Source organism: Gracilinanus agilis, chromosome 1 (assembly GCF_016433145.1).
Source record: "Gracilinanus agilis isolate LMUSP501 chromosome 1, AgileGrace, whole genome shotgun sequence".
In the NCBI taxonomy this organism is placed as follows: domain Eukaryota; kingdom Metazoa; phylum Chordata; class Mammalia; order Didelphimorphia; family Didelphidae; genus Gracilinanus; species Gracilinanus agilis.
Window position 1 is genome coordinate 720,629,937 of NC_058130.1, and position 72,089 is coordinate 720,702,025.

Consider the following 72,089-nt stretch of genomic DNA (forward strand, 5'->3'; position numbering starts at 1 on the left):
CCTGCTATCTCTAAGAAATACGTATGCATTTGGGGACACGAGGAGAATATTGTCCACAAAGTTCACTAGTCTGCTTTCCTTGAATGTTATACTTTTAAAGTCTCTGTTTAAAATTTGCGAAAATTGACTTGTTGAGTCCAAGAACCCTTGAGGCAAATGAGTCCAGGGTCACTGTGTCTTTTCCCATGTAAAAGCAAAGATTTTTTGAGAATCTTCATGAATTGGAATTGAGAAAAAAGCTGAGCATAAATATACCACAGTAAAATATTTTGCCTGGTTTTAAATGGAAGAAATTATAGCAGCTGGACTTGGCACAACAGGATGAGTTTTGATCACATAATCATTGATACCTCTTAAATCCTGGATAAAATGATAAACAGGCCTGCCATTCTCATCTAGTTTTGGCTTTTTAATAGGAAGAATAGGAGTATTAAATTCTGCGAAGCAATAAATTATTATCTCTTGATGGATTAGAGATTCAATTATTGATCTAATTCCCTCAATTGCTTCTTTAGTCAGGGGATATTGAGGCACACAAGGAACTGGTCCTCCCTTAGTCCCCAACATGACTGGAGTAGCAGATTTCAACAAGTCCACATCTGTAGAAGACTTTGACCAAAGATCAGTTATTGTAAAAACTGAACCTGAGTCCCCTTCTGTACTCACTGAATCTAAGAAAAGCATTTGAAAGGCTTTCAAAGATTCTTCTGGAAGATGTAATGAAATTTCTCCACTTTGAGTACAGTGGATTGTAGCCCTCAGTTTACACAAAAAATCTCTTCCTAAGAGATTCATTGGGTAATCTGGCATATGAAGAAAAGGATGGTCTACAGATAATGGACCTAAAGTAATCATCTTTGGTTGCAATTTTCTACTCTCTGTGGTTTTCCAGTAGCTCCCACTACATCCAGTGTACCAATAGTTCTACAATTTTCAGGAGGAGTTTGTAACACTGATTTATTAGCACCCTTGTCAACCAAAAGACCATAAATCTGATCTCCAATAGTCACAGACACGTGATTCCATGCTATTTTGTGGTTAGAATGTTTCTAACACCAGAGCTAACACAGTAACATTAGTACAAAGCTCATTGGTCCCTACAACCTCTATATTAGTTCGATTGTTCACATTTACAATCACATTTTCTTTATCCATTTTACATTCTCCATTATTACATAATCCTTAGGAATAATATTTTATGTAACAGTGGCTCTAAAAAATTCACAGCCACTGTGAAAAACCAAGTTTTTATTTGGCTTGAGTGCTGGACAGCTCCTCACAGCAGCCCCTTAGAATTCCACTGCCTGTTCACTTGAGTGATAGCTACAGTAGGAATATAGCTTGTCAGTTCAAGGTTCTGTGTCCCAACTGCCTTTGAAATCACTGATACCAAGCCTTAGAGTTCCCCTCAGGCCTTACCCAAAACTAAAATCAGGTTCAGCCTTTCTGGCTTTGCCAACACTGTAGAAGGGTGGTATAGGGGATGAGACCAGATGGTTAAGATAGTTAAAATTGGGGCAGTATTAGGAAGTTAACTGTAGTTTGAGAAGACCAACAGAACCCAGTCCACATAAAGCCTCTTCTGAGACTAACACAACAAGCCACTTAGTAACAGGGAAGTTGTATTTATTCTAAGGAAAAAGGAAAAAGGGGAAATAGGATAACCCTAATACTAAGGTCAACTAACTAAATTTCCCAGATCTAATTTTTTCTCTCACGGGAAGTCTTCAAAGACTTTGAACTACACTAACCCTCACCTCTCTAATCTAAATAAATCCCAGTCCCTGCTCTACCTAAATCTGCACTAACCTCCCCACCCCTCTTAGGTGATACTAGAAGAATTGGGCTATGGCAGTTTGGCAGGGCCCAAGGAGAGGTCCTGGAATAAAAAGGAACCCAGACCTGGCCTTACAGTCAGATGGCAGATGTTCAGGATCACAAGGAAACACAGCAGACACTAGCAAGGCACCAGATAGGATGGGGAAATCACAGTAGAATAAGCCACTAAGGAAAAGCAGTCACCCTAGCCAGAAATCTCCAAAGAGACAGCCAAACCTCCAATAACTCTCTGACACCCACTTTCAGATTCTAGAATCTTTATCCCCTTGCAACTCTCCCCTGCAGACCAAACTCACAGGCTATAATCTCTCTTATTTATAACAGATTACAGTTCCGGGATCCCTTGGGAAGATTTTCTACCCTGGTGTTTCCTTACCTGGTGCTTTGTCTTGGACCCTTCTTTACAGGGGTGCTAAAATGCTGCCTTCCAACTCCTAACTGCCACCCCACATTCCTAGCTAGGCCTTTGCCCAGAGAGAACTCTCTACCCTTCTTTATAAGATGTTCTGGATAGAGAATGATTCACTGTAATTTTTTTGACAGCTTTCCAGATTGTAATTTGATCTGATGCATTTTTAGGTTATTGTGGAGGAGGTGTACTGGGAATAGTAGTCGAAAGTGCTTCCTTTCACTCTGCCATCTTGATTCTCTCTGACCTTAGTCACAAGATCATAACTTCATATATCTACAACTGGAGAAGAACTCAGGAGCCTTGTAGTCTAACCTTCTCAATTTACAGACTAGGAAATGGAGGCTCAGACTAATTGTAACTTGTCCAAAGCTATGCATGTTTGTGTCAGAAACTGGATTTGAACTCAGGTCCTCTGACTCAAAATCCAGTATAATCTCTACTAAACTAAACAGCCTCACAAGAAGCTTCACTTTGATAGGGAAAGATAAGGGCTAAGGAAAAATCAACCCTTCCCCTGCCTCTCTCCCATCTCCTTCTCTCAACTCTTTCCTTCCCTATTTCACACAAAGAACCAGAAAGACTAAATTCTAGTCATTTTCTTTTATTGGAAAGCTTCCAATCCCTAATCCATCCCCTTGCCTACTTATACCAAAGATGTAGCATTCTTCCCCCAGTTCCTGCTTCATTTTAGGGACTTTCCCCCATCTTCCCTAAGAGTCCATCCCCTCTTCTTTTCCTCCTTCAGAGAGCCTTCTCCATTCTCATTCTAGCATTCCATACACTGAGACTTCCGAATCAGGTGATTAGAGCAAACACCCCAGTCTTGGGGCTCCTAAACCCATACAGAATTCTTGCCTCTTCTCAGTCTCAATTATTATCCACAAGGATTCAGAGCTTAGGAGTCTCCAAGAGGGCAGGAAAATGCCTAAAAGAGAAAATAGGAGGAAGTCAGGTCACAGTGTCTTCCACTCCCCCATTTCTGGACCTCTTCTGCTCACTCTCTAGGACAGAGGTCCTTGTCTTTTCCACATCCTCATCTCCAACAAGAATCATGCCTCAGATATGCTTAGGATTGTTTGTGTACCTCCATTTCTTCCCAAGCTTGAGATGCTTCATTGTCAAACACTCTCCTCTAGGAGATCTCACCATTTCCAGGGGTAGCCCTTCCAAATCCTTGGGAATCACTCTCTTTTCCTCATCTCCCTTTGTTGCTCCAAATTCATCCCTCTCTCTGAGCTCCCATCTTCTCAGTGAGTCTTTATCTCCTTTGTTGTTCTCCATCCCTCTATTGAGCTCCTCACTCCATTTTACTGAGCTCCCAAACTCTCCAGGATCCTCCAACACTTCTCTCTGAGGTCCTATTCTGCCTCACTGACCATCCACTCATTGAGCCCTATTGCCTCAAGCCCCCATCTCCATCATTAATACATATTCCCCTGTACTGTCACTACTCCCTTTGGATTTCTTCCTTGATCTGGTATTACATACCAAATCCCATAGCAGGGATTCTCACCATGGTCAGGGACAGCCTTCCCACAGTCCAATTCCCTGTATTTTTTCTACTTCCCTCTGTTTCTTTCAAACCTACTCCAGCTCCCTTAATGAGCTCTAAACCTTTGACTGAGTCCCAACCCTTCATGCACCACATATCCTTTCTCACCTTTGATCTCTTCATGGATCCCTTAATCTTTCTCTCTAAGGCTTCACTGCATCCTTAAAGCCACACTGGGCCCTCATCTGAGGGCCTCATCTGGCCCATCAATAAACCCTGAAACCTCTCTTTAAGTTCCCATCCCTCTCACTAAGTCCTATTGTCTCAATAATTCCCAATCACCCACAATATTACCCATCTCCCTCACTGAGCTCCCATCTACTTTATTGTCTGTTTGTTTTTTTAAAACCAGGCAAAATATTTTACTGTGGTATATTTATGCTCAGCTTTTTTCTCAATTCCAATTCATGAAGATTCTCAAAAAATCTTTGCTTTTACATGGGAAAAGACACAGTGACCCTGGACTCATTTGCCTCAAGGGTTCCCATCCCTCTCACTAAGTCCTATTGTCTCAATAATTCCCAATCACTCACAATATTACCCATCTCCCTCACTGAGCTTCCATCTACTTTAATGAGTCACTGTACCCTCCTTGAGTCACTGGCACCTTATTGAGCCCCCTTTCTTCCCTGATTAGTGTCACCTACCTTGCTCAGGCTGCTCAGGGAAGCAAAGCAATGACCAGAGAGAGCCCCAGGAGTAAAGAGTAGGTCATTGGGCCAGTGCATGCAGAACTTTGCTCTTCTGTTTTATTTTTTTCTCTGGAAAATAAAGGTGGGAGTGGAGGAATAGAGAGAAATGGGATAGTAGCTAGTGCTTCTAGAGGCATAGCTACTGTTAAACTTTTCTCAGAAGACTGGGAGAGCTCTTTCAGATGATCACTGCCCTGAGCATAAGGGACCCCAATAGGGATTTCCTCTATGCTATTCCCAGGCCCTCTGTCTTGAGCTTTTGGTGGCAAAGAAACGGTCAATACGATTTCTTGCCCTTAGTAGTACTATGGTAGTGTGTTGTTAATGAATGCTATGGCAGTTAACAGTCCTTTATGTGGCACAATGTTTTTTTCCAAAGTTTGTGCCATGGGAGGAAAACCATGGTGTAGATAACCTTCAAGAATCCAAAAATTTCCTGTCTTCCAAAGAAAACAATCTCTAATTCTCCTCATTGTCAGTAGGGTCACATCATTACAAGTTTCATCAGAACAGCAATTGTCTTTCTTTAATTTCAGAAACTCTCTGTACCTCATATGAAACTCAAAGCAAGCAGTAAACGTTTTTGGAAAGTGAGAAAATTGATGTTAGAAATCCTGATGTGATCAAGGAAAGAATGTCACAGCTGGGCAAGAAGTGGGGACCAGAGTAGGTGGTAAGGTGGGAGCCCTAGAACACTGATTGTGTGCCCCAAAGAGGGCATTGGAGCCCACAGAGAATGTAAGAGTTAGACATTTATTTTTATTTTTACTCTAAGTATTTCATTTATTGAGTTGGGCTTTGGATTAAGGGGTAGGAGAGTCTTAGTCTGAGCTGAGAAGGACATGAGAACAGAGGATGTCAGAGCTGGCACTGAGTAGGGGATGGGCTTATGGGTGGAGGAATCTTAGAGTACAGATTGAGCTGAGAAGGGTGTTAGAACAGAGGACAGTAGAGATGTGTCGATGGGTGGTGGTGGTGAGCCTTATAATAAAGAGTGTCTGAAATGAAGATATTAGAACATGGTATAACAGACTTGGGAAGGACCTTAGTATGCAGAGTGTTAGAGATGGGAGGGCTCTTAAAGTGATAGCAAAGAGTGGCAGTGTTAGAAGGGAATTTACATCAATAATATTAGAACTGGAATGATATAGACTATAGAGGCAATGTTAGAAGGATCCATAGGATACATCAGAATGGAAAAGGAGCATAGAAAGGTATTATATATCTGAAAGAATACTAGATTTTTGACTCAGGAACTAGACTCAATACTGGCTTTGCCATTTACTAGATTCTAGGCAGGGATGCCAAAAACCCTCTACCCTTCTAGGGTGGAGAGTGTGGGAGAATTTGCAATTTACTACCTATGTGATAGCTGAGTCATTTCACCTCTTTGGAAGGAAACAAAAATTTCTTAAACCCTTCCTACTATGTTCCAGGGCACAGTGGATAGAGTTCTGAGTCTGGAGTCAGGAAGACCCATCTTTATGAGTTCAAATCTGGCTTCAGACACTTACTAGCTGTGTGACCCTGGGCAAGTTACTTAACTGCATTACCTCAGTTTCTTCATCTGTAAAACGAGCTGGGAAAGAAAATGGCAAAATACTCCAATATATTTGTTAACAAAACCCCAAATGTTAAAGGATACTATAAATAGAAGGATGGGTATAAGAGATTAGATTTTCCAAATCCTAGAGCTAGGAGAGAATACATTTCTCCTTCAGAGTTAAAGTAGTCTCCTTAGAATTAAAAGTAGATAGTGTCAGAGCTGGAAGGGACCCCCCAATAAAGATCTTAGAGGAGGAAGGGATTTTAGAGTATTGAATATGGCCTGGGAGAAATGGAAGAGAGAAACGCAGAACACCAAATGTCAGAGCTGGATGGAGACTTAGAGGCCGGAAGCTACCAAATAGCTTCATGTGACAAAGGAAGCAGTCAGGAGAAGTGACTTGTCCAAGGCCTCATGACAAGTTAGTAGCAGAACTAGATTCCAAGACCAGGGAGTTAGGATGAGAACCCAGGATTTCTTTAAAGAATCTATTTCATTTAAAGCCCCCAACATTCCTAGTGCCTGACCTAATGCCTAGGTCTGTCTTGGTAAACTTCAGGGCTGGATTTCCCTTCCTGACCCAGTTGGAAGGGGGGAGAGACTGTCCTGGGTTTATACTGATTCAGCCACAGATTAGAAACTGATACCTCATCCTTGCACAGTCTCTACCCTACATAGAAAGGGTAGAAGGTTCTTGGCATCTCCATCTTGTAATAAGGAAATAGCATTTTTAAGGGTAGATAAAGTTTGCCAAGCAGGGTGGCAGGAGCTGAAGATTCTAAAAGCTTGGAATGGAGCAGGGGAATGACACAGAACTTGGGACTGTCAGTTGGTTACCACTGAAGAAGGAGCCTGTGTGTTTAGATCTCCCTGAAAAAGTATCATCAAGATACCATCATCTTTGTGGAAGAATAGACTAGAGCTTGGATTTGCAGCTTGGAGGGTGGACCTTCCATTTGTACCAGTTCACTATTTTATTCCACTGGACCTATTGGCTGATTATCAACTGAGACCCTGAGACATCAGAGAAACCACGCTGGAGGAGTCAGAGACCCAGGAGTGAGATTTCCAAACCCCTATCCTGGTTGATTGTTGTTCTTAGTTAAAGTTTTAGTGTAGCACTCCACTCCCTTGTCCTGTTATTTGTCATTAGTCACCCAGTTAGGGAAACCTGTCACCCACCTTCCTAAATCCTTTATCCTCAATAAACAGTTGTCATTGCTTCCTGTCTAATCTCCTCATGCCCTAACAAGAACCCTAGTTTAGGCAAATAAGTTATTATATTAATTCCCAGCAGGATGGAAGCTGGTACTCAGTTCAACTGATTTAACTGCCATTCCTGTATGTAGGTGTTACCCACTTTCTCAAGTCCTTGCTCATCTTTAAGGGCTGGGTTAGTGTATGGTAATTACCTTTAGATATATTTACTGGGGTTATTTTAATCAAGTTAACTAAGAGGTAGCAGTTAGGAACATACTTTTCCCAGGTGCTTCTTTCAATCTAGAAAGAAATGTGTTCCTAGAAGATAGGGGGATGCTACCCCTGGAAGTCACCCAACTCAAGAAGAATTCATGAGTTTGGGGTCACTGATTCCCATGAAGTCTCAGCTGAAGGAATTCATTAGGGACAGCAGAGCCCAGCCCCTCAACTGGAAGGCTAATACTGACCTCTCCATCTGCAGGGCTGCTTCAGTCTCCTTAAGTTTATTAGTCAAATCCAGGTTCTCTTCTGGACCAGGAAAGAAGGGAAGAGAGGAAGTTAATGAGGAGAAACTCCTTCACTCCCACCCTCATCCCCACCAACTTGGCACTATGGGAAAGGTCCCTAAAGTCTCTTGGGCCTTCAAACTTTCTTCCCTCTGGTGTGAATTCACTCCATTTGAGATCCTACCCTACCCCCAGAAGGTCTCTTCTTAGGAAATGGCCACTGAGTTAGGGAGTCCTAAGGAAAGGTATTAAGACCCCCTTGTGACTGCCCATGGTCCCAGAGAAGGAAAGGAAATATGGAGTCTTACTTAAGACCTGTAGGGGACCTTATAGTTCATGAGGTACAATTCTGTCACTTGATAGATGAGAAAACTGAGGCTCAAAGGTCAAGTAACTGGCCCAGAGTCATGTAATCATAGTAGCAAAGCCCAGGCTGACCCCTTGGGCTCTTGGAAAGCCACAGGTAAGAGTGGAAAATGAACAGGATTTGGATCAGAGAACTGATCCATCATTATTCCTGGTTACCTGATACCCAGGTGACTTTGGGCAAGTGACTTAACTCCTCTGGCTTCTGTATGTACTCATTCTAGCCAACAGTTTGGTGAACTTATCAGAATGTTGTTTAAATGAATAAAATACAACACATAAGATTTCAAAGGAAACTGATTATTTGAAATACAATTATCCAAATGTTAAAAATCAACATATTCATGGACCACAGGTTCCTGATCTCTGGAGTAGATGGTTTCTAAGGTTCTTTTCCAGCTCTAAAATCTATGATTTGAAAAAATCAAATGTTGATTTTCTATTTGATTCCATTTTGTAATAAATTCTATTCCTAAACTGCCTAAAGCCATCTTTCTGTGTCTCTGAGTTAAAGTTTGGAACTTCATGAGTCCAAAAGTTCAGTTTCTTCTCTGAGTTACCCTAAAATTCATTTGTCCTGTAGATCACATTCACTGAAAGAAATTTTATCTCACCGATTTGCACGTACAGTTAAGGGAGATCTTTTAACCAGCAAGTTTATAGATAGATTCTCCAACAACCTTTCCTGACAGCAGGATAGAAACAGAGATTTTTGCTAGCCTCGAATGTCCAGCTAATCACGTTGTTTTCTGTCATCTACAATACTTCAGACGTTTTAACTGCGAGGTCTGGACTATGTGTTACTCCCAGAATATGCATCTCAAACCCTCCCTGGCTGAGCAATGTGGTTTTTCTAAGCATGCTGACACGTGTGTCATTCCGAGAAACCCCTAACCATGACCCCAGATGCTTTTGCTGGGCTGTGCCCCTGAGAATGTCCAAGTTGGTCAGAAGATGTTATGAGCTGTGCTCATGCTATTTGATAACTGGGTAAAGCTTCTATGCTAAGTTATAGTTGTTATAAGTTTGGTTATGCTATTTTCTGATTGGGTCAAATCTTTTCATTAGATTGTGTTATAAAGAAGTAGGGGATATATACTTCTACTCCTAGGTGAGCTATGGATATTGGTGAGGGAAGCTCTGTCTCTGTATTCCCCTAGGTTGTTGATGAAGGGGGAACACCAAGCCCACTCACCAGCTGGATGTTATAATTTCACTATTCTAAATAATAGTGCCCAGGCAGGACCCTTAATGGTCAGGTGGATGTGTAACCCTTTCAGGTCCCACCTAGGGTTGGATTAATTAATAATATTGGGCTCTGATTAGACTTGGATCACGTTGTTCATCTGACTGTGTTTGCCTCCTCCCCAAGGGTCGTGATATAATGACCACTCAGGAAGGTACTTAATGAAACTTTATCTATTGATCTTAAATATGGAAAGGATAATCAGTAACATATTGGGGATAGGAGACCCTGACACACTACTATCTAGGATCTATAATCCCTCAGTACTGTAGGCTATTGATTCAGTAAAGCTGGAGCTATTGATCTTCACACCCCGCTGTTTCAGCTTGGCCACTGCCAAACCAGAGAGAGCAATCTGCTTGGTTGGTACAGATATATTGATGATTTCTCTCAGCTTTCCTATTATCAGTTTGTGATATGTTAGCCTTGATAGCCTTCAGGAAATATCCACCCTTAACCTCCCTCTTCTTCTTCACCTCTCTTTCCTCCCATTCACCACCCAGGCCCCGAGACCTAAAGCTAAGATGATTCAAATGCCTAAAGATCTAGGGGGATTCAGAGAGAACCAATGACCCATGGACAGAGACCCACAGATCAATTCTCCAAGACCCAAAACCAAAGACCAATGGTCAAAGGCCAAAGACCCCTCCCAGATGGCTGTTAGGGATATTTATACTCTCAGGCCAACCGACTTTGCTCCTGTCCTCCTCACGGCCTCTGGGAACATTCTGATGTCTCCAACTGTCTTCCTTGTCAATCAAGGCGAGACCAACAATTCCCAGGGTTTGAACATAACAATTGTCAGTTTTGGCTCAGCAGCTTCTGGAGGGCAGACAGGGAAGGAAGGGGCTTATGGTTAAAACTGTAAAAGATTGGGTTCAGCCAAAAGAGGGTACATTTTGCCCAAGACCAGAGGGTCTCATGAGAGACCCTCTCATGAGAAAGAAATAAAAGCTCTGTCTCTTCTACCAGTACCTTCCAAGTCCGAATTTCCATTGTGAGGAGGTGCTCTCCATGAGGGTGGTCTCCACTCCTCTCCCATACATAATAATGTTGCTCTTCAACTGGGATGATTCCTGTTCTTTGTTCTCTTGTATAAGAAAGCTATTAAGTTTCACTTTTTTCTTGCAGAGGTGTCCAAGACCTATTTTCTTGTTAACTACTAGCCTTGCCAATAAAATGAATGTGATCAAAATTTTATTGCCTCAGTTTACCTTATTTTTAAAATTAACAGATTATATATTCTATTCTTTGGATGTGTGTTAGGGTACCAGGGGAGGTTTTTACCAGTCTTTCTGGAAGGCCTGGGATTGGGCAGGAGAGTGTGCTTATCTCTCTTTCAACCTCCCACATTTATTCCCTAAAGTTCCCCTTCCAAAATGGGAGGGTCCTGGGATTCCCCTTAGTGTGATGAGGGAAGAGGAGTCTTCCTAGCTCTTTCCCACATGCACAGGTTCCTTACCCTTCAGGTAGGTTCTCTGGGATGTCACTTCCTTCAGAGTCTCACTTAGGTTTTTCTAAGGGGAGGAAAAAAGTGGGTAAATGGGCCAGGCTGGGAGACATCCTCATCTTCCCCCAAATCCTGCAATCCTTCCTGGGCTTGGCTTCCAGTTTCAAAACAAGAACTAAGGTGTTGTACCCAAATTTTAATACCTAACCCAGGTTCATGGCCAAAGGAAGAATCACACTGACAATGCAATATGCAAGAAGAGGCTCATTCTTTACTAGCAGTAATAGCTAGGGTCTCTAGGCAGAGAGGCATGCCTGAACGACCCCTTGGAATTCTCAGCCAAGAGTTTATATAGAAATGTTTGGGGATGGGGGTTGGTACATACATAATTATCAAGGTAGGGTCCAGGACAGGTGGTCAGGAAGCATCTGGGGAGGGGGGGGGTTTCCGGGTCAGGGGTCTGGAAGCATTTGGCAAATATTGTAAAGCAGGCAAACATAGACAACCATTCAAGAAGGTTAATATGCATCAGATAAGATAGCTTCAGTTTTAGGTTTATGATAGGGGAAGATAAGGAAGACTGTGCTGGGAAACCTTGGGGGCTGGGGGTAGCTTGTCCAGGCCAGAAATAGTTCAGTAGACTGCCAGACTGATTTTTAAATCCAACAAAGGTTAGTTGGGAGAGATGGACAAAAAACGGCAAAAAGGATGTTTTCTAGGCTTATATGCTGGAATGTTCTAGAAAAGGTAAGGGCCCCCAGAGAGACAGAAAGTTTGGGAAGGAGAAATGAGGCATATATGGGCACAGAGAGGCAAAGGACCCAGACAAGAGCTAGTGGTAAAGGAAATGAGGGACTGGTGGCAAGGAAGACCAAAGTAATCTAAGGCAGAGATGGGGAGGGGGAAGATTTAAGGAGGAGGAAGATGGGGAGAAAGAAAGGAGGGAAGAAAAACCAAGTGAGAAACCACCAAGGAAGGGAAGGCAGAGAGATAAAGATGTGGGAGGTGGAGAAGAGAGAAAGATGGCAGAATGGAGGAAATGATGAAGACATAAAAGGAGGGGAGATATAGGATAAGGGAAACAGAGTCAGGGAAGAAATGGGGACTTGGGGTAGAGGCAGGGAGGACTTTAGGGGAGAAGCCATCAGGGTTACATGCAGAGAAGGCCAGAACCAAAATGCTGTGTTCTAAGAAATGACCTGAATAACCTCATCACTGACCCCAGACCTTTCCCTGTACCTTCTGGTTTCTAGCCTCCTCCCTTGTGTTCCTCTACCCCTTGGCCCCCTTCTCCCCATGCCTCCCGAGCCCAGTCTATCCCCAGTACCAAGTCACTGCTGCAACTCTTCCACCGGGCCTCTGTCTCCAGGGAGGTTTCCTGGCTTTGTCTCAGCTGCTCCTGTAGTAGTCGGATCTCGTTCTGATACTGGTAATGGACTGACACTATTATAATTACTACAAGAATTAGAATGGCTTTAATTATTTTCCCTTTACAATCTTTGAAGAGCTGCATTTCTCTTACTGATACACTTCTAGGTGTGACTCTGTGCAGCTGCTCACCAGCACAGGTTTCAGATTTACTCTGAATCAGGTTAATTAACATAGGGCTCTTCCTCCTGCCAAGAAGAGAGAAAAATTCCAGGTCCTGGCTCCATCCCAGGGGTGTTTTTTTTTTTTTTTTTTGGAGGTGGGGGAGAATTCTCAATCCATTTTTTGGCTGAGGCTGGTGTTTCGGGGTGTTTGGCTGAGGCACAGGGGTACCAGCATTCAAAGAACAAGAAGAATCAGCTGTCCCCAGCCTCGTATGGCCTGGGAGGAACTCTCTGGACACCTATGGGAGAGACGCTTTTTTTGGGGGGTGGGGGTAAGATGTGAAAGCTTCTAGTCCCGTCCCACTTCTTTGCTACTTCTTAGAGAGGCAATTAGAAATTTCCTCAATAGTCTATAACAGTGATGGGCAAGCTATGGCCCTGCAGGCCAGATGGGGCCCCCTGAAATGCTCTATCCTGCCTGGGACATTATTCCTAATATGACGAATACAATGAGTAGGATACAATACAATGAAACTTCGAAAGAGTTGCCTTAGAAACAGAGTGACAGATGAGCATTTCCTTTCCTTTGGCCCCTTCTTTAAAAAGTTTGCCCATCACTGTTGTATAGAATGAGACTCTCTATGGGGAGGGAATTGGGGTGACTGAGTCCCCCAAAGAGATTTGGGACCCAGGATTGGGTCGGCAGAGGGAGTATCCAAATGAAGAGGCAACAGAAAGTAGAGCCCTAAAAAAGAAACCTAGCATTCTGTCTGTTTCAGTTTCCTTCAAACAAGGTTAGTTTCATTTCTTTTTCTCCAGCTTTCCAAGCCTGGAGGCAGAGCTTAAATCTGGTCTGGAGCCAGGGTGAAGATAGTCATTGCAACAGAGAAGTTTATGGTCCAGAGTATTGCCAACAGTCAGCCTGGGCCCCCAGGGCAAGATCAAAGGTTAGGAGTCCATCTGGGGGACTTGTTTCCCCCAAAATCAGAAGCCAAAGCTGGGAGTCAGGAGGGGTCAGTGTTGAATCAGTCAATCAGTCAGAAAGCATGGAGCAAGTGCCTTTTATAAAATGAGTTCAAGCAGGACCTCCAGGATCTGGGCAGGGAACTGCTCAGAGATATGAACTGGGATATTTCATTATAAATATCTAGGAAAAACAGTGGGGACAGCTGGGTGGCTAAGTGGATGGAGAGCCAGTCCTAGACATGGGAGGTCCTGAGTTCAAATCTGGACTCAGACACTTCCTAGCTGTGTGACCCTGGGCAAGTCACTTAACTCCCATAGCCCAGCCCTTACCACCCTTCTGCCTTAGATCCAATACACAGTATTGATTCTAAGACAGAAGGGAAGGGTTTTAAAAAAAAGAGTGATTTTCAGGGCAAAGCAGAAGGAGACCCCTGACAGGGTGTCTAGAGACCCCAAACTTGTGGCCTAGTGAGATCTGATGAACCCCTAGGTTATTCTTTCAATCTCCTATTTTCAAAGGGTACATTGGGCTAGAGTTATATTTTTGTACCCAAATTTTAATACCCAGATTTGGTCGTGGCTGGAGAGATCATGGTGTCAATGCAATACACAAGAAGAGGCTTATTTATTTACTAGCATGAAGCTAGGGTCAGCAGGCAGAGAGGAGTTTTCCATACCGAGCCAGGGGCTTCTTCAGGCAGGGGTTCATATAGAAATGTTTGGGGAAGGGGGGTTGGTACATAGGAAATCATCAAAGTGGTGTCAGGGACAGATGGTCAGGAAGCATCTGGCAAGGGGGAGTTTCAGGGTCAGGGGTCGGGAAGCATTTGGCAAATATTCATCAAGGAGGTAAATATTCTTCAAGGAGGTAAACATTCATGCTGGGAAACATGTTTAGGTTTGTCATAGGGGCAGATAAGGAAGTCATTTATGAGCTGGAAACATTCTGTTGGGGGTTTCAGGGGGCCAGGAAGCAGCTTGCCCAGGAAGCAGCTTACTGAACAGGCTGAATTTTACGTCCAACAACCTCTCTCAGAGACCTAAGATACATTCAGGGAACTGGCCTCAGAGTAGAATGATCCTAAATTTTAAAGCTGGAAAAGGACCTTAAAAACCATCTACTTAAGAAGTTCTGAGTCTGGGATTCATGAGTTTTAAATATTTGGATAACTGTATTTCAGTATAATTTATTTCCCTTGTCTTATATTTGGCATTTTATTCATTTAAACTCTTCATACTGAGAAGGGATCCCTGGACTTGACCAGACTGGTGGCCATGGTCTGCTCTAATCTCCTCATTTTACTCAGAAGGAAATGCAAGCCAGAGGGGTTAAGTCACTTGCCCAAAGTCACCTGGGTATCAAGTAACCAGGAATAATGATGGAGAAGTTCTCTGACCCAAAATCCTGCCCATTTTCCACTCTCATTTGTGGTTTTCCAGGAGGTCAGGGGGTCAGCCTGTGCTTTGCTACTATGGCTACATGACTCTGGGCCACTTACTTGACCTTTGAGCCTCAGTTTTCTCATCTATCAAGTGACAGAATTGTATCTCGTGAACTAGAAGGCCTCCTGTAGTCTTAAGTAGGAGTCCATGTTTCCTTTCAAGAATCCTTTCCAGGGTCCATGTCTAAATTTGCCTCACTCCTTTTGGAGACAATTTCCACTTCCTTCTTATCCCCTATAACCCTATTCCTATGGTATGGTACCTGACCCATGATAATAATATTAATAATAATAATAGCTTACGTGTTTATTGCACTTATGTGTCAGACAGTATGCTAAGGGATTCATAATTACTATAGTATTTTATTCTCACAATAACTCTAGGAGTTAGGTGCTATTAATATCCATTTTGCAGATGAGGAAACTGAGGCAGAAATTAAGCATTAACAGGAATTAAATTACTTGCCCAGTGTCACTTTTAAGCTATTAAGTATCTGAATCTGGATTTGAACTCTAGTCTTCCTGAAATGGTCATCTTGTTGATTTGTCTAATTCTTTACTCTAAGGCCACTCTTTTTTATGTACCATGCTACTATGCTTCTCTCAAACATTTACCAGTTTTGAAGCAACAATACCTCTCTCATGCTTCCCCAATACTTTGGCAGAGGGCAGGATAGGTGGGATATTAGCTCTTAGAGAGTAGGGATTTAAAGTTTGTTTTTTTTTATATATTTGTATCCTCAGTTCAGTGTCTTACACATAGTAGGTACTCAATAAATACTTCTTAATGGGACTGAATGGGAAGTTTAAGAGTAATTTTCATTTTTGTTTTTTGTCAGGAAATATATCCCACTCATTGCTCTTTGGTTATTTTCATTATTTGCTATTCGAGTTTGGTTTTAATAGTCTGAAAACAGAGACTATTGCACTGGGGACAGGGGACAGAAGTTGTTGGTCCCTGATATTAGGAATATTATTGATTAGTAATTGATTCTGATAAGTTGAGTGAGAGGAGAGAGAAGTTTCTGTCAAAGGGGCTCAAGCCAGTTCAGAATGAAAAGCAAGAGTTCTGTTGGACTTTATAGGTGGGGGTTCTTAATTGCCACTGGAACCTCTGGAATTCTGAGCAGTTTTCTGACTGACTCTCTCTCTGGGATCTGAACTTGGTTCTGGAGGGAGTGAAGTTCTTGAACTCCTTGGTTTTTCCCTGTGACGTTTTGGGAATACTAGGACTTAGAGTTCATTGATTGTTTAGCAGTGGTTGGAGAGAAGTTACTGTCAGAGAAGAAACCAGAAGATCTTGTTTTTCTCTAGGCTCTGTGGGAAACCCAGAGTCATGGTAGAACTTCGCCTAGGCCTCAACCAACTTGCTCTAGCTGGTCTTTATGATAATTATTTTTTTTTTTACATTTTTAAACCCTTAACTTCTGTGTATTGGCTCCTAGGTGGAAGAGTGGTAAGGGTGGACAATGGGAGTCAAGTGACTTGCCCAGGGTTGCACAGCTGGGAAGTATCTGAGGCTGGATTTGAACCTAGGACCTCCCGTCTCTAGGGCTGACTCTCAATCCACGGAGCTACCCAGCTGCCCCTATGATAATTTTTGAGACAGAGATTTAAGATAAATATATTATTTATATATTATATTACTATATCATTATATTATATTATTTATATATTATTGGAAATAGGTTATTTAGATAGAAAATTTGTCTTTTATTTAGTAATAGGGAGAAATAGAGTAGCCTGGTTTCTAGGATGAAGAAAACTCCATGAGGGGGAATCAGTTGTGAGTAGGTAAAAGCTTAGTATCCTCTTAATTTTTTAGAGTTTCTTGTTTATCTATCACCTTCTTAATCTTTAACTTTTATTAAATTAAGATTAAATTTTTATATGACTCTGTTATCCATTGAACTAACCAACAAACAAGGCCCAATACTGTTACCTCGGCCCTTTTATCTAGAGCAGTGATTCCCAAAGTGGGCGCTACCGCCCCCTGGTGGATGCTGCAGCAATCCAAGGAAGCGGTGATGGCCACAGGTACATTTATCTTTCCTATTAATTGCTATTAAAATTAAACAAATTAATTTCCAGGGGGCTATGTAATATTTTTTCTGGAACAGGCGGGTAGGCCAAAAAAGTTTGGGAACCACTGATCTAGAGTATTTGACTAACAACATGAAGAAGATATGTAGTCTGGAAACTATCTTAACACTGATTAGTAAAATCGGTTTTCCCAAATAGCCTGCCCTGAAATGGGGAAAAGTAGCCACCTTTCACTGACTATTCCCTATGTGTAAAGGGAACCCCTTCTTCCCAGAGTGGTAAACTTTCCGCTCGTCGAGCCAGCCCATTAGCATAGCTGAAATGCTCCAAACAGAGATTTTGATTGGTTCCTGAGATGTGATAGAACAGTGCGCAGGGAAAGGATGTGATGTGGAGAAAGAGGACTATAAAAAATGAGACCATAGAGGAGATCGAGTTCTTCTCTGGAGGTCTTTGGCTGGGGTTCTTTCTGGAATTTGGTGGCTTGGGCTGGTAAGACTCTTGCTCTGAAAAGACTCCTGGATGTCCATGTGGAGATCAGAACCTTGTTGGGGAGTGAGCTGAAATTCTAAGGATCAGACTTTAGAGTGGTAGGCTAGGAAATATTTTTCTATTTTCTTCCTTCCTTATTTCTTTCTTAGACAATATTTATATTAAAATTAAATTGTTAAAAGCTGCTATCATCCTTGTGACTTAAGAGCTAATTATTTTTTAAATGGTGACTACAACAATTTTTATACTAATATAATATTTCCAAACCAATTTCTAAATATTACATTTGACATAATATTAATTTTCAATATTACACCTATGTAGACAATGGTCCTCTTTGTCTTTACTTCTTGGCTTCCCAGGATTTCAAGTCCCAGCTAAAAACCCACCTTCTATAGGAAGACTTTCCCAACTCTCTAGTGAATTAGACTGTGAACTCTTTGAGAGCAGAGACTGTCTTTTACATTTCTTTATATTACCAGTGCTTAGAACAGTGCCTAGCAAATAGTAGGCACTTAATTGAAAAAACTGAATTACTACTTTGCCCTCTGACTCTAAGGCTTCTGGGAAATTTTCATTAAAATTTTTTTGAAATCTGATGTATAGTTTCTTATTTTTTGTTTATTTGTTCATGGCTTTCATATAGTATAATAATTCATTTTTTTAAACCCTTGACTTCTGTGTATTTGGCTCCTAGGTGGAAGATTGGTAAGGGTGGGCAATGGGGGTCAAGTGACTTGCCCAGGGTCACACAGCTGGGAAGTGTCTGAGGTCAGATTTGAACCTAGGACCTCCCATCTCTAGGCCTGACTCTCAATCCACTGAGCTTCCCAGCTGTTCCCTAGTATAATAATTCTTTAATTATCTTTCTTTAATCTATTTTCCAAGTCAGTTTTTCCTATAAGATAGTTCACATTTTCTTTTCTTTCTTTTAAACTTGTGACTTTTTTATTTTTTCTCAATTCCTCCTTTAGCTTCTGCTTGGTCAAATCTAATTTTGAAGGAGTAATTTTCTTCAGTGAAGGTTTTTTTGCTCAATTTTGTTTTCAAATCTTTCTTGCATTTCCCCATTTTTCTCTAATGTTCTTATTTGTTTTTTTTTAATAAATTTTTTTGTTGCTTTAAAAATCTCTTTCTCTAACTCTCCTAGAAATTCATGTAGAGCTTATTCTAATCTGTGTTTTTCTTTAAGACTTTACTGGTAGAAGTGTTCAAGTCATTGTGTTTTTCTGTTTGGGTCTTAAACTTTACTGTCACCTCAGGAGATTTCTATGGTCTGTTTTTGTTTGCTCATTCATCCAGCCTATTTCTTGACATTGGATTTAACATTAGTGTGGTTATATCTTACTTCCTGGGGATATTTGGCTTGAGTCGCTACCCTTTTACACCTTTCTGCTGCTTTCTCAACTCAGTATAGCAACCTACAAGTTTTCAGTACACCCAAAACGGTATGATACAGGTAGAAATCTGTTCTTTGCCCTCTTGGTTTGCACTCTGTAGATTCCTGACCCGGGTTTGGGTTTGCTGACTTAATCATGGTTGAATTTTTTAAACTGTTCCTCAACCTAGTCAGTTTGCCCACTGGCAGAGTCAATTGGCCTTAGTTTCCTGCAGGATTCCATGCTAGCCAAGGCTAGAATTGATTCACTACTTTTCCCTGGGCTCAGAAACATTCAACTAATTTTCTGGAACTCATTTTGAACTCAATATTTAGCTAGTTCACTTGTGACTATTCTTCTCTATCCTGGATCTATGACCCAGAATTGGATAAAGGACAGCAGAGCTGACACATGGCAGTCATTTCTGTACTTAGTTGATAGTTCAAGGATCCCTTGGAATGTCTTTCTACCCTGGTGTTTCCTTACCAGTGCTTTGTCTTGGACCCTTCTCTATTGGGGTACTAAAATGCTGCCCTCCAACTCTGAATTGCCACTCCACATTCCTAGATAGCTCCTTCCCCAGGAAGAAATCTCTACCCTTCTTCATAAGCTGCTCTGGATAGAAAAATGACTCACTGTAATTTTTTGATAGCTTTTCAGATTGTAATTTGATCTGATGCATTTTCTAGGTTATTGTGGAGGAGGTATACTGGGAATAGTGGTCAAAAGTGCTTCCTTTCACTCTGCCATCTTGATTCTTTTTGACCTTAGTCACAAGATCATAATTTCATATGTTTACAACTGGAGAAGAACTTAGGAGCCTTGTAGCCTAGCCTTCTCAATTTAGAGACTGGGAAACGGAGGCCCAGAGTAGTTGTAACTTGACCAAAGCTATCCATCTTTGTGTCAGAGACTAGCTTTGAACTCTGACTCCAAATCCAGTATAATCTCTACTATACTACATAGCCTCACAAGAGGCTTCACTTTGATAGGGAAAGATAAGAGATAAGGAAAAATCAACCCTTCCCCTGCCTCTCTCCCATCTCTTTCTCTCAACTCTTTCCTTCTCTATTTCACACAAAGGACCAGAAAGACTCAACTCTAGTCATATTCTTTAATTGGAAAGATCCCAAACCCTGATCCATCCCCTTGCCTACTTATACCAAGATGTAGCATTCTGCCCCCAGTGCCCGCTTCATTTTAGGGACTTTCCCCCATCCTCCCTAAGAGTCCATCCTCTCTTCTTTTCCTCCTTCAGAGAGTCTTCTCCATTCTCATTCTAGCATTCCATACACTGAGACTTCAGAATCAGGTGATTAGAGCAAACACCCCAGTCTTGGGGCTCCTAAACCCATACAGAATTCTTGCCTCTTCTCAGTCTCAATTATTATCCACAAGGATTCAGAGCTTAGGAGTCTCCAAGAGGGCAGGAAAATGCCTAAAAGAGAAAATAGGAGGAAGTCAGGTCACAGTGTCTTCCACTCTCCCATTTCTGGACCTCTTCTGCTCACTCTCTAGGGCAGAGGTCCTTGTCTTTTCCACATCCTCATCTCCAACAAGAATCATGCCTCAGGTATCCTTAGGATTGTTTGTGTACCTCCATTTCTTCCCAAGCTTGAGATGCTTCATTGTCAAACACTCTCCTCTAGGAGATCTCACCATTTCCAGGGGTAGCCCTTCCAAATCCTTGGGAATCACTCTCTTTTCTTCACCTCCCTTTGTTGCTCCAAATTCATCCCTCTCTCTGAGCTCCCATCTTCTCAGTGAGTCTTTATCTCCTTTGTTGTTCTCCATCCCTCTATTGAGCTCCTCACTCCATTTTACTGAGCTCCCAAACTCTCCAGGATCCTCCAACACTTCTCTCTGAGGTCCTATTCTGCCTCACTGACCATCCACTCATTGAGCCCTATTGCCTCAAGCCCCCATCTCCATCATTAATACATATTCCCCTATACTGTCACTACTCCCTTTGGATTTCTTCCTTGATCTGGTATTACATACCAAATCCCATGGCAGGGATTCTCACCATGGTCAGGGATAGCCTTCCCACAGTCCCATTCCCTGTATTTTTTCTACTTCCCTCTGTTTCTTTCAAACCTACTCCAGCTCCCTTAATGAGCTCTGGACCTTTGACTGAGTCCCAACCCTTCATGCACCACATATCCTTTCTCACCTTTGATCTCTTCATGGACCCCTTAATCTTTGTCTCTAAGGCTTCACTGCATCCTTAAAGCCACACTGGGCCCTCATCTGAGGGCCTCATCTGGCCCATCAATAAACCCTGAAACCTCTCTTTAAGTTCCCATCCCTCTCACTAAGTCCTATTGTCTCAATAATTCCCAATCACTCACAATATTACCCATCTCCCTCACTGAGCTCCCATCTACTTTAATGAGTCACTGTACCCTCCTTGAGTCACTGGCACCTTATTGAGCCCCCTTTCTTCCCTGATTAGTGTCACCTACCTTGCTCAGGCTGCTCAGGGAAGCAAAGCAATGACCAGAGAGAGCCCCAGGAGTAAAGAGTAGGTCATTGGGCCAGTGCATGCAGAACTGTGCTCTTCTGTTTTATTTTTTTCTCTGGAAAATAAAGGTGGGAGTGGAGGAATAGAGAGAAATGGGATAGTAGCTAGTGAGTCTATACTACTGTTAAACTTTTCTCAGAAGACTGGGAGAGCTCTTCCAGATGATCTACTACCCTGAGCATAAGGGACCCCAATAGGGATTTCCTCTGTGCTATTCCCAGGTCCTCTGTCTTGAGCTTTTGGTGACAAAGAAACGGTCAATACGATTTCTTGCTCTTAGTAGTACTATGGTAGTGTGTTGTTAATGAATGCTATGGCGGTTAACAGTCCTTTATGTGGCACAATGTTTTTTTCCAAAGTTTGTGCCACGGGAGGAAAACCATGGTGTAGATAACCTTCAAGAATCCAAAAATTTCCTTTCTTCCAAAGAAAACAATCTCTAATTCTCCTCATTGTCAGTAGGGTCACATCATTACAAGTTTCATCAGAACAGCGATTGTCTTTCTTTAATTTCAGAAACTCTCAGTACCTCATATGAAACTCAAAGCAAGCAGTAAACGTTTTTGGAAAGTGAGAAAATTGATGTTAGAAATCCTGATGTGATCGAGGAAAGAATGTCACAGCTGGGCAAGAAGTGGGGACCAGAGTAGGTGGTAAGGTGGGAGCCCTAGAACACTGATTGTGTGCCCCAAAGAGGGCATTGGAGCCCATAGAGAATGTAAGAATTAGACATTTATTTTTATTTTTACTCTAAGTATTTCATTTATTGAGTTGGGCTTTGGATTAAGGGGTAGGAGAGTCTTAGTCTGAGCTGAGAAGGACATGAGAACAGAGGATGTCAGAGCTGGCACTGAGTAGGGGATGGGCTTATGGGTGGAGGAATCTTAGAGTACAGATTGAGCTGAGAAGGGTGTTAGAACAGAGGACAGTAGAGATGTGTCGATGGGTGGTGGTGGTGAGCCTATTAATAAAGAGTGTCTGAAATGAAGATATTAGAACATGGTATAACAGACTTGGGAAGGACCTTAGTATGCAGAGTGTTAGAGCTGGGAGGGCTCTTAAAGTGATAGCAAAGAGTGGCAGTGTTAGAAGGGAATTTACATCAATAATATTAGAACTGGAATGATATAGACTATAGAGGCAATGTTAGAAGGATCCATAGGATACATCAGAATGGGAAAGGACCATAGAAAGGTATTATATATCTGAAAGAATACTAGATTTAGACTCAGGAACTAGACTCAATACTGGCTTTGCCATTTACTAGATTCTAGGCAGGGATGCCAAAAACCCTCTACCCTTCTAGGGTGGAGAGTGTGGGAGAATTTGCAATTTACTACCTATGTGATAGCTGAGTCATTTCACCTCTTTGAAAGGAAACAAAAATTTCTTAAACCCTTCCTACTATGTTCCAGGGCACAGTGGATAGAGTTCTGAGTCTGGAGTCAGGAAGACCCATCTTTATGAGTTCAAATCTGGCTTCAGACACTTACTAGCTGTGTGACCCTGGGCAAGTTACTTAACTGTGTTTACCTCAGTTTCTTCATCTGTAAAATGAGCTGGGAAAGAAAATGGCAAAATACTTCAATATATTTGCTAAGAAAATCCCAAATGTTAAAGGATTCTATAAATAAAAGGAGAGGTATAAGAGATTAGATTTTCCAAATCCCAGAGCTAGGAGAGAACACATTTCTCCTTCAGAGTTAAAGTAGTCTCCCCAGAATTAAAAGTAGATAGTGTCAGAGCTGGAAGGAACCCTCCAATAAAGATCATAGAGGAGGAAGGGATTTTAGAGCATTGAATGTGGCCTGGGAGAAGTGGAAGAGAGAAACGCAGAACACCAAATGTCAGAGCTGGATGGAGACCTAGAGGACAGAAGCTATCAAATAGCTTCATGTGACAAAGGAAGTAGTCAGGAGGAGGAGAAGTGACTTGCCCAAGGCCTCATACAAGTTAGTAGCAGAACTGGATTCCAAGACTAACGAGTTAGGATGAGAACCCAGGATTTCTTTAAAGAATCTATTTCATTTCAAGCCCCCAAAGTTCCTAGTGCCTGACCTAATGTCTAGGTCTGTCTTGGCAACCTTCAGGGCTGGATTTCCCTTCCTGACCCAGTTGGAAGGGGGGAGAGACTGTCCTGGGTTTATTCTGATTCAGCCACAGATTAGAAACTGAAACCTCATCCTTGCACAGTCTCTACCCTACATAGAAAGGGTAGAAGGTTCTTGGCATCTCCATCTTGTAATAAGGAAATAGCATTTTTAAGGGTAGATAGAGAAAGTTTGCCAAGCAGGGTGGTAGGAGCTGAAGATTCTAAAAGCTTGGAATGGAGCAGGGGAATGACACAGTGTAGAGAGCCAATTGGAGAAATAGGGTCAGGATAGGGCCTGTTATCTGGATTTCCTACGTGACCAATCCAGGCTGAGGCAGTCTTTGTGTTTGGTCCGGGTCACCTGAGCCCTGAAAAGCTCTGGTACCAACAGGTTGGTTAATCCAAAAACAACTTGACCCCTGCAAGAGGCTATTGGGAGTCATTTGGAGAAACAGAGTCTGTAATAGATATTTTTATATGGATCCCATTACAAAATCATTGGCAAGTAAAACTGTGTGTATGATTTTTTCTGCAGTGCATGTCAGGACGCAGACAGAATGGGCCATCTAAGGTAAAAATCTGAGATTCCTCTTTCAACTCATTTTCAGATCCCCACCTTTTCTCCATATTCTTATTGGAAAGCTTTGAGTCCTTAATCAGACCAGCAGCTACTGAGTTAACAGTTTCTCTCCTTGATAATTAAGAAGCCTGAACTTTAAAAAATATATTACTTAGATAAGGCCTAGAGAGACAAAGATAGACAAGACTTTATCTGATCAGGTCCAATTCTGTAAATCAGGAAGACAGGACTCAATTTGTAAAAATCGCCATGAAATATATTTCTGCTCCCAGAATTAACCCCCTACTAATTGGTGGTTGGAATTTGGCCCTTGCCCCTGTACCTAACTCTCTACTTTTTAGACTCTAATGGGTTGTGTATGATTTGTAACCCCTTCACAGCTGTGACTCTTTCTTTGTTTGAAACCAGTATATAAATGAGCTCTAAACTCCATTATCAGTGGGGCAGCTATGGGCTAACGAGTAGTCTGGCTGTTCTCATTTTCTGTTTCCTGTCTTTAAAATCTGACGCCATTAAACGCCACTCAGGACTCCTACCATATAGAGCTGGCTCTCTATAACACAGAACTTGGGACTGTCAGTTGGTTACCACTGAAGAAGGAGCCTGTGTGTTTAGATCTCCCTGAGAAAGTATCATCAAGATACCATCATCTTTGTGGAAGAATAGACTAGAGCTTGGATTTGCAGCTTGGAGGGTGGACCTTCCATTTGTACCAGTTTACTATTTTATCCCACTGGACCTATTGGCTGATTATCAACTGAGACCCTGAGACACCAAAGAAACCACGCTGGAGGAGTCAGAGACCCAGGAGTGAGATTTCCAAACCCCTATCCTGGTTGATTGTTGTTCTTAGTTAAAGTTTTAGTGTAGCACTCCACTCCCTTGTCCTGTTATTTGACATTAATCACCCAGTTAGGGAAACCTGTCACCCACCTTCCTAAATCCTTTATCCTCAATAAACAGTTGTCATTGCTTCCTGTCTAATCTCCTCATGCCCTAACAAGAACACTAGTTTAGGCAAATAAGTTATTATATTAATTCCCAGCAGGATGGAGGCTGGTACTCAGTTCAACTGATTTAACTGCCATTCCTGTATGTAGGTGTTACCCACTTTCTCAAGTCCTTGCTCATCTTTAAGGGCTGGGTTAGTGTATGGTAATTACCTTTAGATATATTTACTGGGGTTATTTTAATCAAGTTAACTAAGAGGTAGCAGTTAGGAACATACTTTTCCCAGGTGCTTCTTTCAATCTAGAAAGAAATGTGTTCCTAGAAGATAGGGGGATGCTACCCCTGGAAGTCACCCAACTCAAGAAGAATTCATGAGTTTGGGGTCACTGATTCCCATGAAGTCTCAGCTGAAGGAATTCATTAGGGACAGCAGAGCCCAGCCCTTCAACTGGAAGGCTAATACTGACCTCTCCATCTGCAGGGCTGCTTCAGTCTCCTTAAGTTTATTAGTCAAATCCAGGTTCTCTTCTGGACCAGGAAAGAAGGGAAAAGAGGAAGTTAATGAGGAGAAACTCCTTCACTCCCACCCTCATCCCCACCAACTTGGCACCATGGGAAAGGTCCCCAAAGTCTCTTGGGCCTTCAAACTTTCTTCCCTCTGGTGTGAATTCACTCCATTTGAGATCCTACCCTACCCCCAGAAGGTCTCTTCTTAGGAAATGGCCACTGAGTTAGGGAGTCCTAAGGAAAGGTATTAAGACCCCCTTGTGACTGCGCATGGTCCCAGAGAAGGAAAGGAAACATGGGGTCTTACTTAAGATCTGCAGGGGACCTTATAGTTCATGAGGTACAATTCTGTCACTTGATAGATGAGAAAACTGAGGCTCAAAGGTCAAGTAACTGGCCCAGAGTCATGTAATCATAGTAGCAAAGCCCAGGCTGACCCCTTGGGCTCTTGGAGAGCCACAGGTGAGAGTGGAAGATGAGTAGGATTTGGATCAGAGAACTGATCCATCATTATTCCTGGTTACCTGATACCCAGGTGACTTTGGGCAAGTGACTTAACTCTTCTGGCTTCTGTATGTACTCCTTCTAGCCAACAGTTTGGTGAAGTCCAGGGGCTCCTTATCAGAATGTTGTTTAAATGAATAAAATACAACACATAAGATTTCAAAGGAAACTGATTATTTGAAATACAATTATCCAAATATTAAAAATAAACAAACTCATGGACCACAGGTTCCTGATCTCTGGAGTAGATGGTTTCTAAGGTTCTTTTCGAGCTCTAAAATCTATGATCTGAAAAAATCAAATGTTGATTTTCTTTTTGATTCCATTTTGTAATAAATTCTATTCTTTTTTTTAAAACCCTTACCTCCCATCTTCAAAATGTGTTGGTTCTAAGGCAGAAGAGTGGTAAGGGCTAGGCAATGGGGGTTAAGTGACTTACCCAGGATCACACAGCTAGGACGTGTCTGAGGTCAGATTTAAACCTAGGATCTCCTGTCTGTAGGCCTGGTTCTCTATCCACTGAACTACCCAGCTGCCCCCTATCAATTCTATTCTGTAATTGCCTAAAAACCATCTTTCTGTGTCTCTGAGTTAAAGTTTGGAAATTCATGAGTCCAAAAGTTCAATTTCTTCTCTGAGTTATCCTAAAATTCATTTGTCCTGTAGATCACATTCACTGAAAGAAATTTTATCTCACAGATTTGCATGTACAATTAAGGGAGATCTTTTAACCAGCAAGTCTATAGATAGATTCTCCAACAACCTTTCCTGACAGCAGGATGGAAACAGAGATTTTTGCTAGCCTCGAATGTCCAGCTAATCACGTTGTTTTCTGTCATCTACAATATTTCAGACTTTTTAACTGCGAGGTCTGGACTATGTGTAACTCCCAGAATATGCATTTCAAACCCTCCCTGGCTGAGCAATGTGCTGTTTCTAAGCATGCTGACACGTGTGTCATTCCCGGAAACCCCTAACAATGACCTCAGATGCTTTTTCTGGGCTGTGCCCCTGAGAATGTCCCAGTTAGGTGGAAGATGTTATGAGCTGTGCTCATACTATTTGCTAACTGGGTAAAGCTTCTATGCTCAACTATAGTTGTTATAAGTTTGGTTGTGCTATTTTCTGATTGGGTCAAACCTTTTCGTCAGATTGCCAGTTTTGGCTCAGCGGCTTCTGAAGGGCAGACAGGGAAGGAAGGGGCTTGTGGTTAAAACTGTAAAAGACTAGGTTCAGCCAAAAGAGGGTGCATTTTGCCCAAGACCAGAGGGTCTCTCATGAGAAAGAAATAAAAGCTCTGTCTCTTCTACCAGTACCTTCCAAGTCTGAATTTCCATTGTGAGGAGGTGCTCTCCATGAGGGTGGTCTCCACTCCTCTCCCGTATATAACTAATAATATTGCTCTCCAACTGGTATGATTCCTGTTCTTTGTTCTCTTGTATAAGAAAGCTAGTAAATCTCACTTTTTTCTTGCAGGGGTGTCCAAGACCTATTTTCTTGTTGACTACTAGCCTTGCCAATAAAATGAATGTGATCAAAATTTTATTGCCTCAGTTTACCTTATTTTTAAAATTAACAGATTATTTATTCTATTCTTTGGATGTGTGTTGGGGTACCAGGGGAGGTTTTTACCAGTCTTTCTGGAAGGCCTGGGATTGGGCAGGAGAGTGTGCTTATCTCCCTTTCAACCTCCCACATTTACTCCCTAAAGTTCCCCTTCCAAAATGGGAGGGTCCTGGGATTCCCCTTAGTGTGATGAGGGAAGAGGAGTCTTCCTAGCTCTTTCCCACATGCACAGGTTCCTTACCCTTCAGGTAGTTTCTCTGGGATGTCACTTCCTTCAGAGTCTCACTCAGGTTTTTCTAAGGGGAGGAAAAAAGTGGGTAAATGGGCCAGGCCCCGGAGACATCCTCATCTTCCCCCAAATCCTGCAATCCTTCCTGGGCTTGGCTTCCAGTTTCAAAACAAGAACTAAGGTTAGTTGGGAGAGATGGACAAAAAACGGCAAAAAGGATGTTTTCTAGGCTTATATGCTGGAATGTTCTAGAAAAGGTAAGGGCCCCCAGAGAGACAGAAAGTTTGGGAAGGAGAAATGAGGCATATATGGGCACAGAGAGGCAAAGGACCCAGACAAGAGCTAGTGGTAAAGGAAATGAGGGACTGGTGGCAAGGAAGACCAAAGTAATCTAAGGCAGAGATGGGGAGGGAGAAGATTTAAGGAGGAGGGAGATGGGGAGAAAGAAAGGAGGGAAGAAAAACCAAGTGAGAAACCACCAAGGAAGGGAAGGCAGATAAAGAGGTGGGAGGTGGAGAAGAGAGAAAGATGGCAGAATGGAGGAAATGATGAAGACATAAAAGGAGGGGAGATATAGGATAAGGGAAACAGAGTCAGGGAAGAAATGGGGACTTGGGGTAGAGGCAGGGAGGACTTTAGGGGAGAAGCCATCAAGGTTATATGCAGAAAAGGCCAGAACCAAAATGCTGTGTTCTAAGAAATGACCTGAATACCCTCATCACTGACCCCAGACCTTTCCCTGTACCTTCTGGTTTCTAGCCTCCTCCCTTGTGTTCCTCTACCCCTTGGCCCCCTTCTCCCCGATGCCTCCCGAGCCCAGTCTATCCCCAGTACCAAGTCACTGCTGCAACTCTTCCACCGGGCCTCTGTCTCCAGGGAGGTTTCCTGGCTTTGTCTCAGCTGCTCCTGTAGTAGTCGGGTCTCGTTCCGATACTGGTACTGGAGCTCCAAGCCCTTTACACAGCCTTCTGAGTTGGCCCGTAAGCAGTAGACCCCCAGCAAGACTGATAGTATTGATATTATTGTTAAAAAACCTACCACCAGCCATATATATGTTTTTCCTTTACAATTCTCAGGTTGCTCCATGCTGATTTCTCTTACCAATAAGCTTCTCTGTGTGACCCTGTGTGGCTGTTCACCAGCACTGGTTTCGGATTGACTCTGAACCCGGCTAATTAGCATAGGGCCCCTCTTCCTGCCTAGGAGGGGGAAAAATTCCCGGTCCTGGGCTCCTCCCCGTGTTTGTTTTTTTTTTGTGTATGTGTGTGAGAATTCCCCAATCCATTTATTGGCTGAGGCTGGTGTTTGGGGTCACTGGGGTGCCAGGATTCAAAGCACAAGAAGAACCAGCTGCCCCCACCTGGGCATGGCCTGGGAGGGACTCCCTGGACCCCTATGGGAGAGAGGTTTTTATTTTTTTGTGGGAGAGGGTGGTAGGGTGTGAAAGCACCTATTCTTGTCCCACTTCTTTGCTACTTCCTAGAGAGGCAGAGACTTCCCCCAATAGTCAATGAGATCCTTCTTGGAGAGGGATTGGGGGGGGGGGACAGACCAAAGAGATTTGGGACCCAGGATTGGGTCCGCAGGGGGAGGATTCAAATGAAGCAGCAACCCAAGAGAGCCCTAAAAAAGAAACCTAGCATTCTGTCTGTTTCTGTTTCCTTCAAACAAGGTTAGTTTCATTTCTTTTTCTCCAGCTTTCCAAGCCTGGAGGCAGAGCCTAAATCTGGTCTGGAGCCAGGGTGAAGACAGTCATTGCAACAGGGAAGTTTATGGTCCAGAGTATTGCCAACAGTCAGCCTGGGCCCCCAGGGCAAGATCAAAGGCCCGGAGTCTGCTGGGTCACCGAGGCCTGGCCCCCTGGGGGACTTATTTTCCCCAAATCAGAGGCCAAAGCTGGGCGTCAGGAAGGGTCAGTGGCTAGAATCTGTCAATCCATCAGACAGCATGGAGCAAATGCCTTTTATAAAATGAGTTCAAGCAGGACCTCCGCGATCTGGGCAGGGAATTGCTCAGAGATATGAACTGGGATATTTCATTATAAATCTCTAGGAAAGACAGTGGGGACAGTGGGTTGCTCAGTGGATGGAGAGCCAGTCACAGACATGGGAGGTCCTGGGTTCAAATCTGGTCTCAGACACTTCCTAGCTGTGTGACCCTGGGCAAGTCATTTAACTCCCATAGCCCAGCCCTTACCACTCTTCTGTCTTAGATCCAATACACAGAATTAATTCTAAGGGGGAAGGTAAGGGTTTAAAAAAAAAAAAGACTGATTTTTAGGGCAAAGCAGGAGGAGACCCCTGACTGGGTTTTTGCTCTTCCAATCTTCTATTTTGAAAGGGTACATTGAGCTAGAGTTATATCTATTATAGAGAAGATGTTTGCTGTCTGAATGGTAGCCTTTCATGTAACGACCCAGACACCCAGAGATTTAAATTTGAGGAACTTTATTTATTCATTCATTCATTCATTTATTTATTTATTACCCTCCTAAGTGAGAGTCTGGTTGAACAGTGGTTACATACAGAATATATATATATACATATATATAAATTTTAAATTTATTAATTTATAACATTTATCCATGGTTATAGGATTGATGTTTTTTCCTTCCCCTCCTCCCACCCCTTCCCATAGCTCCCACACAATTCCACTGGGTTTTACATGTGTCATTGATCAAGATCAATTTCCACATTATTGATATTTGCATTCGGGGATTCATTTTGAGTCAATATTCCTAATTATATACCCATCCACCCATGTGATCAGACATTTGTTTTTCTTCTGTGTTTCTTCTCCCACAGTTCTTCTTCTGAATGTGGATAGTGTTTTTTCTCATAATTCTTGTAGAGTTGTCCTGGATCATTGCATTGTTACATTCAATTTTACCACAGTGTATCAGTCTCTGTGTACAATGTTCTCCTGGTTCTGCACCTTTCACTCTGCATCAATTCCTGGAGGTCTTTCCAGTTCACATGGAATTCCTCCAGTTCATTATTCCTTTGAGCACAATAGTATTCCATCACCAACAGATACCACAATTTCTTCAGCAATTCCCCAATTGAAGGACATACCCTCCTTTTCTAATTTTTTGCCACCACAAAGACCGTGGCTATAAATATTTTTGTATAAGTCTTTTTCCTTATAATCTCTTTGAGGTATAAACCCAGTAGTGGACATACAGAATTTATAGACGTACAAATTTGTGTCAAAGGAAGGGATTGGTAGATTCAAACAAATCCATAGGTGTACATTTCCATATAGAGTTTGGCAGAAGCAAGCAAGCAATATTTTACAGAAGCAGATGTCATGCTGTTAGTGTTACTGCAGGACGGGCTACACTTCCTTATCGTTATGGAGTTATTTCCTTCTCATGCAATTGTTGACCACAGGTTATGCTGAGCTTGAGCCTTTAAGGCTTCCTGGAGGTCTACTGGCTTCCTGATTCCCTTGGATTATAGATCTTTGTCTGCTTTATATCTATGGTTACAATGCTCTGTTAAGAGTTCAGAATGAAATTATTTTTTTCTGGTTTCTCTTAAGGGGAGAGACTAAGAATTAGCTTACTGTGTTCCAGCTTGGCTCCCTCTCACCACTGTATCCAATGAAGCTATAAAATAGAAATTGAGGAAGGTATAAAGGTTAGGGTGGATGATAGAATATGTGAGAGTAAATGAGCTTTTTAGAGGCAGCTAGATGGCTCAATGGTATGGCATGGGCATTGTACCCCCAAAACTTTAGAAGTGTTTCAGGCAAACTGTAAGCAGGGAAACCATTTGCTCCCTTCCATCCTTGTGACTCCTAACCCAAAACATCTGATAACTTCTACAAAACAGTGAGAGGATTAACCTCCTTGGATCATCCTTTAGATTTGAGATGGACAGAAAGATGATACATTTACTTGATATCATCAACTTGTATCTCAGACATAACCTCTGTCCCCTAAATTATGAGGGTCACCCCCTATGTTTTCAGGCAGACCCTGTCAGATAATCAACTCCCCCCCCTTGCCTCAGTGCATACTAGAGTCACATCTTCACTGTTGTAAAGAGTATAAAGACCCCAGAATTGATGTCATCTGGGAACAACTTTCCTAGAAGGCAGGTTTCTACCTATGCTGTCCTCCTGGCCAGATTCAACATGACCTTCTAAATGAATACATTTCTCTTTTTATTTTTAAGCTAAGTTTCGGAGTCTTGCATCCTTGCAAAAGGTATCCTTCCTGAACCCTGGGGGTTGACCTCAAGCCCCCCACAACAGCTAGAGTGCTGGGTCTGGATCAGGAAGACCAAATTTGTTTGGTTCAAAGTTGGCCTCAGGCACTGGCTATGTGACCCTGGGCAAGCCACCTACTTAACCTTTTTTGCTTTAATCCACTGCAGAAGAAAATGGCAAAGCATGCCAATATCTCTGCCAGGAAGATCCCATGGACAGTCTGGTCTATGGCAGGGTTGTGGAACCTTTTCCCAGTTCTAGTGCCCAGAGTGCAAATTCAAGCTGTCTGTGAGCCCCCGGATTATGGGAGAGAGTTGAAGGAGGAAGTGCCTGCTTTGGGTGGCTGGACAGAGGGTCATGGCATGCAAAAATGTCCTCGGACACTGGAAAGAGGGGGAACAATGGAGCAGCTCCCCAAGTGCCAGCTCTGCACAGGTGCCATGGCTTCGCCAACAAGGTTCCATGGGGCCAGGAAGAGTCAGACATGACTGAACAATAACAAAATGGTCTCTGAATTTGGAATGAGATAAACTGTTAACTGAGGAGAGAATGATCTCCCCAGAGCAGTCTGTTTTTATCAGGCACTGGAAAGCAAGTTTTATTCTGTGGGGCCAGCTTCTCCCACATTCCTATGGCTCTGGAATTTCTGTTAGTCATTCAAAAGTTTGGGGCTTGCCTCATCTTTCTATCAGTTGTGGTTTTCCTAAACCACAGATAGAATCCTGGTCACTCCTCTTCTCCGCTAAACTCCAGTGGTTCCCTATTGCCCCCAGATAGAGGTCTTACTTTTCAAATTTGTATCCCCTGCACTTAGCAGAGTACTTTGCCTGTGGTGGCTAAGAAAAGAGAAAGGTTTCTTAAAGACAACTGACAGATAATTTATTCCTGGATAATGGGCTGTTGGTGATGGCTACCCTCTCTACCAGGGTCTTTTTTTATAGGGAGGGATAGATAAAAGCACACATAACAGGACTTGGATGTTCCCATTGGCTGTTTTGGGGACTGTGCTAATGAAGTTACTCCCATTATTATTTTCCCAGAGCTAGCTAGGAAAGCCCCCTGGTCAATAAGATATGGCAATATGCCTGCAGGAGGTGCATATACACATACTATCTGTTATACAACAGGTTGAATGAGTGGTCAAATTTTCTGGTGATCTAGTCAGGCAGCTAACGTCCCAGTAGCCCACCCCCTTCTATTTCCCTCCTATCTCAACCTTTTTCTAGCTAGTGTCCGATCTTGCTTTCCCTTTTTGAGGCCAATTTTCTTGAAAAAAGCTGTCTACACTTTGCTGACTCCAAAAAAGCCGTCTTCTCTCTTTTCTGGGTTTTTGTGACGCTCTATTCTCCTGGTTCATCTGCTGCCTGTCTGACCAGTCCTCAGACTCTTTTGCTGGCTTATTATCTACAACACACCCCATAACTGTGAATATTCCTCAAGGTTTGTCCTATTGTTCCCACAGAAACACAAAGGAAGCACATCAACCCAGAATACTGGAAGAGAACAGTTTATTACACACCGGCTTAACCTGCAATAATTTTCCAAAGAAAGCTAAGCAAAGGAATGGTTAAAAGCCAGAGTTTATATAGGTAAAGGGGCAGAGGAGGGGTAAAACAAACAAGTCTTGGGAGTCCTTGACTGAAGCCAGTTGATAACTGTAGGTGATATCTCAGTAGACAGTCAAGGTTGGGTGGGTAGGCATATCAAGGTCATACCAAAATTGGTCAGAAAGAAAGGGCTGGGGATTATGAATGGCAAGGTAGCAAGAGTCAGCTAACTGGAGGTGATCGATTAGGAAGGGCAGGAGGGGCAAGGATAAATGAGGTTTCTGGTCCTGAGATTGCTTCTATACTAGGTTCTCTTTTTTCTCCTTCTATACTTTTCTTTTTGGATATCTCATCAAGTCTTCCAGGGGTTTAACTATCGTCTCTATACAAATGACTCTGACACACATATTTTCATCCTAGTCTATCCACTAAGTTTTAATTCTGGATCATTGGTTACCTAATGGATGTTCTAGAGACATCTTCAATTCAACAAGTCTAAAACTGATCCCATTATCTTTCTTCCTAAATGCTCTTCTCTTCCAAACTTCCTTTTTTTTATTGAAGATGCCACCACCACATAACAAGATGCCATAACAGTTTCCTACCTTTATAACTGTGGCACTATCAGGACTCCCTATTCTTCTTCACCTCCATCTAGCCAATTGATTGTCAAATCTTGTCTTTGCCATCTTCACAGCATCTCTCATATCTGATCCTTTCTGTACTCCCACAGCTACCATCTGAGTTCAGACCCTCATCATCTCTTGCTTAGATTATTGTAATGTCCCGGTCTCTATGCCTCAAGTACCTCCCCATTCTACCACCAAAGTCATTTACCTCAAGAGCACATCTGGCTAAAAGACTTCTATAATCAACCAACTCCAGAGATTTTCTTCTTGCCTCTAGAATAAAATATAAACTCTTGTTTAGCTCTTCACAACCTGGCTCCAGACTTTTTTCAGCCTTATTGGACATTATTTCCCCTGCCACACTCTGTGATCCAATCAAATTGCTATTATAGAATTGACCTTGGAGCCAGAAAGATCTGGGCTCAATTCTTATCTTTGTCACACAGTGCTTTGGTTACTTGGTAAGTTACTTAGTCTCTCAGTGATCTGAACAACCACAAAGTGAGTACAGACACCCAGAAGTTCAATTATTGGAAACGATATTTATTTCTTAATCTATTGATCCATAAATGTATCCCCCTTCGGGACAGACTTCCCTATTGGAAGCTGCCCCAATTTGGAGGTAGAGGCAATTTTTATAGTGTTTCATGTGTGCAAAATGTAGTGTAGGCTTAATTAACAGAGCGACAAAGTGGAGGATATATTGCCTTATAAAATTTCATTAAGTGAGGGATGTAGCCTTGATGTTTCTGAGGCAAGCCTTATCTACCAGAAGCCAAATGTGTCATTAGCATTTGAGTATAGGACATTCCATAGCATATCTTATTCTATGCTGGATTCATCTTTTCTTTCTTAGGAAGGGAACATATTCCCATGTACATAGGCCGTATGTTGTTGACTGACTTTTCCCATGAGAAATTACATTCCTAATGTCCATAAGGAGAAGCAGGTTTTCTGCATATGTTAACCAGTGGATCAATGACTCAGTTTATGCTATTTCAAGACTATATGGGGCAGAGAAGTACTGACCTGAAAGGGAAGAGAAATTTTTCTTGTTGGGAGTTCCTAGTTCAATTGAGATCAAGAGTTCAATCCTTCTCCCTATCTAAAGTTTGCAAAGAGGGGGTGGAGTGTAGCCATGCATGGCCTCTGCTCAACTCTGACACCAGTCCCTTCCATTGGACCCAGCTGTGACAATCTGATTCAATCACTTGGTCTTTGATCCCAGGAGCCCTTGTGACTCCAAACATTAGTCTAGTCCTATAACTATAAGGTTGCAAAATCCCCTACAAAATTGGACTGAGCTCAAGACCAATGATTTTTCTCCTGCCCTTGTTTCGAAAGGGATCACATGTTCAGAAGCCTCATTCAGAGTCATTTTGAAACCAGTGCTGGTGAGCTAAGAGACAGGCACTTATGGCAGAGGTAAAGGGCTTCCTAGCAGGGGAAGAGACAAAACAGTATGGGGAGCAGAAGAGGTCTAAGGTGTGGCTCATACTTTTGGTTATCATTCTGGTGGTCCTCCCTGTGCTGGTCACATTCCAGTGGTTTTTGCACAGTGCTACTTCTGAAGTCTTTCAGCAAGCCTTCCCCTGCAATGAGAGCCAACTACTGGAGGAGAAGCTGAGGCAAAGCCAGGAAAGCTTCCTGGAGATGGAGACCCGATGGTGGAGTTGCAGCAATGACTCGGTACTGAGGGTAGAGTGGGTTAAGGTGTCATAAGGTAGGGAGGAGGCTGAGGGGTAGGGGACCATAAGGGAGGGGACCTCATAAGGGTCAGGAATCATAGGGGAGGGTCTGGGGATAGAGTTAATTTTTCAGAGCCTAGAATTTTAGGTTATCTATAAGCTTCACTGCATGAATCCTATGACTTCTCCCCAATGCTTTGCCTTTCTTTGTCCTAGTTTTCCATGTCTCTAGACGTATCTATTCCCCTTCCTGAATTCCTTCAATATTTCCCCCATCTCTCTAATTTCTCCTTTCCTTGTCACTCATTTTCTTATCTTTTTTGCCTCCCCCTCCTTGTTTCCATCCCTCATCTGTTTTTTCTTGCCAGTTTCTCTTTCTCCCTCTTTTTCCCCCTTGAATCTTTCCCTCCTCATCTCTCTGTCAGATGATTGTTTTTGCTTTCCTGCTTTCACCTTTATTTCTCTTATTTCACTATCTTTTCTCTATTTATCCTTTTAGGGATCCTTGGCTATTTTACCTCCTTATGTCCCCCCATGCTTTATATATTTCCCCTTCCCAGGCTCTTCAACTCCCTGTTGTCCTCCAGCCTCCCTTTCTTCTGTTCCAATAAGGAGAATTTTTGAAACTGGAAGCTGAGGGCAGCTTTGTGGATCAATGTATTGAGATCCAGGCCTGGAGATGGGAGAATCTGGGTTCAATTCTGGCCTCAGATACTTCCTAGCTGCATGACCCTGGGCAAGTCACTTAACCCCCATTGCCTAGCCCTTACCACTCTCCTGCCTTAGAACTAATTCTCAGTATTGATTCTAAGATGGAAGATAAGGATTGAAAAAAATGAAACTGAAAGCCAGTCCCAGAAAGGACTGAGTTATATGAAGGCAGATGAGGATATCTCTTGGTCCATTCATACATTTTTTTTCCTCTCCTTAGAGGGACCTGAATAAGACCCTGGAGGAGTTGGCATCCCAGAGAAACTTGCTGTACACTCAGTTGCAAGAGCTGCAGGGTGAGGGGCCTGTGTAAGTGGGGAGGAGCTGGAGAGGTTCCCTTTCTCCTCAACCACCCTGAGGGGAGTCTCAAGACTCTCCTAATTTGGGAAGAGAATTTCAGAGACTAGTTCTGGGAGGTGGAAGTGAGGAGAGAACAGACTGATTCTCACTTAATCCTAAAATGCCTCGAAAGATTGTAATACCTCTCTCAGAGTCCTAAGATACATTCAGGGAACTGGCCTCAGAGTAGAATGATCCTAAATTTTAGAGCTGGAAAAGGATCTTAAAAACCATCTCCTCAAGAAGTTCTGAGTCTGGGATTCATGAGTTTTAAATATTTGGATAACTATTTTAGTATAATTTGTTTCCTTTGAAGTCTTATGTTTGGTATTTTATTCATTTAAACTCTTCTTTCTGAGAAGGGATCCTTGGATTTGACCAGACTGGTGGCCATGGTCTGCTCTAATCTCCTCATTTTACTCACAAGGAACTGGAAGCCAGAAGAGTTAAGTCACTTGCCCAAAGTCACCTGGGTATCAGGTAACCAGGAATAATGATGGATCAGTTCTCTGATCCAAATCCTGCTCATTTTCCACTCTCACCTGTGGCTCTCCAAGAGCCCAAGGGGTCAGCCTGGGCTTTGCTACTATGGTTACATGACTCTGGGCCAGTTACTTGACCTTTGAGCCTCAGTTTTCTCATCTATCAAGTGACAGAATTGTACCTCATGAACTATAAGGTCCCCTGCAGGTCTTAAGTAAGACTCCATGTTTCCTTTCCTTCTCTGGAACCATGGGCAGTCACAAAGGGGCCTTAAAACCTTTCCTTAGGACTCCCTAACTCAGTGGCCATTTCCTAAGAAGAGACCTTCTGGGGGTAGGGTAGGATCTCAAATGAAGTGAATTTAGGCCCTAAGGAAGAAAGTTTGAAGGTCCAGGAGGCTTTGGGGGCCTTTCCCATGGTGCCAAGTTGGTGGGGATGAGGGTGGGAGTGAAAGTTTCTCCTTATTAACTTCCTCTCTTCCCTTCTTTCCTGGCCCAGAAGAGAACCTGGATTTGACTAATAAACTTAAGGAGACTGAAGCAGCCCTGCAGATGGAGAGGTCAGTATTAGCCTTCCAGTTGAGGGGCTGGGCTCTGCTGTCCCTAATAAGTTTCTTCAGCTGAGACTTCATGGAAATCAGTGACCCCAAACTCTCTTGAATTCTTCTTGAGTTGGGTGACGTCCAGGGGTAGCATCCCCCTATCTTCTAGGAACACATTTCTTTCTAGACAGCGATGCCAAGAATCCTCTACCCCTATTGTATAGGATGGAGAGTGTGGAGGGGTGAGGTTTCAGTTTCTAATCTGTGGCTGAGTCAGTGTAAACCCAAGGCAGCCTCTCTCCCCTTCCAACTTCTCCTGTTCCCCCAAACCAGAGCTCTATCTATCTGATCTATGGAACAGAGACCAACTGGGTCAGGAAGGAATATACCAAAGCAGACCTGGAACTCAGACACTAGGGACTTTGGGGTTTGGGGGCTTCACATGAAATAGATTCTTTGAAGAAAACCTGGGTTTTGGTCCTCGATCCCTGGTCCTAGGGGACTTGTCATGGACCTTTGGACAAGTCACTTCTCTTCCTCCTGACTGCTTCCTCTATAATGGGAAGCCTTTACATGAAATGTCCTCTGAGTTTCCTTCTAGCTTTTATTTGGGTTTTATGTCTTTTTTCTTCTATCTCTCCCACTCTATATTCTATGTTCTAGTTTGAAGAGGTGAGTTAAATTTTTTCTTTTAACCAGCATTGGCATTCTTTGTTCTAATATGCTCTGAAAAGAAGTGGGAAGGGAAGAAAATAAGCATTTGTACAATACCTTCAGCAAGTGGGGTGCCAGTCACTCTACTAAGTGCTCTTTACAAATATTGTTTCATTTGATGTTCATAACAACCCTGAGAGGTAGGTGCTATTATTATCCCCATTTTTACAAGCAAAATTACAGATATAATTGAGATAGTTGTTGTCCTCTGTACTAGAAGAGACCATCTCCTTGTGATGTCTTTTTTTTAAAACTCTCACCTTCTATGTATTGGTTCTAAGACAGAAGAACAGTAAGGACTAGGCAATAGGGGTTAAGTGACTTGCCCAGGGTGTCTCACAGCTAGAAAGTGTCTGAGGCTAGATTTGAACCCAGGACCTCACATCTCTAGGCCTGACTCTTAATCCACTGAGCCACCTAGATGGCCCTCTGGTGATGCCTTTTGGTTTACATGTAAATTGGATTTAAGTGAGGCAGAGCTACACAAAGTCATCAGCATCACTCTCTTCTTCAGAATTATTGAAGTTCATAGGTAAGACAAAAGTCAAGATGACTGTTGATGGCTCTGAATGTGGTGAAAACCCTTGACTTGAAAAGGTCTCAGTAAGCCCTCATACCAGAGTTAGTGGGCTTTCTTGAACATCCCATACACCCCCTAATTGGATAAAATGTCAGAGGAAAGGCAGTAAAGATTGAGGAAGTCAGGGAAAGGCTTTTTGAAGAAGGTAGGACTTTAGCTGAGACTAGAAAGTATCTAGGAAAGCCAGAAGGGGGAGATGAGGAGAGAGAGTATTCCAGGCTTTGTAGATAGGCAATAAAATCGCAATTTTGAGAGATAGCATGTCTTGTGTAAGCAATTAATGAGGAGACACTGGATCAAAATGTAAGTGGAAGGTAAAGTAAAGACTGGAAATGTAGGAAGGGACCAGATTTTGAAGGATTTTGAGAATTTAACAGAGAATATAACAGAATTTAATTGAGAACATATCAGAGAATTTTATATTTGATCCCAAAGGTAAAAGGGAGCCACTAGAGTTTATTGAATCAAGAAGGTACCAAAGGAGGAGAGGCATGGATCAGTGGTATCAAAGTCAGATAGAACCAGATCCCTCTGGATTGCATATTGATTTAGAAATTAACATGAATACAAATTAACGTTATCCATGTTATATTGTGTTTTAATTTTGTTAAATGATGAATTGATTTGATTGGATCAGCTTTTAGGAGAGGGTGGACAGAAATGGGGAGAAACTGACCAGTAGGCTATTTGCATAGTCCAGATGTGGGGTAATGAAAATCTGTAGCAATTGAGGGCAGTACCAGAGGAGAGAGGGGATTAAATGAGATATGTTATGAAGATGGAAATAAGAGGGCTTGATCATTGATTGGATATGGGAGCAGTAAAAAGACAGCTGAATACAACATCTAGTTTGTGGACCTGAGTAGAATACGATGTACCAGTAATGGGCAAGTTGAGAAGAGGGAAGAGTTTTGGGGAAGAGACAATGAGTTTAGTTTTGGACTTACTGAGTTTAAGATGTCTATCGGACATTCAGTTTGAAGTACTTAAAAGGTCCTTGGAGATATAAGACTGGAGGTTGGGAGAGAGGTTAGGGATGAACAAGTAGATCTGAAAGTTGTTCACATAGAAATGATGAGATGATGATATTACCAAGTGAAATAACGTAGTGGAAAAAGAAGGGGCCAGGATGAATCTTAGTGGGCATGATGTGAATGAAGATCCAGAAAGGGAAACTGAGGAGTGGTCATATAGGTAGGAGGGGAATCAAGGGAGAGTGGTATCACAAAAACCTAGAGAGAAGGAAATATCATGGACGAGAGGATGACCAAAGTTTCAAAGGCTGCAAAGAGGTCAAGAAGAATGAGAATTGAGAAAAGGTCACTAGATTTGAAACCCAGACCTTCATTAGTAACTTTGGAGAGAGCAATTTCAGGTGAATGATGTGGTTGGAAGGCAGACTGCAGAGTTAAGAAGGCAGTAAGAGGAAAGGAAGTGGAGACAATCATTGTAGCATTGTTGAGGGCAGAATGTTTGTCTTGACTCTTCTTTCCCCACCTGAAGCTTAAGATCGGGTGGCTTGGGAACTGATTGGTGGGAGCCTTTTCTGGGGGCCATGCTTATGACAATTGATGTGAAGGGGGGATCTTTACCAGTCCTGTGAGTAAAGATCCTTAATGGCTAGGTCCCAGAAACACTTTGGGCAGAGATCCATTGTTCTCTAACTTTGACTGTTCCTTGTCTTTTCATTGCCTGTCCTTTCCTCCTTTATCATTCAGAGAAAAGAAGTCAAGAGAGACAAATTCAGCACTCCTTGGCCCTCAGACCAGCTCATGCCTCCTGGGTTTCTCTCTAGCTATTGTCTTGCTTTCTGGAGCAGCCTAAGTGAGGTAGGTGACATTAAAAAATGAAAAAGTTCAAAGAAAGGGACAGAAATCCATAAATGAGATGAGGACTGAGGGAAGGAATGAGGTGGGATAACAAGGGGAGGTTAAAGTGAAATAGGGAATGGAGGTCTATGGAAAGACTTATCCTGGCAAATATTTGATTCTGTATGGAGCACAATTAGGTACAGGTCTACCTTCAAGTTTGGGAGGAAATCCAGAGGGAATAGAAGCTCAGTAAGAAATTTTGGGTAATAGAGATGAAGAGATGAAAACTTACTCTGACAATAGGGGTCAGTAACCAGGGGGTGGGAGTTCAGTGAGGGGAAAATGGTTTGGGAAAACAAAGGGAGGGGAATATAAAAGAAGGAATGGGGATATGTGGAGAGTCTAGTCTCATGGGTATTTTTCTCATTTCAAGTTTGGGACAAAATCCAGGCAGACAAACAATCATGGGTATATTTTGTCCCTGTTGGGGGTGAAGTGGGGACCTTACTCTGCTGAAGAGAGTGAACAGAAATTGCCTAGAATTGGGGGAAGGGATGATATTCTAACATGACTTCCACCTATTTTTCTGTCCTAGGTCCTTGGTATTATTTCCTGAGGTTCGAGAAGAAGTGGGACTGAATAAGGACAGAAAATCTCAGTGGGCTTGGGAGACCCAAGACTGAATTATTTGCTTAGCACCCGATTCCAGAATCCGAGGGTGTGGAATAACAGGATGAAAAGAGAGAAGGAAGAAGGAGAAGACTATCTGGAGAAGGAGAAGAAGTGGAGATGGGCTTTGAGGGAGGATGGGGAAGGAGCACTGAGATGGAGCAGGCACCAGGGTGTAAGAAATAAAGAAATCTCTTGGCCATAATTCTGAGCTGAAAAACTGAATTTATCTATGGGTAAATAGAGTCAGTGGTCCATCACCATTCCCAGTTTGTGATGAGAGATATCTTGTGGATGTTCACAGTTGTTTTTATAGGCTTTTGACAGTTGATACAAATCATTGATTAACAAAACCTAGTATTCAGATGTTAGCCAATAGTTGATAAATTCTAGTACAAGGTCCAAGCACTTTATTGATCCTGGCACTACTATCTTCAGACAATATTTTAGGAAAAGATGTATTGATATTATAACAGAAAATAACCCATTAAGAAGAAACTTAAAGATACACAAAATTGTCCCTTTGAGTCATAAAATCTGAGGACTCTACTACTGGCCTACATTCCTAGAAAAGCAAATACTAGTCCTACTTTTACAACTGACTCTATGATTACTTTCTTCAGAATCAGGAGATAGTAAAGATATGTACTTAGCATAAGAAGGTTTATCACAACTCGTAAGCTAACTCTCCTTGTCTATCACAGTCAATTAACTGAGACTAACCTTTCTAATAGTTATGTAAAATAAAAAATCTTTTATATTAAATAATGTAAAATTAAATTAAATTAAAGAAATGCTAGTTAAACTCTCCAGAGGGCATAATGCTGTGTTTTTGGTACAAGTAGGTGAGGGTTTGGAATCATAAAAGAAGATGGCTATAGTTTGGGTTTTCAGGTCCTTTTTGGGAGATAGGGAAGGAAAAGACTAAGTAGGAGATATGAGAGAGGGCAAGGGTAGAACTTAAATTTCTTGTGTCATCTCTTGTTTATCAGAGTATAATATCCACTTGGGAGACTGTGAGGTATAGTAGAAAGAGTACCGGATTTCAGAGGACCTGATTTCAGAACCTGTTTTATATTTACAAATATATGCAGGCATTCAGTCTCAGTTTCCTCATCTGTAAAATGAGGTCTACTCTTTGTGTGAACTTATGATCCTATGTAGAGCTATGGTATAGAGACCCAGGTAAGTCTGGGATGGACTTAAATTCTAAACTTCCAGCCCCAAGCTTTTGACCCTCTCCTGGGCTGATTAATTTGTTCATATGTCCCATCTATAAACCACTGGATCCTAGTGATTTTCAAGGTCTTCCTGTTTTATGGAAAATGCCCAGGTCAGTCATGTCTTCCTTCTTTCCCTCTAACCAGGGCTTTTTGTAGGCAGTGACAAAACTGGGTCCTAGAACAGGCCCAGGGTCACAGAATTAGGAAGTGTCTAAGATCAGATTTGAACCCAGGCCTCCTGATTCTAGGTTTGGCACTTTCTCTGCTTTTTTACCTAGATGCCCCAACAAACACATTTATTTAGTGCTCCTTATGTGTGGGGCATGGAGTTAAGGACTGACAATACAAATACAAGCAGAAAGAAAGACAGTTCTTGCCCTCAAGAAACTTACATTCTTATGGAGGAAGACCACACATTAAAGGGAGCAGAAATGAAAGGAGAAAGAAGTGGCCACCCAGGTAGAGGAATGGTAGAGAAATCTGGATTGGCACCTGTAGAGGAATGAAGATATGACTGGCCTGGACATTTTCCATAAAAGGCGATTTTGGGAAAAACCAACCAACTGGAGGAAAGAACTCCAGTGGTAGAATATTTTCAATGTGAGGAGTCTTGGGTGGAGTGAACTTCAATTTGGAGAGTCAAATGGAGCTGGGTAATGTAAGAGATAAAATTAATATAGAGTGATAAAATTAAAAATATCATGGTTTCAAAGGGTTTATTGAAATCAATTTAGAAAAATGAAGCCATGTGCCTGTTGAGTTATTTTATTTTATTTTTTGTTGAGCTATTGTAAAGGGACCCATTATTTACCTGCTCCTCCCATCCTCGCCTGGTTCCAAGATCACAAAAAAAAAGAGCAAACAATCCAGGCACTCACCATTTAACCTTCTCTCTACTCATTAGGCAATTGCCTATGTCACTTACGTAAGCCAGGAATCATGGGAAATGTAGTTTGAAAGAGATCCAAATGTCCACAGGAAATTTAGATCAGGGACCTCAAAATTAGTTCAAGGACTCCCCAATTTCCAATATCACAGGAAGGAAGCAAATTAGTGTTTACAATGTGCTAAGCAGTGTTCTAGGTGCTGCAGATACAAAGTACAAAACAATACTTCCTCTTTAGGAGCTTACATTAAAAAAACAAAGAAACCAAAAAATCTTTACCTTTTGCCTTAGAGTCCATACTGTCAACCGCCCCCTCAAATGGGACATGAGAATAACTTGAAGTATCCATCAGGAGCTTTAAAATTTTATTTTGTTAGAAGAGGAAGGATAAGTCATGGCATGACAAGGAAAGACTCTTACCCAAGACTAACCCAAAATGCCAAGGTACAAGACAAAGAAGGTATATCTGTAACAATGGTAAAGTTTGCTTAATTACAAAACAGAGGTTTCCCAAGATCAAAGAGTCTATTAGGATTTGTTCAACATCAAAGAAGAGAGCAATCAGTTTTGTTTAGTGATTGAAAGTCAATTCATGACAAAGCCATGATTTGGGATGTGGCTCCTGCAGGTGTTTTTCATTATTCAGACCTAACATAGTTGGTCTCAGTTGATCCATGGTTCTGGTTCTGCTTCTGATTCAAAAACTGTGGTTTTTTTGACAGTAATAGATTAATAGCAACAGAGCTCATCCTGAGGGTACACATGCAAAGGAATGTTGTTATGCCAAGCTAGTTCACAGTACATCTTGATTATGTGAGCTAAACTTAGCAGCTAGGTTTGGACCTGGAGCTGCTAGATCTCGACTTGGGGAACATGGCAACTCAGGAAAATGAGAAGCATTAGCAAGAGGTTAATTTGAGGGTCTTAACATTCCCTCCTTTTGGTAAAGGGGAAGGGATCCCAGGAGCCCCTCCCTCTTCCTTTGAGGGAAAGGAAAAGGCACTCATTATGGGGCTTCTACTTCTTAACAAGTCAGGTTACAGATCAAAGAACTTAGGGGGCTCACAATTGACTAATTTTGCAATGGGGGATTTACATGTCATAAAGGTAACCAAGAAAAATAATAAACATAAACTCTGTGAAACAAAAGGCCAAAGCAATAGAATAATTATCATCAATACTTCCAAATATCAAGCATTTTTGTATCTTGGTATTCATTCTTAACATTCGATTGGCACATTTTGAGTCTCAGATGTTCCACACTTGGTTCCTGGATGTCTTCTCTTGGGCATTCTGGAATTGGCTTCATTCTCAGAATAGTTTTGAAGGCCATTTTGCTTCTCTCATTCCAAATCACTTGTAGAGGTTTCTAGATTAAAATTTGCTGAAACCTACCAGTAAGAAGGCTTAATGAAATTTTTGTAATTTTTTCTACCTCTTGCTTGGTTTTAAAATCTTACCTTTCCCAGAGATCTGACAAGTATACTATTCTGTGTTCACTTAATTTACTTACAGTTTCCTTCTTTATATTCAAGTCATTCACCCATTCTGAATTTATCTTGGTGTAGGGTGTGAGATATTGATCTAAACCTAATCTCTCCCATATTGTTTTCCAATTTTCCCAACAGTTTTTGTCAAATAGTGGATTTTTGTCCCAGAAATCGGGCTCTTTGGGTTTATCATAAATAGTCTTGCTGACGTCACTTACCCCAAGTCTATTCCACTGATCCTCCTCTCTATCTCTTAGCCAGTACCATATCATTTTGATGACCACTGCTTTATAGTATAGTTTAATATCTGGTACTGCTAGGCCACCTTCATTCAAGTTTTTTTTTTCATTATTTCCCTTGATATTCTTTATCTTTCGTTCTTCCAAATGAACTTTGTTATAGTTTTTTTCTAATTTAGTAAAAAAGATTTTTTGGTAGTTTGATAGGTATGGCACTAAATAGGTAAATCAATTTGGGTAGAATGGTAATTTTTTTATGTTAGCTTGTCCTACCCATTGGCAATCGATGTTTTTCCAATTCTTTAGATCTAGTTTTAATTGTTTGGAAAGTATTTTGTAGTTGTGTTCGTATAATTCCTGTGTTTGTTTTGGTAGATAGATTCCTAAGTATTTTATATTGTCTAGGGTGATTTTAAATGGTGTTTCTCTCTCTACCTCTTGCTGCTGTGATGTGTTGGAAATATATAGAAATGCTGATGATTTGTGTGTATTTATTTTGTATCCTGCAACTTTGCTAAAGTTGTTGATTATTTCTATTAGCTTTTTAGTTGATTCTCTAGGATTTTTTAAGTAGGCCATCATATCATCTGCAAAGAGTGATAGCTTAGTCTCCTCATTGCCCATTGTAATACCTTCAATTTCTTTTTCTCCTCTAATCGCTACTGCTAGTGTTTCTAGCACAATATTAAATAATAGAGGTGATAATGGGCATCCTTGTTTCACTCTTGATCTTATTGGGAAGGCTTCTAATTTATCCCCATTGCATATGATGCTTGTTGATGGTTTTAGATATATACTGTTTATTATTTTTAGGAAAGGTCCTTCTATTCCTATACTTTCTAGTGTTTTCAATAGGAATGGATGTTGTATTTTGTCAAAGGCTTTTTCAGCATCTATTGAGATAATCATGTGGTTTTTGTTGGTTTGATTGTTGATATGGTCAATTATGTGAATGGTTTTCCTGCTGCTGAACCATCCTTGCATTCCTGGTATAAATCCCACCTGATCATAATGAATAACCCTCATAATGACTTGCTGGAGTCTTTTTGCTAGTATTCTGTTTAAGATTTTTGCATCTATGTTCATTAAGGAGATTGGTCTGTAGTTTTCTTTCTCTGTTTTTGATCTCCCTGGCTTTGGGATCAGTACCATATTAGTGTCATAAATAATGAATTTTTTGAGAGTAGAATGTAACTCAAGTTTTCCTGCAATTTTAAAGCATGTTTTAAAAACACTTTTATTTGGGAACCTAATATGAGATAAGAGGAGTTAACAGGATCAGAGGGAAAGAGTCTCTAAATTGGGACAATAGACGTGGATAACAATCCTTTCTCTTTTCATGGGCAAGGAAGGGTTAGGTATAGGTAAAATTTAAACTGCAAATTGCTTGTATTTTTCCCCCTTTACTCTGGATACCTATTTTTTTCTCTCATTCTTCCAAACTAGCTTTCATTTATTGCACTAAAACAATGGGTCCTCCAAACTAGCTTTCCTTCATTGCACTAAAATAATGGGACAATCTTCAGGGAAAAAATAATTAAATGTCATTTACCCCAAAAATTCTTTTTACAGATTTTAATTCTTATTTGTGATATAAATTCTTCAAAGTAGTACTCCAAAACTTCATTATGGCTTTATCTCTGTAATTCCAACATGGCCAGAGTTGCAATGAGAGAGAGCAACTTGTACGATTTTTTATAACTTAATTTCCCACTGAAAACCTTTCTTCTCAGTTATGAAACTCATCAATCTTTCTCAGAATATTAAATCTTTGACTACAACTTTTTAGCACTCTCTCTGACTGGCTACATTTTCCCTTTTGGAAATATTTCAAGGTTAAAAAATCTATAAATAACACTAAACAAGACACAAGACAAGATTTTACCACAATGTTAACAAAGACACAAAAACAGACAAAAATGATGAGACTATAGATAGGCAACAAGGAAGAGTCTCTTTTTTAGGGGGAGGTAGGCAGAAACCATGACTTTAAAACTGCCCATCAAAACCAAAAGTTCATGTGATCACAATAAGATTTTTCAATGAGTAGTTAAATCTTTTTTTCTTTTATTTACAATAATAGTAATAACTAATATAACAAAAAATGATCACATACTTACTAATCTTATCTTTTTCAATTTGCAATAATGAAAAGAACACCATTTAGCTAAAATAGATTATCAGTTGAATTTTTTGCAGATTTTTGTCAGATGTCACATAATTCAAAGCCATACTATTTAGTCATGTCTATAACTATCTGGAGTATCTCCTGGTCCCATATTATCAAAGGTCTATCAAAGAGGAATATGAAGACAACTTAATATTGCTAGAATCCATAATTTGTTGCAACTTCAAAAAAAAAGACAAAACTTAAACTTAACCTAAACCTAAAATGCACTGAAATCCACTGGCTGCCTCTCCAGGGGCAGATCCTCAAACTAAAACACCTCAGATCTGGGAGTGGTCTCTAAGGGCACTTGCCAAGCCTTATTGGAAAGAAAAAAGAAAAAAAAACCCTAACCTTACCTTAGCTCAGAAGAATTAGAGAATGAGAACAGGAGTCAGACCTCCAGAGGCAGTTCTCTGGGGGGAAAAAAGTTCCCCTCGTGAAAGATTGACTGGAGAACTCTAGGGGTTTTTCTGGAAGACTGTCAGTGGGGGCCAGTTCCAACTTGATGTGGTTGGCTCTGCCAAAACTAAAGAGAACCAAACTAGGATCAGAATCAAGTCTGACTGCAAGGAGTGGAGCTGGCCCTCTACCTTGTGGTTTCATTTTACGTAAGCATTCTGTTACCCAAAGTCAGGTTATTTCCAGCTTTTCTTTTAGCTGTTTCTAATGGCCATTTGTTAAAAGCAGTCCATTTGAGTGGTTTGATTTTCTTTCCTGATTGAGCTCATTTTTTAAAAAAGAAATTAATCTTCTTGCATGCACCCCATATTGACCATCAATTATAGAGATTTTAAAAAAGTTAGATTATGTCAGTAATTAAGGAAACTTGCAAATATCTGATCCATGGACTGAATACATAGTTTCCAAATTTCCCATACTGTAATTAAAAGGGAAATCACCAAAGGTACCTGTTTCCAAGAGTCAAAAAAACTTCAACCAAAAGTCAAAAAGACTTTCATATTGAAGGGATGGAATAAAGTTCTCCCTTCAGAAGAGATGGGACCAAAAGGTTCTTCCTTCAGTCAAGACATGCAAAATCCTTAAGCTTCCAGAAAAATAAGAAAGCTCAACTGAAGGACATTGGAACTTAAGAGTAGGAGAGGGGAAATGACACACCATATCACTAGGGCATGAATCAAATGAGACACAATGACTCTGTAGGTAGCTGTACCTGAAGCCGAACCCTGGGGGGTGAGCTTGCTTTCCAAGTCTTCCAATCCCCCTTCTGACACCATTTACTGTTGACCACCCACTCAAATGGGACACAAAAATAACTCAAAGAACTCATCCCGTGCTTTAAAGTTTTATTCTGTTGAAGGGTAAGGACAAGTCATGGCATGACAGAAAAAGCCTCTGATCCAAGTCTAACCCAAAATGCCAAGGTACAGGGTTGATGCAAATAGTCCTGACAAGACAAAGAAGGTACAGCTGTAACAATGGTAACATTCCCTTAATTGCAAAACAGAGTTTGTCCAACACAAAGAATCTATTCTTAGGATTTGTCCAACATCAAAGAGGACGATGATCAGTTTTGTTTGGTGATTGAACGTCAATTCATGACAGAGCCATATTGTTTGGGATGTGGCTCCTGCAGGTGTTTTTCATTACTCAGAGCCAACATGATTGTTCTGAGTTGACCCATGGTTCTGGTCTGTGGTTTTGACAACAAGAGATGATAGCAAGAGTTCACCCTGAGAGTAGACATGCAAAGAAAAAAAACCAACAACAACCCATTATGCCAAGTATATCACAGTATATCTTGATTGTGTGAGATATACTTAGCAGCTAGATTTGGACCTGGAGCTGCTTGTTCTGGGCCCGGGGAACATGACAATTCAGGAAAATGAAAGACAAGGGGTTAAATTTTGGAGTCCTGAAAATACTAACTATTGGTTCCAACGTAGAAAGGCAGTAAAGACCAGGCAATTGGGTTTAAGTGACTTGTCCAGGTTCACACAGCTAGGGAGTGTCAGAGGCTAGATACAAGGAACTTACATTTTAATAGAGGAGATCAAATTCATGAATTGGTGTATATAAGATAAATATAGAATATTTGGAAGATAACCTTAGAGGGGAAGCCATCAACATCCTCTGGAGGATGAGGAGTACTGGGAAAGCCTCTAATAGGCATTTGAGCTATCTTAAAAGGAAGTCCCAAGAGTTAGGTCCCAAGAGCTAGAAGTTAGTAGGAACTCTCCCTCCTAACATTCCAGGCACAGGAGACAGCCAGTGCAAAGACATAACAATGGAAGATGGAATGTTATATGTGAAGAAGAGTAAATACATCATTATGGTTTGATTGTAGAACATGTGGAGGCAATCAAGTATTAAAAGGCTACGAAGATAGGAAGGGAACATTTTGTGAAGAGCTTTTGTTTCCCACCTTTTACCTTCCACCTTAGAATCAATATTTTTTATTTATCACACAGTGAGGAAGTGTTGGAGTACAGAGTTGAACCAAGGATCTCCTGTTTCTAGGCCTGGTTCTTCATCCACTGAGCCACCTTGCTGCTTCCGTGAAGAGCTTCAAACACCAAAAAGAAGAGTTTATTTTACTCCTAGAGGAAATAAGGACTTAGATTTTATTGAATGGACAGGAAGTATGGTCTGTTGTTAGACTTATGCCTCAGGAAAATAACTTTAGCAGCTTGAGGAGGTGGTATAAATTAGAGTAAGGAGAGACTTGAAGTGGGTAATCCAATGAGAGCAGTGCTAGAAGCCAGAGGTGATAAGGGTCTGAACTCCAGTGGCAGTGATATAAGGAGAGAAAGGGATGTATATGGGAGATGTTGTTGGGAAATAGAATACTTAGCAACTGATTGGATATGTGGGATGAGAGGAAACAAGGGGAAGATGACACAGAGGTTGCAAATTTGGGTGACTGAATAGTTGGAGATATAGGGAAGTTCAGAAGAGGTATGGTTTCTTAGGGAAAGATATTGAGTTTTGTTTTGAATATGGTAAGTTTTAGGTGTCTACTAGGGCATCAGTAATGAATGACTAGAGCTCAGGAAAGAAGTTGGGGTCAGATAAATAGAACTGGGAATTCATGGAGATGATAATTGAAGCCATGAGAACAGATGAAGTCATCAAGAGAATGACTTTCCAATAAAAGAGAAGAGCCTGGGGGTAGCCAGTTTAGTGGACATAAGATGAATAAAGATCTAGCAAAGGAGACCAAGAGGGAGTAATCAGTCAAGTAGGAGGGAGAACAAAGGAGAGGAGAGCCATAAAAACCCAGAGAGGTGAGAGCATCCGGGAGGAGAAGGTGATTGAACATTGTTAAATACTGCTGAGAAGTCAAGATAGATGAGGACTGAAAAATTCACACATACTCTCCAAAGTCCATTAAATTCCTAGAGACAGAAGAACTGGATTAAAAAAAAAAATTAACCCATAGTAAGTCGGCTGAACTCTGTTATTATTAAAATTATCTCTAGATGATATCTCAATTTATAATTATTTATTAAATAATAAAAAGTAGTCTAGAGAAAGAAAAAGCAATAGCCTCGTGTGGCCCATCACACTTAACCACTTTTCTCCCAACGCTGGCTTCGCCAGTCCTGAGCCAGACTGAATGCCTCCTCACTTCAGGATTCCAATGAAGAAGAACAATTCCCTACCTCTCTGCCAGTTTACCTCTTTGTGACATCTTTTGCAAGCCTCTTTGATAGGAGGACTATGACCTCAGACCAGACAAGAGGTGGGTTTTCCAGAAGCCAGGAGTCACCATGACACAAAGTTAAGAATGGTGGCACAGTACATGTGCATTCTTCTTTGAATGCCTCTGCCTATCTTATTTAAGTGCTTTGCCACTCAAGAGGTTTGGTTATAGACAAAGAACTTGTCTCCACCTTGCTTCAACGAGCCAAGAGAAGCAAATTTATAGCTTCAGTTTCACAATCAAGCTTTTTCTCCTTTAAAATCCCCATCTTTGGGTGTCAAAAAGGGGTGTAAATTAATACTAATTTTCCACAACTCTGAACTAAGATCAGGGCTAAAGAACCATGACTTAAGTCGTTATAGGACCAAAACAATTATTTGTAAATAGAATCAATAAAAGAATGATACAGGATTGATTTTACTTTTCTCAGTTGTTATTGTGGTTCAGGGCTATGTAAAATCCTCATCTCTAATTCTAGCCCATCAGAACTCCATAATGTCCACAGTACTATGGATCGTATCACTTTGCCCCTTTGAGGTTCCTCTTCTACAACTATAAAAGAACTGCCTTGACTGCCAGGGGGTGTCCTTGGTTACTGAGGAGTCTTGGATCCCAATTATTGGCAATTGTTAGCTCTGCTAATTGAATATGCTCAGAGCTTTGTTGCCTCAGTTTTACTTTATCACACATTTCAATCACCACAGTGTGCAATAGAAAGAATTTATTCATTTTGAAATTTTATTTCTATTTGTTTCTTTTGAATTTTATTCTACTTAAAAATATTTTATTAAATTATTTTCAGTTTCAAATTCTCTCTGTTTTACCCCTCAGCCACCTATTGAGAAGGCAAGAAATATAGAATTTTGTTCTTTTATTAACATGGGATTAACACGCAGTTACGTGTCTGAATCAACGAATACAACAGAAATTGACTTGAAGGAGAAGAAATCGCATAGGATTTCTAAGCCTAATGAAAATAGCAGATTTCATATTTTAATATTTGATGGATATTTCCTTCAATTTCTGATAATACTTTAGAACCTGGCCAGCAAAGAGTTAAGCAGAGTTGCTTCTGAGGTAAGTGGGAGGAAGAAGAGGAACCATGTCGGGTTCAGGAATAATTCTCTCAGCTTGCTTAGTCTTCATGTTCTGAAAAAAAAATTATTAGCCCAAACCCATGCCTGTCCCGAACAATCCTTATAAGTAGTGCCACCTGGTGTTTACCTCAGACACTGCAGACTGAACTAATTTAAATTCCGTTGTCTGCATGCTTAAAATTCTGTGATAGCCATGTACCAGAAGCTGAGTGAAGTTAAGGGATGATGTAAATTAACTCTCTGACCAAGAGTGTGTCCCTTGCCCTCTAAAGTATCTCAGGCAATTCTCTAAGACTACAAGCTACAGATGAGTTGTGTGAGAATTTGTTCTAATTCTATATATATTTTTATATATACATTTATTTATTTATATATTTAATTCCTATATATTAGGGAGAATTACTATGTATCCCTGTGTCTGGGACCTGGTCAGAAATGGCATCCAGGCTGCTACTTTTTGCATTTTCTTTGGCCTTGGGAATTCCAAAGAGTGTCTTTCTTTCTTTAAAAAAAGAACAACAACAACAACAAAAAAAAAAAAAAAAAAAAAACGTACACACACACACACACACACACACACACACACACACACCAGAATTTGGTTAATAAGCAAAGGAGACAATAAAGATATATATGACCTGTCCATCTTTGGGGATGGAGAGAGGAGGACAGGTTGATGGACCACCTCTTAATTAGCCATCACCAATTAAAGATGTCTTGGGATGGTTAAGGGAGGGGCTGAATAATGAGACCTTAAAAATCTAGTTTATTATTTATTTACCTCACCACCCACCACTTATTTATTTATCTGCATTATTTGTTATCATCTTATTACATTATTTATCATATATTTATTTATAATATATGCTATATTATTATCTATTTATTATTATGTTATTATTTTTATAAAATATTAATTTATTAGCCTGCCTGATCCAGCTCAGGTTGTCCCTGGTTCCAAGAGAACCATGGAGACCTATGTTACTTTAGCACTTATGATTGCTGGTCTAACCAATAAACCTGATATAATCAATAAAATTATATTCTTACCCAAAATCAATCTCTCTGGATAATTTTTATCATAATAGTTTCCAATTTCTATTTCTGGAAGTAGTTTCTACATCAGGGAGCTCCTTACACTGGTCAAACCACTGTTCCCTATGGTAGTGAAATTACAGGTTTTTGTTTTTGTTTTTGTTTTTTAATTAGGAAAAAACTTGGAAGAAGGCCATCATTGCTTCAGAACTCTCAATTCAGAGTTAAAGTTTAGCATCTGGTGCCATCTGCCTCAAGGTGCCGAAGGAAACCTCTTTGCTTTGTTCCAGGACCATAACGATTCCACCATGACCTCTAGGTTTGGGGATGCTATGATAGTATTATTCTCAGTCCTTCTTCTATCTTCATATTCCATCCTTTACTGGCAGATTATCTCTGTCTCTTCTCCTTCCTGCAGCCCTCTTTTCAATGACCTCTTAGACTAGGGATTTTATTTAATCCTGTTTGTACAGTATAATGAACCTGAAAAGAAAATTGTTTTATTTTCTTTATATGATTATGATTGTAATTGTAATTGCCTTCTGACTCCCCAAACTCTACCTCTACTTAGAAAAATCCAGTCCATATGAATACGGGTTTGACCCTTTAGGTTCAGCCAAATTACCATTTTCTATAAAATTCTTTCTAGGAGCAATTATATTCCTTCTATTTGACCTAGAAATTGTACTTTTACTCCCTTTAACCTGGACCATTCAACTACCTACCCCAAAAATCAAATGTATACTATCCTATTGCTCAGTTTATACTTCTAACAGCAGGCTTAGCTTATGAATGAATTCAAAAAGGTTTAGAATGAGCCAAATGGGTTTTTAATCTAATTAAGATAATTGATTTCGACTCCATCAATTATATTTTAAGCCCACGAATACCTTATTGCACCAATTAACCTTAATATGAATATAGGCATCATTCTTGCTCTCATAGGAGTCCCAATCTATTGCTCCCATTTAATGTCTACTTCACTATGCCTAGAGGGTATAATACTATCATTTTTTATCATGATAGCCCTACTAGTTTCCCACTTCCATATATTTTCTACTTCTATAACACCTCTAATTTTATTAGTATTCTCTGCCTGTGAAGCAGGAGTAGGATTAACCTTACTTGTCACCATTTCCAATACCTACGGAAATGATCGTGTCCAAAATCTTAATCTCTTACAATGCTAAAAATTTGAACCCCAACTTTTATACTAATTTTCCACTACTTTGTTACTCCAAAAACCTTTCAGTGTGAATCAACCCAACAGCTCATAGTTACAATTAGCATTATTTATACATCACAACATGGACATAGGCTCTACTTTTTATGGTTCCTTTTCTAGAGATGCACAATCAGGCCCCCTATTAATCTTATCATGCTGACTCCTTTTCATAATGAGAGCAAGTCAAAACCATTTAAACAAAGAATCCCTCGTCCAAAAAAAAAATACCTTACCATAGGAATCATCTTGCAATTCTCATTAATCATAGCCTTTAACTCATCAGAACTAATTATATTTTATATTCTATTTGAAACTACACTAATTCCGGCTCTCCTCGTTATCACCCAGTGGGGTAACCAACTTTTAAACACAGGACTTTACTTTCTTTTTTATACCCTCTTCGGATCATTCCCACTTTTAGGAGCCCTCCTAAACCTAAGCAACAACCTAGGCTCTCTTTACATTTTAACAAGCTATGAAACTTATTAATTAATTTAATTAAACTTAAATTATTAACAAACTATTAAAAATTTTAACAAACTAATAAACCTCATAAACTATTCAATATCGAATACTACACTATGATATGCATGCATGGCTGTTTTTATAGTTAAAATATCACTCTATGGTCGGTACTTATGAGTTCCTAAAGCACACGTAGAGGCTCCCTATCACAGGTTCCATAGTCCTGGTGGACATTCTATGTGTGGAATTCTACAAATCGCCATATTTACCAAACCTTTTACTATCTACTTATCATAACCATTTATTATCCTAGCCATGCATGTACCAAGCAGATTTAAAATCCCTAATTGCTTATTCATCAGTCTCAGCTCATACACTTAACATTTCAATAAGTTTTAAATTAGATTTTTTCTCTATTATTTTTATCCTTATTGCCTTATTTGTATCTTGATCTATTCTAGAGTTTTCTTTTGATATATATATATATGTATATATATATATTATGTCTAATATATATATATATATATTAGGGTCTGAGTATACATATACTCAGACCCTAATATTTTTTGATTCTTCAAATGCCTCATTACCTTCCTCCTCACAATAATCTACCCTAACAGAACTACATCCACCACAACAGTACAATAATGAAATGCCACTAAAATCCTGACCTGTACAAAAACTGCCAACAAAATCAAACAACTCTATAGCTGTACTTACACCCAACCTCTCCAGATGTGATATACCACACTAATTCTATTAATTCCATTAATAGGGCAAATAACAATATACTATAAGCTACAATAGTTCCAATTCAAGTTTCAGGACATTCTTCCATAGCCATGGCAGCAATATAACCAAAAACCATCAACATTGCTCCCAAATAAACTAAAAAACCACCTTCCTAAAAATACATCTTCCAAACTTACAATTATAGCACAACCCAATCCATCACTAGCAACCAAACTTAATCCCACATATGTAGGAGAAGGTTTAGAAGCAAAAGCCACAACCCCAAAAATTAACAGTAAAGAAAAAAAGAAAATAATTACCATTTTTATTATTTTAGTATGGACTCTAACCATAATTTATAGTGCTAAAAACCACTGTTGTATTTCAACTACAAAAATTTAATGACCAACCTACGAAAAACATACCCACTTGTAAAAATTATTAATCATTCCTTCGTTGATCTGCCTACACACCATCTAATATTTCAACCTGATGAAATTTTAGATCCCTCCTAGGAATCTGCCTAATCATTTAAATTCTAACAGGACTTTTCCTAGTCATACATTATACATCAGGTGCATTAACTGCCTTTTCATCAGTAGCTCATATCTGTTTTATTTTTTTATATGATCATGAACCAAGTGATGACATATAATCCTTAAGATAATTAAGTGCAATTATAATTTTTAGATTTAGATCCAGTTATTAAACTGTGTGTACCAATGATAATAGTAGAATATTAGCCATTGTATTGGAAGAGATGTAATTTGGTTTATTAGAATATTATAGCAATGAACAATATTGAAGAGGTCAGTGTAGTTATTGAGGTAGAAGCTGGATTCATTGGGAATGAGTGTACAGCTGGCATGATGAGACCATATGAAAATGACTTTGGCATGTCCAGATGTTTGATCCTTTGAATATTTATGCCAACTATAATAGACTCCCCAGAGCATGACGGCCAAGAAAGGTTACTGTGACCTGAGTAGTATGGTAAGTTCTGGAAGACTAGTTAAATTTTATCCTCTTAACCTTGTACTGAACTTACAACTTCAAATGTTCCAAACCCTTGTTACCAAACATTTATATGTTTTATATATTAAAAATACCAAAGTATTTTTAACGTACTATGTACCTTCTGCCTTGTTAATGACTTGTGCTAATTAACTGTCAAAAACCTATAAAACACACTGTTGAACTTCTGCAGTGATGTTGCATAATTCCCATTATTTCCTCATATAATCTATAAGTATTATTATTATTATTATTATTATTATTATTATTATTATTATTATTATTATTTCAAGACCAGGTAGAAGAAATAAATCTGGAAAAAAGCTAGGAAGACTCTGGTCCCTGGCAGGTATGTAAAGGGTATGAACACACATTTCCCCAAAGTACTGTAAACTATTAACCACATGTGAAAACTTCCTCTAATCACTAGTAATGAGAGAAATGCAAATCAAACAATTCTGATATTTTGCCTCACACCCAGAGAGTTGATGAAAATGACAAAAGGTAGTATTTAAAAGACAGGCTTTTATTGATGCCCTGTTGGTGGTGAAGGTGGGAACTGGTCCAACCATTCTGGACAACAAATTGGAATTTCACTAAAAAGTCTATATCCTTTGAGTGATTTCACAGCTAGGCATGGATATATTTAGAAATGAATGTGATAAAAATTATAAGGATTACATGTTTAAAAAAGAAAGAATGGAGAGGAAGCAAAGTCTCTGTGTTAAGGATTGGACAAATTTGAAGGAAAAACAAAATAGCTGGAAAAACAATTTTTTCCCTAGGGTCAGAAAGGGAGGATTATTTTTGGTGAAGAATGTGACAAAAGAGCATGAATGCAAAATTTCCTACAATTTTCAAGAGATGATGAAATAATGTGTATTTTTCAAAGATTATTTTCTTGGGTATGAAGATGGAAAGAAATTCTGGGGAAAACTGAAATGAGTATGACATTTTTAGCACACTCCTGATCTTATGCTGTTTTGTTAATTTAGAATTATATGAAAATACATAATTTACATGAGTATGACATTACCAATTTGCTAACCAATTTAACCAAATTTAATTTACAATTAAAGAGCTGATGATGGTTCCCATCCTCTGTGTTCCTAATGTGAATGGAAGGAGTAGTCCCAAGTGGAGTACTACACTAGTAAATATCACTTTCTTCTATTTAAAAAAAAGATTTTTTTTAAACCCTTAACTTCTGTGTATTGGCTCATAGGTGGAAGAGTGGGCAATGGGGGTCAAGTGACTTGCCCAGGGTCACACAGCTGGGAAGTGTCTGAGGCTGGATTTGAACCTAGGACCTCCTATCTCTAGGCCCAGCTCTCAATCCACTGAGCTACCCAGTTGCCCCTTCTTCTATTTTTATATAGCTTAAAGATTTACAAAAAGCCTTCCTCCTGAGATCCATGTTAGGTTAAAACTGCAAGTATTATCTCCACTTTAGAATTTGTGTCAGGAGTATATCCACAACAAAAATTTTCTTTATTTGTTGCCTCTGCTTGCAGATCTCCAGCAATGGGGAGCTCATTATCCACAAATGAAATTGGTGTCTAGTCCTTTGAGGTTTCTCCTGAAGGCTAGGAGTACATTCTATAGATTAGAGGTTCTTATTCTTTTTTTTTTTTTTGGCAGTTTGGTGAAACAATAATATTGTGACTTGTCGCCTACATTCGTAAATGCAGGAAATACTAATTATCAATGAAGAGTTTAGTGAAAATTAAAAAAAAAATGTCATTCTCCCTCCCCCATCCAAGTTCATGGACTTCCTGAAATCTAGCCATCAAGCCATTCACCTTGGGTGAATCCTAGGTCAAGGTCCCTTACCCCAGGCCAACTTTTTCATTTGACAAAGCATTGATACCTGTAATGGTAGAAAGAGCAAACACTCAATGCTTTTTATCAAAATGGTACTTTCTTTGCACCCTAATCCCCTCATGTTTTCCTGCCTCCGAGTCTTTACCCATTTTATTTCCCATTCTTAGAGTGCCTTCCTTTCTCCTTCTTTGCTTGTTGAATTCTTCCTTCTCTTCAAAATATAACTCAGATGTTGACTCCTCCGGCAAGACCTCCCTTATATACCTAGTTGGTTATACAACCTTTACCCAAGGCACTTCCCATGGTGCTTTATTCTGTCATATACTAAATGCTAATATATAATGAAAATGTTTGGTATTATTTATTTTATTTAGTATTATTTAGTATTAATATTTTATTTATTATTTTAGTATTTAGTATTTATTTATTTAGTATTAATATATTCAGTAGTAATAGTTATTTATTATTTATTTCATTATTTATTTATTAGTAATATATTCTATATTTAGTATCAATATTTAGTACTTATATATTTACTTAGTATTTATTTAGTTTTAATATTTAGTATTTATTTAGTATTAATTTTACTATTAATATATTTGGTATATTTTTGTAGAAATATTTAGTATTAATATATTCAGTATATTTATTTATTTGATATTATATTTATATTTAGTATTAATATCTAGTATTATTTAGTATTACTATATTCAGTATATCTTTGTATAAATATATTTTAGAAGTATATTTTTGTAAAAATATTTAGTATTAATATATTCAGTATATTTATTTATTTAATATTATATTTATATTTAGTATTAATATCTAGTATTATTTAGTATTACTATATTCAGTATATTTTTGTATAAATATCATATTTTAGAATTATGCTAATTGTAATGTCTCTCCATCACAGAATGCTTTGTGTGTGACTTTACTCATTCTACCTTCGCTAATTCCCTGAGACTGCGTAGGTCCCTAAATTCCCATCTCTTTGGCACATTCCAGAAGTGGATATAGTAGGGGAATCATGCATTATCTACCCAGATGCAGAAAGCCAAAGGAAGTACTACCTGCAAAATGGGCAAAAAACACCAGGCTCCCAATAGCCCCAAGAAGCAAGCATTTTTATAAGCACTATAATAATGTGAATGTCAGAACTCATGTTAGAAACAGAGCAGCTTCACAAAACCATTAGCTACCTTCATATCAATGCTGAAACAACAGACCTGTTTGTTTATTGGCCATGTTTAAGGGAACACTGTGAAAGGGAGGCCACGTAGCTTATGGAGATGCCCAAAGGAGCTGGAGGCAGAGACCACAGGGGAAGCCAAGCAAGGCAGGCTAAGCGCCCCAGTTGTTTAATGTTAGGAGGGACCTGACACCTCCAAACCAGGGTAGCTGAGCAACTCCTAATCCTGGAGTTGGGACAAATTCCTTGTTCAACAATTGAGACTGAAAGTTTCTAGATTATAAGCTTCCAGATAGAGAATGTGGAGATTTGGAAGGTTCAAGAGAAGGGGCAGCAATGGTGTAAATGATTATCTGGTGGGAGGTTCCAGAATAGTCTATTGGACAAAGAAAGACTAAGTGAGAGAAAACAAAGGGTTTTCCAGGCTTCAGAAATTATTATTAAGATTAGTTATTACTATTACTACCATTGCTGTTATTGCGATTGTCATTACCATTACCTTTCTCTTGTGAAAATGGCCATGCTCTCTTCAGACAGAAATGTACCTTCCTCTCATAATTTGGGTATTTAAAGCATCACCTGTGCCCAGTTTGAGATATTACAGACAGCTTAATACTGAATGTAACTTTACAGGAAATCTTTCCTTTGCAGAATTTGCTGAACACTTTCTGGAGAGTAGGGGATAGATAACAAAACTTTCTTTGTTTTTTGTTCAATTTTAATTTTTTGTTTAAAGATATTCCATTGTTGGATTTTATCTTCAATCAGTTATTTCCTAATATAATTGGTTTTCTTCCCCTTCCCTCCCTGCTAAGAGGAGAGCATTCCTTTGTAATAAAAATAAACAAAGCAAAGCATGAGACACAATGATAAGATCAGACAGTTTAAACAACATTCCAAATCTCTTCCCCGTCTCCTTAAAATATATTTCTGTCTCCTTTAAGTCTTCTCTTTCCCCAATTAAACATTCCAGTATTCTTCAAACAGTGCTTATATGGAATGACTTTGTGGCCCTGCATTGTCCCATTTGCCTTTTACTATTATGTTCTCTCACTTCTCTGTGTCCTAAAATAGAGACCTCTGTGGAACTAAAAATTGATACCCCATTTTATTTTGTATTATTTTAATAAGACTTAATCAATTTATTATTGATCAAATTGCTATGTATTATCTATTCTCCTTTAGCATGTGAGCTTCAACTGCCTCTGAACTCTTTAGCCCTGCAGCTGTTAACCCCCTATTTTGCAACACAAGTCACCCTCCAAGTTTCCCCTTGTTTGGTACTTTCTAGCAACATGATTCTAATAGGCATTATAATTTGCCAGAAGTTGTTGGCTTGTAAATCACAAGCTTCCTGCCCTTCTTAGAAATTGCTAACTATGGGACTTTCCAGGGGATGTGAGCCAATCTCCTGCCAGAGTGTTTAAAAAGTCTTAGGACGGGGATGCACTTGGTAAGGGGCTGATTGCCTCTCAAGGCTGCTAGAGATTGAATTTGTTTTCTTTATTGTATCACACTGTTGATCCTTGCTGACCTTGTTGTACTTTAAAAGGAGAAAGTGAAGGGAAGCATGGCTAATAGTGGGCTGGGTTAGGAGTCAGGAAGACTCATCTTCATGAATTCAAATCTGGCTTCAGACACTGGCTAGCTGTGTGACTCTGGGCACGTCATTTAATCCTGTTTGCTAATGAGAAAGAAATGGCAAACTACATTAGTATCTTTGCCAAGAAAACCTCTAAATGGGATCATAAAGAGTCAGACATGACTGAAAAATGACTGAATAATAATAACAAGCAGGGGAGACAGCTATCAGTCAGAACTGTAGAGTTCAGGGCAGAAATGATAGAGATGAGAGGTTTAGAGGAAGAATAAATCCTATTCACCCCCTTCTGGAACAATTTCAGGGAAGTTCTTCAGGCTTCCAAAACTGTAGTAGGGTAAGAATAGGGAACTGATCTGTGATTTCATTGGAATGGGGAACTTCCAGATTGAGAAACTCCATCCATCAGTGCAAGTGAGTAACTTTTGTGAAACATTGTATTATCATATGTGTGGGGGAAAGTGAAGGGAGGAAGAGGAAGGTAGGAGAAGGAGGAATGGGAGAAAGGAGAGAGGAAGGTAGAGGAAGGGAAAGGAAGGTTCCCAGCCCAGGGCATGGGAAATTGGTCAGAGCCCTTCAGGGGCTCAAATAATTGATCAGAGAGCAACTTTAGGGTTTGAATAGCTAGGTTTTATTTAGATTAGGAAAGGCAAGGTCTAGGGAAAACTAGAAGGTAGGAAGAAAGGGAAAAAGGCTGGGGAGAGCAGAGCATTCCAGGATCAAGAGAGCGAAAAGGCACCAAACTTTCTCTTTTATACTTTCCCTGACACCTTCCACAAAGGAAGTGGGAGTTGTCAGGGGACGTTGTAGCAGAGAGAGTCCTGGGAGTTGTAGTCTTCCAGGTCTTATAACAATTTCAAATGACACATTTAGTTGTTAGCAGTGGTGTCAAACTCAAACAGAAACCGGCCATTTATTTTTATTTTAATAACAAATTTCCATATGAGTTTTCTGAAATTATATGATCCAAAGTGTCTTCCTCCCTTCTCTCCCCCCACCACCTTGGAGCTGGCAAGCAATTCAATCTGGGTAATACATGTATTATTATACAAAACATATTTCCATATTACTCATTTTTGTAAGTGAATAACCTTGTAAAACCAAAACCCTAAAACATATACCCAAATAAACAAGTGATAAATCATATCCTTTTATATGCATTCTTACTCCAATAGTTCTTTCTCTGGAGGTGGATAGCATTCTTTTTGACAAGTTCTTCAGAATTGTCCTGGATCATTGTATTGCTGCATTGTACTGCTGCAAGTAAAAAAGTTTGTCACATTTGATCATTCCACAATGTTTCAGTTACTATGTACAATGTGTTCCTGGTTCTGCTTATTTCACTCTGTATCAGTTCACATAAGTCTTCTCAGCTCTTTCTGAAATCATCCTGTTCATCATTCCTTATAGCACAATAGTATTCCATTACCTTTATATACTATAATTTGTTCAGCCATTCCCCAACTAAGGGACATCCCTTTAGAGAAACTTGCTGTTTAACTGTACATAAGGAGGCCTTTGGGACCACTTATTGACTTAGGAAACCATAAGTTAGCATTAATGTCTATCATATTTTTATTTATTTATTTGGTAAAATATTTCCCAATTATATGTTAATCTCATTCTGCTATCCTCCATTGTTAGGGAAGCATTACATACAAGTTTGATAACTCTGGTCTAGAGAACTAAGAAGTTCATGATAGGCATGCCCTTTGAAGTCTATTATAAACAATGGCTGGCATCCAAAGAAAAGCATAAAAAGTATCAGCTTGTGTGTATATGGCCAGGAAAAGAAATGACCAGGCCATCATGAGATCAAAAAATAAAAAATGGACTGCCTTGGTATGAACCTTGTACTAAAAAAGTGCTTTAAAAAAGACCCAAAGGAAGCTTCTTTTGTATTGGATAAATACTCTGGAAAATTGGTGGGAGGTCAAGGACAAGAATCAAACAAGTTGGAAAGGTATGGATGGGTCAGCATCTTCACCATTGGTAGGAGTACTCATATTGATGAGATGACAGATTCATTGACACATGAAGTATCATACGCAGAGGATTTTAAGTCATTATCCCAATAATTATCACTAAACCTTTCCTCATCTCCACCCCTATTCATTCATAGAGCTATAGAGACCAGGTCAATACATTCTCTTTTGTTAAAATAATTTTTATTGAAATCTTTTGTTTTACATTGCTGACATTTTCCTTCATATCCTTCCCCCTTCCTCCTCTCTGTGAATCACTACATGTAATAAAGAATCTCTTAAAAGAAAAATGAAAAAGAGGAAGAAGAGAAAAAAGGCCATCAACATTAATGACACGGAAAAACCTGGAAATATGTGTGTTGTTATATATATATGGACCTCCCACATCACCTTTGCTTAGGAGCTGGGGCAGTATTCCAGATCTTACTTGGCACAGTGCCTGACACATATAGAAGATACATTATAAACATTTATTTATTGATTGTAGATTCTCCTCTTAATGACAGCTAACAGTGCAGTAGATTTAGTCTTGGAGTCAAGATGAGCTGAGTTCAAATCCAGTCTCAGACACTTAGTAGCTTTGTGACTAAGCAAGTCACTTAGCCTCTGTTCACCTCAGTTTTATCAACTGTAAAATAGAGACAATAATAGAACCAACCTGACAGATTTGTTGTGAAAATCAAATGAAATAATATTTGTAAAATGCACTGAGAACAGTGTTTGGATTGTAGTAGGTATTATATAAATGCTTTATCTCTTCCCCATCCTTTCATCTTCTATTATCTCTTCTTTAGGGGTCATATTTGTTAGTTGTAATTCTGCAACCTTCAATTTCAGTTCTTTTGTGGTGGTTCATCTTTCCATTTACATTGTTGTAGTCATTGGGTACATTGCTTTTTTGCTCTGCTTCCATTAGTTCATGGAAAATTTTCCATGTTCCTTGGTGTTCGTTGTTTTTTTTTTTGTTCCTTATAGCACAGTAATATTCCATTACATTCATGTGCTGAAATTTGTTTATCCATTCTCCAATTGATGAGCATTTACTTTGTTTCCAGTGGTTTTTTGTTTTTGTTTTTGTTTTTGTTTTTTTTTGCACCTGACACTCCGTTCTTTTGAACGAATAGTTCCTTTGGTTGTCTTCCTTGCCTGGAATTCTCTCTTTTCTTATATTTGCCTCCTAGCTTCTGTGGTTTATTTCAAGTCTCAGCTAGTTTCACTTTCTACAAGAAGTCTTCTTTGGCCCTCCTTAATCTTAGTATGTTCTTTTTGAGACAGGTCCCAATTTAGTCTGTATATATCTTTTGTATGTGGTTGTCTAAATGTTATTGCCCTCTCCCCACAGTGGACTGTGACTTCCTTGAGAGAAAATGACTATTTTTTGGCTTTTTTGGGTGTGTGTGTTCCTAGAGGTTACTACAGTGCCTCACACATAATAGATTTTATTATATTATTAAATATTAAGTGGACATTTAATAAATACTAATTAGCTGACTGACTCCTTCACTACTAGAAAAGTGTTGTTATAAATATTTTGACCTAAATGGAGGCCCATATATATGATGAGACCAGATTTCCACTTCTCTGGGATGTGGTCCCCTTTGTGAAAAGAGGGGCAGAATCCTTCCTGGGTATGCTTTTTCATGTGAGTTGTTAGAGTATATCTTCATATCCCTAAATAAAATTTCTGGGGGTGGGGTTGCAATTGGTCTCCATTTTCTCATAGGAGAAGATCTACAAGCCAAAACTCAGAGTAGAGAAAGGAGAACAGAAGAATCTCCACTTGGCAAGGTGCCCAAAGGAATACTTAAAAGTGCCCCTTCAACATTGAAGTGTTGGTGTCTCAAAATACAAAGTTGTCTAAGTAGGCTATTTTCAGAGAAGGAAACTCAAAGGTTATGTGATCCAAATCAGAAATGAACTTGAATTTCCAGGTAATGCTAAAGGATTTAGTGCCACAAATGAATTTAGAGATCTTCTAGTCCAAAGGAGTTTATATAACAGAAACAAGATTTGAACTCAGGCTCTTTCATTCAAAATCCATTGTTTTTAATCACTAAAAGTCTTCATCCAGACCTAGCTTGAAGATCTCATCTCACTAACTATGAGACAGCCCTTTTATATATTCATAAATTATTAAATCTGGAATGGACCCAGGTGATCATTTAATCCAATGCCAGTCCTTAGGTAGGAACCTTTCTTTATAATGTCCTTGACAAATGGACATCTGATTTCTGCTTGGAGACTTCTAGTGATCGTGAACTATCTTCTGCTGAAATATAATCTTAGATTCAGAGGCTATTAGAGCCAGAAGGGGACCTCAGAAGTCATTTAGACCAACTTCTATCCAAATCATGAATTCTTTTTTACAACAATCCAGATAAATAATTGTCCTCTGTTTGAAGGTGTCAAGGATCTGAATATACACTGCACTGTCAAACAACTCTTATTGTTAGGAAGTTTCCTTCCAGGATAACCTGCCCCCCCCCAGGGAACTGAGTTGCTCAGGGACTGCAAAGACAATTCTAAGATTTTTTCTAATTAGGAGCTGAGGGCATTTGGCCTCTAAGGCTCAGAAACTGTAACTATTCCTCATGTTGTCCCTACCATTCAGGCTTTCATATCACCTGTTCTAGGCCAGAAGAGAGCCTACTTTTGTCTCCTATAGTTAATAATCACCATGTCTGATGCCACTGCCTCATATTTCCTTGCCTTAGAGCTGCTGCCTTCTTTGTTCTTCCTGCCAATGATCCAAGAGAGAAAAAGAGTCAGGCAATTCAGTTCTTTCTGTGATGTCTAGTAAGTGCTACTAGGGAATGGGGAAAGAGGACAGAAAATGAGATGAGGGGAAACAAGGGAAAGAAGAGGCAGCTTTTTCTTCAGAAATTCAGGGAGATTATTCCAAGTCCAATCCCTGATGGAATCCTAGCCCAACTAGAGCATAGAGGCCAGTGCAATCTGATCTAGACCTCAGTGTAGTTGAAAGCTCAGACCCTAAAATTGAGCCCATTCCAGTCCAGTGATAGGTAGGAGGGCAGAGCTGGGAAAGAGTCCTTGACTCAGAGGTAAGACCTAGATTCAAGTCATAGCCCTACCATGGTTGAGCTTTAGGACCTTTGATAAATCACTTCTCCTCTTTGTAGTCATAATTTAGTCATAAATGAATGATATGATGCCTGCTCTCTCACTGGAGTACATTACTGGGATTTAAAGAGACTTTACAGAAGATCCAGATGAACCACTCAATTCCAAAAGCAACAGGCTTTTTCTGGTTTACAATGTTTCTGTCAGCATCAAATAGGACTATGTTTATGGAAGCATTTATTGACTATATATACTAACAGAAATAGAACTTGTTGGAATTATTGTAATGGAAATTAGAGTCTAGTGTGGCCCAGACCATCTTGGCTAGTTTCAGTCGAGCCTGGGTCAGACCAACCAAATCTTAGCTCTCCTAACTTGGAGCCCAATAAGAACAAAGAGGTCACTTCCCCTAGTGGCAGAAGCCCAGGACCCTGGATAGGTCTTTCCATGCTGACCATAGGTGCTTGGCCCAGGAACCTCCATTTGTATAGAACTTGTGACAGTACCCTATAGTCTGATCTTTAAGTTATCTGCAGAGGCTATTTCACAACCAATTCAATTTAATCTAATTTGGCATCATTTATCAGACTAGGGCCCTTACAAAAACCAGTTTCTGCCCTGTAAGCTAAGTAATGAAAAAGTCCAGGTTAAGGGGAAATATTCATCAAGCTTCCCAGGATGCCTTAAAGAGGTTCTGGCCCTGGGGAAAGGGTGCATGTGTGACAATACCCAGAGACACATCCAAATCAATGAAATTTTCCAAGGATTTGTCATTGCAGTCATGCCCTTCGAAAGGCTCTTAACTTGTCCTACTACCCCCCCCCTTCAGTTCAAAAAGCATTTACTAAATATCTACAAAAGGAAACAAAAGATAAACTCTGACCTCAGGGAGCTTACAGTGTAATGGAGAGGACAACATGCAAAGAAATATATACAAACAAGCTATAAAAAGGATAAATAGGAAATAACTAAAATAGAGAAAGCACCAGAATTAAAAGGGTTAGGGAAGTCTTCCTGTAGAAGGTGAGATTTTAGTTGGGACTTGAAGGAAGCTAGAAAATTTAGGAGGCAGAGATTAAGGGAGAGAGTACTAGGCATAGGGGACAAATAGTGAAAATCCCTAAAGAAGATAGTTTTTCCTACCTTTTCAAAGTAGTGGCTATTCTAGATTAATAAAGTCTACTTTCACTTTTCCCTAAATCCATTACCTACCTTCTCTGTTTCCACTAATATTATAATAATTTAATTTAGCTTCCAGAGCTTAGAGCTCTTTCCTTGCTATAGTATTAACTGAGTTCTCTGTTCAGAGCCTCTCAGTGCTGCTGTCCTCGGTGCTAACATTTGGGACTTTTAAAATAGAAAATATCAAAACTGGAAGGGGCCTTAGAGATTATCTGGCATACAATGAGGAAACAGAGACAAAACAGCAAAGCAGTTTGCCCAGGTCAAATAAATAGTAATCTGGGAGGCTTCTGCATCCCATTTAGAGCTCTTACCACCTGTGTCAAGCATCAGTTTTGTCTTACCTCCATTCTAGATAAAACATTGGATCTGGCTAATTCTACAAGTGCCTAAGTTTAATTAATTCTAACTACTCTATATTTCTTCTTAGCTATAGTAAATACATTCATCTAGCCTTACCTCCATCCTCTAGTTTCTCTAATCTCCATCCTCCTTTCCTTATTATGTCTCCCTAGAACCTCTCTACCTTTGCCCTTAAGAACCTGGCATTCTTAACCTGGGATACAATGGATTCAGGTGGTCTGTGTTCTTGGATAGGAAAAATATTAAATAATTTTTTCTCTATCCTCTATCAGAAATTAAAATTTTCCTTCAACTATTTTAAAATGTTATTTTGAGAAGGAGTCCTTTGAATCACATCACTTTCTTCTCATCTTTCATCTTTTTATTTTGTTCTGCATATCTTTGGCAATCCTCTCCAATAATAATCACTCGTCCAATTCAAAATATGAAGAAGAATTACCTGCCTGGTTCTCCTTCCAGTCTTCTCCCTTTTACAGGTAAGAAAATCAAGATCCTGAGAAGTTAAAAGACTTACTCAGTCAAAAAGTGAAATGAGTTTAGATTTGAACCTGGGCATGTCTGACCCCAAATTGTAGTCACAGAATTTTTAAAGTTGGAAGAGGTATCGGCTCTTTTCTAGTCCAATCCATAGCCCAAATATGCCCAATAAATGATCATCTATCCTCTGTTTGAAGAGGAAATCCAGCTACTCTGCAAGTTGCCTATTGTACATATGGATAGCTCCAATGGTAGGAAATTTTTCCTGACATCAAGCTTTGATTTCTCTTTCTGCAGCTTATACCCAGTGCTCCTGGTGATTCTATCCTTCAGGGGCAAATGTATCATATTTCATTATACTTTTCTAATAAAGCCCTTCATATACTTGAACCCAGATATCCTATCCCCCTCTGAGTCTTCAGTTCTTCAGGCTAAACCTCCTAAGTTCCCACAAGCAATCATTATAAGTCATGGACTTAAGGAACTCAAGTTCCTTTATCATCTCTGTAAAGACACTACTCTGGCCACTCTCCAGCTTATCTAAACCCTTATTAAAATAGTAATCAGAACTGACTCAATATTGAAGACATGTTTTGTCCTAGAAAGAATATAGAAGGATTATTACTGTCTTATTCTTAGAAACTATGTTTCTATTAGTACAGTCCTAAATTGCCTTGGTTTTCTTTTTTCTGTTGTTGATTTATATTGTTTTTTCTTTTTCTTTTACCACTGGGTGGGTATAAGGAAAGGTTGAAAGGTGAAAAAAGAAATACTTATTATTTGAAAAACTTTAAAGATGGATAAAACATTGTATGCTTAGTGGTCACTGTATAGCTTCCATTATATTATAATATACTATATAGTTCCTATTTGATACAAAATGTTGTGGCAGTGAGCATACTTCATTCACTCTGGCAGCTATATGCATCAATTTTCCCTATCCTGAGGAAATTCTAAGGAAATGCCGAGTTTTCTATCATTTTCAGAGTAGATAATCTTCTGTCCTACAGTTCTAACTCTTCCTGTGGGGTAGCACCAACTTGTTTTATTGGAAGTGTGGGTTTTTGAAGATTTTTCCTTTAAAATGTTCTTGAAACTGAACTTGTTGCAAATTCCACCTTTTACCTGAACTTATGTCTCACTGAGCCCTTAGTCATATGACCTTGGCATTTTATATCTAAGTAAACAGATGAAAAGATGTAATATATCTCTATGTATGTAATAATTAGTCTTGGAATAGGATTAATAGAAGCAAATAAGCAATATATAATAATATGGCAATGCACAATAAAATTAATAACACATCATTGTATCTCTATACTTCATTCCACACCTCAGTATTCTCTAGATACCACACCAGGTGTCAAAGTGGACTTTCTGAAGCACTGACATGACCATGTCACCCGCCCCCTCCTCCACTTAATAAATTCCAGTGACTTCCTGTCATCTCTAGAATTAAATATAAAAACTTGTGCCTAGCACATGTAGGTCGTTAATAAATGTTTATCGACCAACTGATTTACAGACACTTCAAAATGATGAATTCTAGGAAACAAACCATTTGTTTTGCTAAAGTTTGGTAGTGCTAGATTGAATTTGCAAAAGTGTACAGACAAAGAAAGAGAGTTCAAAACTCCAGTAGGTCCAATCATCACTTGGAAGTCTTAGCAACTCTGGATCTGGAATCTTTCCTAACTCCAAAAACCTCTCAGAGAGTTTTAAAAAAGAATGTCTTAATTTAATTTTTCTCAGTTGCATGTACAAACGATTTTAATATTCTTTTTAAAAATAATTTTTTGAGTTCCAAATTCTATTTCACTTTCTTCCCCATCTCTTTTCTGGCAGAAAAATTACCTACATGGGACCAGGAAATCACACATGTGTCCCTGAATTCTTTCTCCTGGGATTTTCTGAGAAGTCAGAGCATCAGTTACCTCTCTTTGGGCTGTTCCTGGGCATGTATATGGTCACCTTGTTTGGGAATCTGCTTATTATGTTGGCTATTGGCTCTGATTCCCACCTCCATACACCCATGTACTTTTTCCTTTCTAATCTATCCTTGGTGGATCTTTGTCTGGTGTCCACTACAGTCCCCAAGATGCTGGCAAACATCCTGATACACAGTAAGGCCATCTCCTATGCTGGTTGCCTCACACAGATGTATTTCTTTCTAATCTTTGCTTGTATGGACAATTTCCTTCTTTCTGTGATGGCTTATGATCGCTTTGTGGCTATCTGTCATCCTTTGCGCTATGTAGCCATCATGAACCCACAGCTTTGTGGTCTGCTGGTTCTGATCTCCTGGGCTCTTAGTCTTTTAGTTTCTCTCCTTCACAATCTCATGGTGATGCATCTCTCTTTCTGTAAAGACCATGAAATCCCAAACTTCTTCTGTGATCTTACTCAGATTCTGAAGCTCTCTTGTTCTGAAACCCTGACCAACAATATTTTGGTTTATTTTACAACTGGCCTCTTGGGTGTTGTCTCTGTCACAGGGATTCTTACTTCTTATAGTCAGATCTGTTTATCTATTTTGAAAATCCCATCTGCTGGGGGAAAGTATAAAGCCTTTATTACCTGTGGGTCTCACCTCTGTGTTGTTTCATTATTCTATAGCACAGTTTTTGGAGTATATATGACCTCCTCAGCTACCCATTCCACTTGGAAGAGCATGGTTGCCTCAGTGATGTATGCTGTGGTAACCCCCATGTTGAACCCCTTTATTTATAGCCTGAGGAACAAGGACATAAAGGATGCCTTAAAGAAATTCATTAGTAGGTCATCCTCCTCTCAATGAAAGATCATACTGGGCCTAGGAATGTGATTTTGATAGCTGAGACCAAATACCCAAATGAGAAATTCAGAACTCTCCAGGGTCCTGCTTTTCTGGTTGGCTCTTATCTTTTTGATTGCATATAACTAATCTTCTGCTTCCTGGTTTCTGTCTTCTGTCACTTCAATGACACTGACTTCTGTATTTATTCTGCTTGCTACATGAGAACTTAGTCTGTTTTTATTGAAGAGCTTTGGATATGAAAATCTCGTGATCTGGGGTTTTCTCTTTGGTCTGCCACTTTAAGCTCAGTGCCATTGGCAAGTCACAAACTTTCAAAGACTCAATTACTTTATCTGTGAAATGAAGATTATAATGCCCTCACTGAAGCTTTTTTTATTTTCTTCTGTGCATAAAATGATAACATGCATATGAAAATGTTTTATGAAGGAAAATGTGTAGGAAGAGAGGCAATTATGTTCAAGGCCCTCTATTAATTTCTGGGGATGCAAAGAAAAAAAATTAAAAGTAGCCCTTGTTTTCAAGGAGTTTTTATTTTATGGGTCAGGATATAGTGTTTGCTAAGATAAATAAATATTCTGAAAATTAGAAAGTACTAAGAAACAGTGAGATAAGGAAAGACTTTTAGTGAGAGTAGTGCAAGAGCAGAATCTTCATTGAAGGAAAGAAAGCTTTATAAAAGCTCTAGAAGAGCATTCTTTGAACTCAGAAACTGAGTTTGGGGAATAATGAATAGACTTCTTTGTCTGGAACATAGAGTACCTGAAGGGGTATGAAATGAAATGTGTGGAAAGACAAATTCGGGCCA

General features: G+C 39.9%; 2 protein-coding genes across 3 annotated transcripts; one reads left to right on the plus strand and one right to left on the minus strand.

Annotated features, from left to right (window-relative positions):
• Positions 1 to 2,850: 2,850 nt before the first annotated feature.
• BST2 (bone marrow stromal cell antigen 2) lies at positions 2,851 to 28,737 on the minus strand. Of its 2 annotated transcripts, XM_044658532.1 has the most exons (7): positions 28,451 to 28,737; positions 27,629 to 27,683; positions 25,278 to 25,338; positions 21,229 to 21,242; positions 7,709 to 7,772; positions 4,451 to 4,564; positions 2,851 to 3,176 (listed from the first exon to the last, which is right to left on the minus strand). In XM_044658532.1, the coding sequence occupies exons 1-6, from the start codon at positions 28,700 to 28,702 to the stop codon at positions 4,465 to 4,467; spliced, it is 546 nt and encodes a 181-aa protein (XP_044514467.1). In that variant the 5' UTR covers positions 28,703 to 28,737; the 3' UTR covers positions 2,851 to 3,176; positions 4,451 to 4,464. The 2 variants fall into 2 exon arrangements, with proteins under 2 accessions (XP_044514467.1, XP_044514468.1); XM_044658533.1 differs by lacking the exons at positions 2,851 to 3,176; positions 4,451 to 4,564; positions 7,709 to 7,772 and adding an exon at positions 19,844 to 20,101 and having other exon boundaries at positions 21,129 to 21,242.
• A 41,599-nt stretch (positions 28,738 to 70,336) lies between these two features.
• Positions 70,337 to 71,284, plus strand: LOC123232164 (olfactory receptor 7C1-like). The gene has a single exon (XM_044658535.1). It carries the CDS (start codon positions 70,346 to 70,348, stop codon positions 71,282 to 71,284), a length of 939 nt encoding a protein of 312 aa, XP_044514470.1. The 5' UTR covers positions 70,337 to 70,345.
• The last annotated feature ends 805 nt before the right edge of the window (positions 71,285 to 72,089 follow it).

Coding starts and splice junctions, on each gene's coding strand:
- BST2 (XM_044658532.1), bottom strand. CDS start 28,702: ATGGAGCAACCTGAGAATTGTAAAGGAAAAACATATATATGGCTGGTG. Junction 27,684..28,450: donor AGAGTTGCAGCAGTGACTTG/GTACTGGGGATA, acceptor TCCTCCCCTTAG/AAAAACCTGAGTGAGACTCT. Junction 25,339..27,628: donor CCAGAGAAACTACCTGAAGG/GTAAGGAACCTG, acceptor TTCCTGGTCCAG/AAGAGAACCTGGATTTGACT.
- LOC123232164 (XM_044658535.1), top strand. CDS start 70,346: ATGGGACCAGGAAATCACACATGTGTCCCTGAATTCTTTCTCCTGGGA.